The sequence below is a fragment of the Pogoniulus pusillus genome, chromosome 3 (genome assembly GCF_015220805.1).
Source record: "Pogoniulus pusillus isolate bPogPus1 chromosome 3, bPogPus1.pri, whole genome shotgun sequence".
In the NCBI taxonomy this organism is placed as follows: Eukaryota; Metazoa; Chordata; class Aves; order Piciformes; family Lybiidae; genus Pogoniulus; species Pogoniulus pusillus.
This window is the reverse complement of record NC_087266.1, coordinates 34,571,703-34,643,791: the sequence shown is the minus strand read 5'-3', so window position 1 is coordinate 34,643,791 and position 72,089 is coordinate 34,571,703. Positions and strand designations below refer to the sequence as shown.

Genomic DNA, 72,089 nt, shown 5'->3' with positions numbered 1-72,089 from the left:
TTTTTTAAATTTGAAGTGAAATTCATGTCCTTGACTGAAGTTTTTATCACCTATCATCACTTGAATGCAAATAGTGGCAATATCAAGAGATAGAATAAGAAATTCTTTAAGTATCTCCTCTTACTGGATTAAGAGCCTTATGCCAATGGCTCCTTTAGCTGTCATTTTGTTGTGATGTTGACATCTTGACTTGATACTGCCCAACCAATTGCTGTATAATACATATTCTAGTCGTAATATCCTGGTGATCAACCAGACTGTCTCTTTTTGTTTCAGTCTGCTTTATGTCTCTGTGGTTGTTTTTCATGGAAAGCAAAACTTAAGCTGTATGGGAAAAATCTGTTATGTGTCTGGACCTCAGCTCAAACCTATTTAGAATACACCTGGATCAAGGAACCAGGAACCAGGTATATATTCCCATCACCCATAATAAAAGATAAACAGAGATAACACAGGACTGTGGGGTCACAGGTTGTTAGTGAAGAACGATGGTCAATCAGGGATCAGCTGCAACACAAACCCTTGGCCAAACTGTCTGAGTCAGCATGATCTGATCAGAAGAAGCAAGGAGACAGGTCCTTTGCTACTTGATGAATATGCCAAAACTGTCCTGCCATCTGATGAATATGCCTGTCCTTCTTATCTGATGAATATGCTGAGTCTGCTGCTACCCAGGAAGCTGATGTGGCAGACAAGAATTTAGATTGGAAGAAAAGATGGTTTTGCATGTGATAAAATGACTAATCAATATGTAAAAATGTTAAGCCTTCTGATGCCTTCTGACAAAGTATATAAATCCTGTATGTTGCCTAATAAAGTCAGAACTTAGCTTGCATCAAGCTTCATCCCCATCTCTCCATTGCGGCACAGGACTAGACTATACTTCTGGATCTAAGGTAGTATTGCAAAAGATTGTGATACACAATTCCATTTATAAACTTATCAAAAGCAGTTTTAAAAACAGTAACCATATTTATCCATTTTTTTACATATCAGAAGAAAAGCATGATGTCTTTTACATCTGGTGACTAAAAAAAGTCACTAAAATCTTGGCTTAGTATTATTAATTTTTTATTTGTTGATAAGGTAATAATTCCAGGCTCTTGTCCCAGCACTGCACATTGACATCTTCACAACTTCGTATATTTGTGAGACAGTAATCTAATGCCATTTTAACATCACTCTAATGGAAAACATAGTCTGAAAATCATAGAATAAACTAGGTTGGAAGAGATCTCCAAGATCATAGAATCATAGAATCAACCAGGTTGGAAGAGACCTCCAAGATCATCCAGTCCAACCTATCACCCAGCCCTATCCAATCAACTAGACCATGGCACTAAGTGCCTCATCAGTCTTTTCTTGAAGACCCCCAGGGATGGTGCCTCCACCACCTCCCTGGGCAGCCCATTCCAATGGCAAATCACTCTCTCTGTGAAGAACTTCTTCCTAATATCCAGCCTATACCTACCCTGGCACAACTTGAGACTGTGTTCCCTTGTTCTATTGCTGGTTGATCATAGAATCATAGAATCAACCAGGTTGGAAGAGACCTCCAAGATCATCCAGTCCAAGCCAGCACCCAGCTCTAGCCAATCAATTAGACCATGGCACTAAATGCCTCAGCTAGGCTTTGCTTGAACACCTCCAGGGATGGTGACTCCACCACCTCCCTGGACAGCCCATTCCAATGCCAATCACTCTCTCTGTTAAGAACTCCCTCCTAACATCTAGCCTGTACCTCCCTGGCACATCTTGATTCTGTGTCTCCTTGTTCTGTTGCTGGCTGCCTGGGACAAGAGACCAACCCCCACCTGGCTACAGCCTCATTTCACTTTCTGCAGAATTTACTTCACCCTTTTGCTCGTATTCTAGTGGCTATCCCAATCTGAACAAGTATTCTCAATAGCAAAGAAAGACATCTTGTGTACAAGTTATTGTCAAACTGCCAAGCAAAAAAAGGGTCAGTAAATTATCCCTGACCCAGGTCCTAGAAGCACCCACTTCTCCATGTACACACTGTTTTATCTAATTCTCTCTAGAGCAGTTATATCTAGACGACACCTAACTAGAGCACTCAAAGGCAGGTTGAGGGAATGATGTAATATTACAGTCTTCTTTCACTTAACATCATAGAAGTACCAAAGACAATGGAACTCACAATGTGGAAACATCTCACTATAAAATTAACAGATGCTGATTTTTTCAATTTTTTAACTGCTTGCACAAAGTTTTAGACAGATTGACTCTAAAATTTTAGTAACATTATAGTATCTTCTTCTCCCATTTTTCAGTGACCTTCTCCAAGCAATATGAAAATAAAACTCTTCCTCCTTCAGTGTTTACCTCTGCATAGTTTACCAGGGATCAGTACTGTGTCCAGTTTTGTTCAATATCTTTATCAACAACCTGGGTGAGGGTGCTGAGTGTACCCTCAGCAAGCTTGTTGATGATACAAACCTGGGGTGGGTGGCCGAAAGCCCATCAGGCTGTGCTGCCATCCAACAAGATCTGGACAGGCTGGATTGTTGGGTGAAGACAAACATTATGAAATTCAATAAGGACAAGGGCAGGGTCCTGCATCTGGGGAGGTATAACAACAGGCACCAGTATAGGCTGTCCTGCTGAGAAGCAGTTCCATGGAGAAAGATCTTGGAGTCCTGGTGGACAGCAAGCTCTGCATGGCTCATCAATGTGCTCTTGTGGCTGAGAGAGTCGATGCCATCCTGGGATGCATCAGAAAAACTGTGGCCAGCAGAACTAGGGAGGTTTTTTTCCCCCTCTACTCTACACTAGTGAGCCCACACCTGGAATACTGTGTCCAGTTTTGGGCTCCCCAGGTCAAGAGAGACAGAGACCTGCTGGAAAGAGTTCAGTGGAGTGCCATGAGGATTACTGGGGGAATTGAGCATCTCTCTTATGAAGAGACACTGAGAAATCTAGGGCTGTTTAGTCTGGAGAAGAGAAGACTGAAAGGTCATCTTATCAATGTATGCAAATATCTGAGGGGCTGTCAAGTGGAGAGGGCCAATATCATCTCTGGTCAGCAGCAATAAGACAAGGAGCAATGGCTACAAATTGGAATGCAGAAGGTTTCACCACAACATAAGGTGACAGAGGACTGGAACAGGCTGCCCAGAGACACTGTGGAGTCTCTTTCTCTAGAGACATTCAAAACCTGCCCGGATACATTCCTGTGCAAACTATCCTAGATGATCCTGATTTTTGCAGGGGGGGTTGGACTTGATGATCTCTGGAGGTCCCATCCAACCTCTAAACTTTGGTGATTCTACAATTCTATAGTAAATTCCCTGTAGTTATCTCCCTTCTAAAGCACTAAAATTGCTGCATCAGTGAAGTGTTCAAGAATAACCTTTTGATTTTCAAAACCTCATATGATTAATGCCTTTTTCTTTTTTCAACACTCACTTTTGAGAGAAGATTCATTTTGCAAAACTAGTACTGTGGTGGAAGAAGCTATTCTATGAGGAAGCCCCAGGTTAATTATGTTTTTCTTGCCATTAGTTACATTAGCTAAAAATCATTATGAACTAAATGGCATAAAATGACATAACACTACAGGCATGAATAGAGCTATCCTTCTTTATGCCAGATGAATCCCAAGCAGTGCTACAGGCTGGGGACAGAGCGGCTGGAGAGCAGCCAGGAAAAAAGGGACCTGGGGGTACTGGTAGATAGTAGCTGAACATGAGGCAGCAGTGTGCCCAGGTAGCCAAGAGAGCCAAAGGATCAGGAACAGTGTGGCCAGTAGGTTATTCTTCCCTTGTGCTCAACACTGGTCAGGCCACACCTTGAGTACTGTGTCCAGTTCTGGGCTCCTCAGTTCAAGAGAGATACTGAGGTACTGGAATATGTCCAGGTAAGGGCAACAAAGCTCTTGAGGGGTATGGAGCACAGTCCTCTATTATAATTTGTAACAATTTCATTAACTGCAATGGTGTATCCACACATTCACGTGTAGTTACAACATTCTTAAGCCTATGGATTTGTTACATAGTGCATAAAGACTACCTCATGTGCCTAATCTTAGGCGGACAGAATAACTACTCGTGAAGGAAATGCAGGCATTTAATTTAGGACCACTTTAAGAAACACCTTGAATTTACATGAAATTTATATTCCCAAAGAGGTACTTAAACTTCTTGTAGGGTATGAACTACAAAACACACCATCATCTGTTAAATTCTGGTTTTCTGCACTGTTGTGGAGGGCCTGTAGTCCCATATCCTGGAGTCCTGTATACCCCTGAATTCCTCTCCCTCTGTGGTTTGAATGGGAGAGGAAAGAAGGCACAAAAAAACCTGTTTCCCCCTCTTGCCCTGCAGGTGTGAAGGGGGTGAGCAAGGGGCCTTTCTGGCACGAGGACTGCCCCGTGCTGTGCCCGCATTGGAATCAGGCTGTAATTGGCTGTGGTCTTCACGCCTAGGAAGTGGTAACTCTGCTCTTTGTCTAGGGAGGGTATAAATATTGGGGGGGACTTCCCGCTCTTGGGGTTCCCACCTTGGAGTTCGTTCACGCCTTAGAGATCATGCCTGCCTGAGCATTCGTGCCTGCCTGAGAGAGCAGAAAGTAAATTGGCAATTTCAGTTATAGCTACAGCTTTTATGCTTAATGAAGGGATGTTAAGAAGTGATCTTTGACCTTCGGGCAAAGACATGTAGAGTACCTTATGTCCATGATGGTCAAGATATTATATGTGTTCAGTCAGCTGGATCTCTGTTCAGTTTACTCTGATCATGTTTAAGCCTATTTCTATATATGAATAACATTTTTTTTAAGTAAATGCTTTATTAGGATACTTAGAATCATAGAATCGTAGAATCAATCAGGTTGAAAATGATCTACAAGCTCATCCACTCCAACCTATTGCCCAGCCCTGTCCAATCAACTAGACCATGACTCTAAGTGTCTCATCCAGTCTTTTCTTGACAAGCCCTATGAGGAGAGCTGGGATTATATAGCCTGGAGAAGAGGAGGCTCAGAGGTAATCTCATTACTGCCTACAACTACAACTAACTATGTTAGGAAGAAGTCATTCAGTCTTTTCTTGAATGCCTCTAGGGACAGTGACTCCACCACCTCCCCTGGACTGCCCATTCCAATGCCAGTCACTCTCTCTGGCAGGAATTTTCTTCAGACATCCAGCCTAGACCTCCCTTTGGCACAACTTGAGACTTTTTCCCTTAGTTCTGTTGCTGGTTTCCTGGCAAAAGAGACCAACCCCACCTGTCTACAGCCTCCCTTCAGGTAGTTGTAGATAGCAATGAGGTCACCCCTGAGCCTCCTCTTCTCCAGGCTGAACAACTCCAGCTCCCTCAGCCTCTCCTCATCAGACAGTGCTCCAGTCCCCTAATCCTTCTCCAGCAGATCCTTGTCCCTCTTAAACTGGGGAGCCCAAAACTGAATGCAGTACTCAAGATGAGGTCTCAGCAGGGCAGAGTAGAGGTGGAGGAGAACCTCCCTTGATCTGCTGGACACACTCTTCCTAATATACCCCAGGATCCCATTGGCCTTCTTGGCCACAAGGGCACATTGCTGTGCCATGGGTAACTTGCTATCTATCAGGACTTCCAGGTCCCTCTCCACAGGGCTGCTCTCCAGCAGGTCACCTCCCAGCCTGTACTGGTGCAGTTTATTCTTCCTCCCCAGATGGAGGACTCTGCACTTGTCCTTGTTGAACTTCATCTGGTTCCTCTGTGCTCAGCTCTCCAGTCTGTCCAGGTGTCTCTAGATGGCCTCACAGCCTTCAGCTGGTTCAGCCAAGCCTCCCAGCTCAGTGTTGCAAGCAAACTTGCTGAGCAGACACTCTGTGCTCTCAGTTACTGTGTGAAGTCCAACACCAGAACAGTGAGAAAATATACCAAAGCTATTTCTTGCGCTATCATATTTGGACTGAACGCAGTAAAATTATCTGAAAGCGTCTGGGGTTTTGTTGGAGTTTTTTTAATTATTATTTTTAAATGAACAACATCAGAAATAGACACCAAAAAAAAATGGAGAGCACATTTTCAGGCTTTGAAAAACAGCTGTCACTTTGGCCACACTGGATCTTTTCATTGTTTCTGAGATGTAACAATTAAATGGATCTATGAAGAACTGAGTGTGAGGCCCTGGAGGTCATACTGGACATGTTTTCTCAGTTTGCTCACGCTGAGCTAAAAAGCTGTTGTCTAAAGCAGTAACAGCAGAAAGAAAATGTATTAAAAAGGAAAAAAAAAAAAAAAAGGCAGGCTCCTGTAAATTTATGAGGAGCGCATCACAAAGACAAATATTTCAGCCATGCAATTCCATTCGGCCTTTTCAGCTGTGTGTCCATAGCAAGTCAACGGCTAAATTGAAAAATCAATTCCAATTTAAATTATTGGAATAAAGAACACCAGGAGCTGGAGATAAAATGGCTTTGTTCTCTGAGATCCTTTTTAATTGGAAAGTTATTTCTTCAGGGTATTCTAATGGTTCCGAGGAAAGATTGCAAAACAAAGTTGATCGGCTGGGGGAAGGTTAATAGCTAATGTGCTTTTCTTGCTGCACAGCAGCCTCCTGTCTTTATGACAGCCTCCATCATATGTGAAAAGAGCCATGATTCTAAATCATTTGCTACATGTGACTGCAGTGTCTCCCTCAGTCTCTCAAGAAAATCGTATTAGGGATGTTATTCCGACACATTCACAGCACTCCAGCTGGCATTCTGACCAGAAATTCTTTGCTCGCTGATTCTGTACATGGTCATTTGCTTAAATTTTCCATGATGTGGAGTAGTTTTTTTTCTGAAAATTAATATAACTTCATAAATATGGGGGATATTTTAAATAATAATATGCTGAGAGTCCTACATATGGAAAGCATTTTCCTTTTATTTCAAGACTCCCGAAACAATAACCTAGGTGGATAATCAGCACTGCAGCTAGAAAAACTGAAGAGAAACTGCAATTACAGAGAGGAAACAATTATGTTGACACAGGGCAGAGTGAGAAAGGAAAGACAAGACATTACTGGAGAGGAAAAAAAAAGAAAAAGTGGATTAATATTCAGTCATTATGTTTAAACTGAAGCAGAGCAGACAGGAAGGTCTTACTTCTCATATGTTTCACAACCAACACCTAGAAATGCCATGATGTAGTTATAACATCCCTGTCACCTTTGCTCTGTTAGCAGGAAACTGTTTAGGGCAGCTGTAGATTAGAAGCCTTAAATGGGTATTTAATTTGAAATTAATAAAACAGTTATGGTATGTGTTAAGAAAAGTTACTGAGGTTTGCTTAGTATATTTAATTAGTGTAAAAGAGATAAATCTAGTTGCCATGTAATGAACTGAGAACTGCAGATACAGTAAATGTGTACTTACGTTCCTATTATTAATGCATTAAACTTATAAGAATGTTTAGGAATTTAATTAGCATTTAATAAGATAGCTATAGCAAATTACAGTCGTTAGATGTTAAATGTAAATTAATATTTTTAGTATTTAATTGATATTAACTAATTAATTACTGTTTATTACATGGCAAGTAGATTTATCTTTTATAGAGTTATTAAATCTAAATTAAAAGTTCTATTTTAAGTGGCCTCCACTCAATTATAAATTACAGTCTCTGGGACTATCAGGGTTTACCTTCATGAAGAAACTAGGTAAGCTTGGAGTGCTAAACCTGAAACATAAATTACACAGAATATAAGGAGATTAAGTACTTTCACACAGAGGGAATATTATTTATCTGGCTAATCCCCCCAAAAAGTGAAATCATTCAAATAAGTAGAGATTTTTTCATGGAATCATAGAATCAATCAGGTTGGAAGAGACTTCCAAGATGATCCAGCCCAACCTAGCACCCAGCCCTAGCCAATCAACTAGACCATGGCACTAAGTGCCATGGCAACAACTTCCTCCTCTGACATAACTTGAGACTGTCCTCTTGTTCTGTTGCTGGTTGCCTGGGGTTGGTCTCTTTTGCCAGGCAACCAGCAACAGAACAAGGGGACACAGTGTCAAGTTGTGGTGAGGGAGGTCTAGGCTGGATATTAGGAGGAAGGTCTTCCCAAAGGGAATGACTGGCATTGGAATGGGCTGCCCAGGGAGATGGTGGAGTTGCTCTCCCTAGAGATGTTCAAGCAAAGTCTGGCTTAGGCACTTAGTGCTATGGTCTAGTAGATTGGCTAGGGCTAGTTGCTAGGTTGGACTGGATGATCTTGGAGGTCTCATCCAACCTGGTTGATTCTATGATCTAGTACATTAATATGCCAAAGAAGTTGGTGTGAGCTCCCGAGACTGTATTTAAATGAAAGGCTGAGGTACTTAAAGCATGACTAAGAGGAGTTCAGACATCATCTTAAACTCAGCATGTGACCTCCTTTGTGGCTTAAAAATCCCGCAAATTCTTCCCTAGACATAGATATATGCAGAGTTTTTCCATGTGAGAAAGGCCATCTAATAAATTGTCTAGCACAGAAGACTGCCTGGGATGTTCCAGCTGAAATTCACACAGGGTCTATCGAAAATAGCCATGATCTAACAAGTAAAATGATAGCAGCATAAATGCTGCCAGGAAACTAATTTCATGTCCCAGGCTTTATGTTCTTCAGCTGCGAGATGAGTAATATATTTAATTACACTCACGGATAATCTCTTGTTTACAAAACAAAATTGTTTATTAAGTCAAAATTTTCTGCAAATTCAGAATAATCTTTGTGTGTTTTATTATGTCTTTCCAGATAGTGAGTAAAGACACCAAAGCCAGATTAAGGGAAGATTTGTGTAGGGTCTCTAAATCTTACAGACTGTAGATCATTGCAAAAAGTGTCACAGCAATTTTTTTTAATTATTATTTTATTTATTGCTTCCTAGATCCTTCTTTTGACCTTTAAGATTTTTATTGTAAGCCACTTTGGCCTTTTAGAATCTCTTTGATTTTCCTTTGTTATCAGAATAATATCTTCTCGTTAATTTAATCTTTGTGCTTTTTATATGTTGTCTTATCCCCTACTTCATATTCAGCTGCTTGTTCTCATTGCCTTTATCTCAGTATAAACAAAAACCACCAGAAAAACTCAAACAGATTTGGGTAGGCCAAGAATTTTGTCTCTTCCTTAATTCTTTACTATTCTTTATTCTCCATTACTGAAACTGGATGTACTTATACTACTGTTTTTAACAAATCTCTTCATAGTCCACTCACTTTACACTCAAGGTATGTGAACAAATATCATTTTCATAATCTTTTCTATCAATGTTTTCTCAAAAACAAATAAGGTTTTCTAGACAACCCTCCTGTCTGAATCATGACATTGTCCTCTGCACACCTTGCTCAAGGAATGTCTTTGGTGATTCATGGCTGGCTGTACTTGTCACCTACCAGATGGCTGCATAGTTAAAGTTCCCTATGGATACAGTGCCTTGAGATTTCAAGCTCCATGATAGCCAGTCCAAGAATTTTTCATACTTGCTCTCAAGTGTTCAGGGTCTATAGCAGATGCTACTGCAGTTTATTTGAGTGCTATCATACCTCTTCCATTATCTCACTGTCCTAACTGGTTTAGTAAATATTCTAGATCTCTAATTCTAATGTGGAGTAAGCATGGTTTAAATTATACGTTGCTACATCTGCCAGTGTGTGAAAATGATTCCTTTAAATTGAAATTCCTCCTCATCCTTTTCCTGGAGGATTTCATTCTTTCAGATGGAAAACAAAAGAACACACAACAACAACAAAATGAAACCACACAAAAAAAACCAAAACCAAACCCACAGACAAAAACCCACCAAAACCTCCAAACATCCCACAGAAGCACAACAACAGACTGGTTTATATAATTTGTCTTAAAAAAAAACAAAACACCAGAACAGTTTCCAACAGCATCCTTTCTTCACTTCACAATTTCTTAAATCCTACTGAATGTAAAGAAAACCAAACCACACACAAAAAAAAAAAAGCCACCAAAAAACCAAATCCAGCAACACTGTAGCATCTGTGTGGAGAAGGAAATAAACTGCACTTACTTCTAACAATATTTGCACTTCTTGCATATTTTTTTCTGTTGTCCTTGCAATTCTTAAGCATCTTTATCAGTTACTTTGCTATTTACCTTTGCAAAAAAATGGGATCTTAATTTTTTTTCTGGCAAGGTTTTCACACATGTGCTTACACATATATTATTTCTACATGTGTCTGGTAAGTTCTTTGTTAAGAACATGGATAATTAGAGAACAGAGTGGTTGTTTGCAGCCACTCTGGCTATAAAAAGTCAGCTTTTCAATCTGGCTGCATGTAAAGAAGTTGTATAGATACTTTGATATCTTCCCCATCATAACTGATTAACATTTGACAAGAGTCCAGGCCAAATCCTCTTCTCACAATATTCTTAATGAGATATGACTGTGCAAAGCCCTTGAACATCATATTTAACTTAGGGAGGCAAACGATTTATGTGCCTGAGGTTACTAAGTGCAGCATCTAATAACTACATTCTATGTTGATTGCCCTGTTTAGAATATTAGGCATTTGAGAAAGCAAATATATTTACTTTCTTATTTTCATTTTAAATTGAAACTTAGAAACATTTAAAAAAGGCTCTGAGATCGTAATTGCTTTAAAATACTTTTGAACATGGTAAAACTGAAACCAGAAAACATTTAACATGAATTGTTTAAAACCTTTTTGGATTGGGAATTAGAGTGGCCTTTCACTGTCAAACTGATATATACCATTGGAGCACTGCTGAAGAAAAAGTACCATTCATACCATTCCTGTTGTCTTTTCAGGATTTAAACATTTGCTGAATTCCATCTCTTTCTATCATGTTCTGAAAATAGATACACATCCTAAAAGGTCTCTATCTGGGGCATTGAATAAATTCCATATTTCAGCATTTTTCTGCTTTAAAAATCAATCAATCTGCAACATGAGACTCAAAGACAGCTCATGCTACAGTTAATATGCACTTGCTAATATAATTTATCCAGCATTTTAAATCCACATGATACTGCATGGCATTCGGTCTGAAAAAGTTCATCAAGAGTTGTAAGTAAAACCAAAGGCATACATTATAGACTCTTTCCATGCAGTGTTTTCCCCTATCTGTCTCCTTAAACCATTTCACACTGAATGGTTTCCTCCGTGCTCTGTTGCAGATTTATTCTTCTCTTGATGCATGCATGTAACTCCCCATTAATGCTAGTAGGAGTGAGATTTACGTATGTGCACTGAGAGGAGAACAGACCCCATGGTATTTTATTCGCCTGTACAGGATTATAGCCTCAGAGGATAGATTTGATTTTTTTGTTGTTAGCAGAAAAGCAGCTTGACAAGTAGCTTTTTGATTGATAATACACTGGGAGTCGTAATTTATATAATCCTACACCTGCTACTGAACATAAAGGTCACTTTAAAGGTGTGAGTTGTGTTTGCTGGGGCACAGCATAAACTAGAGGGTCAGTTTTCAGCAGTTGCCGTATGACAGAAACAGACAAAAACTCCTAACCAAGCTGATAAAATTGAAAATATCACAGCAAGCATTGTAATTAACAGCAAGTTTCCAGAACTTGCCATTTTGAGCAAGTGTCATTCCCTACGTTACTACAGAGGGAATTAGAGTGGCCTTTCACTGTCAAACTGATATATACCATTGGAGCATTGAAGAAAAAGTACCATTCATACCATTCATGATGTCTTTTCAGAATTTAAACAGTGGCCATACCAACCCCAAGCAATGATAAAGGCTGGGGAAAGAGTGGCTGGAGAGCAGCCAGGAAGAAAGGGACCTGGGGGTACTGGTAGATAGTAGCTGAAGATGTGCCCAGGTGGGCAACAGAGCCAGTGGCATCCTGGCCTGGATCAGGAACAGTGTGGCCAGTAGGACAAAAGGAGGTTATTCTTCCCCTGTACTCAGCATTGGTGAGGCCACACCTTGAGTGCTGTGTCCAGTTCTGGGCTCCTCAACTCAAGAAAGATGTTGAGGTACTAGAATGTGCCCAGAGAAGTGCAATGAAGCTGGTAAGGGGCCTGGAACACAGCCCTGTGAGGAGAGGCTGAGGGAGCTGAGGGTGTTTAGACTGGAGAAGAGGAGGCTCAGGGGTGACCTCATTGCTATCTACAACTCCCTGAAGGGAGACTGTAGCCAGGTGGGGTTGGTCTCTTTCGCCCAGCAACCAGAAGTAGAACAAGGGGACACAGTCTTAAGTTGTGCCAGAGGTGGTCTAGGCTGGATGTTAGGAGGAAGTTGTTGTCAGAGAGAGTGATTGGCATTGGAATGGGCTGCCCAGGGAGGCAGTGAAGTCACCGTCCCTGGAGGTGTTCAAGCAAAGCCTGGCTGAGGCACTTAGTGCCATGATCTAGTTGATTTGCTAAGGCTGGGTGCTCGGTTGGATTGGATGATCTTGGAGGTCTCTTCAAGAGATCTAGTTGATTCTATGATTCTGTCATTCTATGATTTACTGAATTCTACCTCTTTCTATCATGTTTTGAAGATAGATACACAACTTAAAAGGTCTCTATCTGGGACACTGGATAGATTCAGTATTTCAGCATTTTTCTGCTTAAAAAAAAATTAAATAACTCTATATGTAAGAACTCTCTCATGCATAGCACCAGCAGAATATTCTTAAGGCTTAAGTATTTTTGCTGGGAAATCAGCTTCAGCAAACATTTTCCTGTGATAAGTTCACAGATATCAGAGAATTTCCAGTTTGGAAAAGACCTTCAAGATTATCAAGTCCAATCTATGGCCACAATGATGAGCAAGAGGTCAGAAGGATGGGGCCAGACTCTTCTCACTGGTGCCCAGTGGTAGGACAATGGGCAAGGAGCACAAAAAGGTTCCACCTGATCATGAGGAGAAATTTCTTTGCTGGGAGGGTGCTGGAGCCCTGGAGCAGGCTGCTCAGAGAGGTTGTGGAGTCTCTGCAGAGATTCCAAACCCAGACACATTCATCTTTCTAAAGTATTCTGTTCATATATTTAGGAAAAATAGAAGAAAAAGTTCCTTCATGCTACAAAGTAGAAAGATATTTATCCTGTTTTTTTTGGTTTTTGGTTTCTTTAATTTTTTTTTGTTATTGTCATTTTTGTTGTGGTTTGTTTGGTAATTGTTTTGGTTGGTTTTGTTTTTTAATTGCCTTGCAAATATGTAAGGAGGTAACTAATGTCTGTGCAAAGCACTCTTTGTTACTGGACAGAATCCAAATTATTAACCTTCTTCTAATCTTCATTGCCTGCTGCTACAGGAGGGAACTGTACTTTCAGGGTAGTGAGATATTCATCCTTTGATTTTTTTTCAGCCAAACATTACCAATACGTGCACTGACATATTCACATTCTATTTTATCTTCACTATTCACTGTGATTAATAATTATATAACAGCTAAGTTTAATTTCACCTAGGAAATAATCCAAATGCTAAAAATAAAATGTAACAAAAGTTTTATAATTGTTTTCACATGTTTTGATCAGTTTTATCCAAAGTCTGAACCATAGAATCGTAGAATCAACCAGGTTGGAAGTGATCTCCAATATCATCCAGTCCAACCTAACACCCAGTCCTGTCCAGTTAACTAGACCATGGCACTAACTACCTCATCCAAGCTCTTCTTGAACACCTCCAGGGACGGCAACTCCACCACCTCCCTGGGCAGCCCATTCCAATGCCAATCACTCTCTCTGGCACCAACTTCCTCCTAACATCCAGCCCAGACTTCCCCAGCACAACTCGAGGCTGTGTCTCCTTGTTCTGTTGCTGGTTGTCTGGGAGAAGAGACCAACCCCACCTGGCTACAGCCTCCCTTCACAGAATTGTAGACAGCAATGAGGTCACCCCTGAGCCTCCTCTTCTCCAGGCTAAACAACCCCCAGCTCCCTCAGCCTCTCCTCATAGGGTTTGTGTCCCAGGTTCCTCACCAGCTTTGTCACCGCGGTCTGGACACGTTCCAGCACCTCAACATGTCTCTTTAATTGAGGAGCCCAGAACTGGACACAACACTCAAGGTGTGGCCTGAGCAGTGCCAGGGAGAAGAATAACCTCCCTTGTCCTACTGGCCACACTATTCCTGATCCAGGCCAGGATGTCATTGCCTCTCTTGGCTGCATTGGCACACTGCTGGTTCATGTTCAGCTACTACCTACCAGTACCCCCAGGTCCCTTTCTTCCTGGCTGCTCTCATCCACTTTGTCCCCAGCCTGTAGCACTGCTTGGGGTTGTTGTGGCCAAAGTGTAGAACCCTGCATTCGGCCTTGTTAAATCTCATTCCATCTGCCCACTCATCCATCCTGCCCAGGTCCCTCTGCAGGGCTCTCCTACCCTCCAACAGATCAACACCTGCTCCTAGCTTGGTGTCATCTGCAAACTTCCTGATGCTGGACTCAATCCTCTCATCCAGATCACCAATAAAGATATTGAACAGCCCTGGGCCCAGCACTGATCCTTGGGGCACACCACTTGTGACAGCTGCCAACTGAATATGGCACCATTCACCACCACTCTCTGGGCCCAGCCCTTTGACCCATATCAGAGTGAGTAATGAATATGATCCAATCTTCAGTATCTTGGGTGATTTTGACTTCAGTGTTGACAATTATGACTTCCAGTTTATTCTGGCAATTATTGAACTACTCGAGGTGACTGAATGACCATATTCTCCCGTAGTTTGAATCATCATCAGAGACTTAGAAGTTATATCTACAATGTTGCCTGTCATGGGAGGAGAATGTATGTCTCTTTTCAGGGTGGTGAAGTGGTTACAAGAAATTACTTCTGACATTAGTGGAACAAGGAAAAAAAATCACTTTCCATGAAAATAACTGCTTTTAGGACTCGCTTTGTCTTCGTAGATCACTATGGTTTACAGATGACCTACAATAAATTAAGTAGACATTTCCTTGATGGGCAAGAAAATCTTGGCAACACTGATTAGTTGTGGCAATTATTTTAGAGATTTATGCAGTGTTTGCCAGAATCTTCTCTGTATAAACCATTTTATCTGTAATATCTTGCTATGAAAAAAATGAAAAAACAAAAACAATAACCAAAAAAAGAAACATAACTAAGAACGAAAAAGCGTTTTGTAACTTATGAATTATCAGCTCTAATGAGAGGATCAAAAACATCTTCCTCTTTGATAGGCTATTTTAATATCATTTCATAAAGTTTAATTTAGTGTACACAAAAGTAGTAGTGTCTGACATTACTGAAGATTCATGCAGAATCACAAGTAAAGCTGTCCTGAAACAGTATGACAATATCCTTTGTTCATGTGTACACAGTTAAAATATGAGTTGATATCATTCCACTTAGTTTGCTCACTGATATTTGTTTCCTTTTGAGATGTTAATGCCATTAATTTACATTATATAATCCATAGGATGTATTGACTAAAACTTGCCACTGTAAAAAAGCATTACTTTGCAATATTGTTCACAGGAATTTAAGTTTTCATTTTAATTTTGACAAAATAATTGTAAAGTAATCTAACATGAATAATCCGAAACATTTTTTTCATGCAAATCATAGAATCATTGAATCAACCAAGTTGGAAGAGCTCTCCAAGATCATCCAGTCCAACCTAGCACCCAGTCCTGTCCAGTCAACTAGACCATGGCACTAAGTGCCTCAGTCACTCTTTGCTTGAACACATCCAGGGACAGCAAATCCAACACCTCCCTGAACAACTCATTCCAATGGCAAATCACTCTCTCTGGCAAGAAATTCCTCCTCACATTCAGTCTAGACCTCCCCTGGCACAACTTGAGACTGCATCCCCTTCTTCTGTTGCTGGTTGCTTGGGAGAAGAGACCAACCCCCACCTGGCTACAGCCTCCCTTCAGGTAGTTCTAGATAACAATGAGGTCTGCCCTGAGCCTCCTCTTCTCCAGGCTAAACAGTCCCAGCTCCCTCAGCCTCTCCTCGTAGGGCCTGTGCTCGAGACCTCTCACCAGCCTCGTCACCCTTCTCTGGACACGCTCAAGCATCTCAATGTCCCTCTTAAACTGGGGGGCCCAGAACTGAACACAGTACTCAAGGTGTGGTCTAACCAGTGCAGAGTACAGGGGCAGAATGACCTCCCTGCTCTTGCTGACCACACCATTCCTGATGCAGTGCACAAAAAAAAAAAAAAAAAAAAAAAAAAAAAAAAAAAAAAAACAGGAAAAAGAATGCAATATTTAAAATGAAGAACAATTGTAATCAAAAAAAACAAATAATATTTCGATGTGAACTATGGACCTGCTTTTGGCTGATGAGATGGTCAATGTTAGGTTCCATATTTCTCACTGCTATTGGTAACAAGTGATGCAAGTGTTCATCAGTTAGCCTGGATCCGATTGGAGATTTCAGATGTTTTATGCAGGAAAAAGTCTGCTCACAGACATAGATGCTGCCAAAGATGGCTGCAATTTTGAGTGCATTGTTCCTGAGATTATGATATGTCTCTGAGGGGAGAGATGCATAGAAATTACTAAGGCTGCTTGATTCGAATGCATCTTTCAGTGAGTCACAAGTCTGTAGTTCGGCCAATCCCATTCAGTAAATCAGATCAACAGTTTCAATGTCAATAGAAAATGGTTTCCAGAAATGTTGTATGTCCTGTTCATGGAGACTAAGCTCTTTAAATCTAAGTTAAAACTCCTTTTGCAACATTTATAGTACATCCATACATGTTTTGTTTGGGAATGCAGCTGCTGTTTTTACTGCAAACAGGTTTTGAGCTGTGGGGAGATGGCAGAAGTTTTCCTCCTTTACTTGTTTAATGAGCAGGTCTAATTTGCCTTTAAATGCTTTCACATGTGAATATATAGAATCATAGAATCATAGAATTGACCAGGTTGGAAGAGACCTCCAAGATCATCCAGTCCAACCTATTACCCAGCCCTATCCAGTCAACTGGACCATGGCACCGAGTGCCTTATCCAGTCTTTTCTTGAAGACTTCCAGGGACGGTGCCTCCACCACCTCCCTGGGCAGCCCATTCCAATGGCAAATCACTCTCTCCAGGAAGAACTTCCTCCTAACATCCAGCCTATACCTACCCCAGCACAACTTGAGACTGTGTCCTCTTGTTCTATTGCTGGTTGCATACCGCAGATGGACATTGAAATTGTTGAGTAGCTCTGTTACATACCTCAGAAACGCAAGGTGCCATTTCCATTCTGCATCTTTGAGCTCTGGTACTTCTTTGTTTTTAGAAAGCATAAAATCATAAACCTGTGGCAGTAAGTCACAAAATTGTTTCAAAACTCTCCCTCGACTCAGCCAATGGACTTCTGTGTGGTACAGAATATCTTCATAGGCAACATTTAGCTCAGACAGAAATTCCTGAAACTGTCTGTGGTTTAGTGCATGAGTTCTAAAGAAGTTAACACAAGAAACCACAATTTTCATGATAGAGTCCAGCTTCAGTGATTTACAACACAGTGCTTGTTGGTGGATGATGCAGTGTATGGCTATTGGATATGAATGGTTGTGTTTGTCCATCTCTTTGTTAATGTGTGCAACCACTCCTTTCATGGACCCCACCATGCTAGGAGCACCATCAGTTGTCACACTGAATAGTTTACCCCAGTCCACCTCCAAATCATTCATAGTTTGGCAAACTTTCTCACAGATATCCTCTCCTGTATTTACTCTTTTAATGCTTTTCAGTGTAGCAAGCTCCTCTCTGACTTGGAAAGAATAATTTGTCCCACGAATGAAAATTACAAGTTGTGCAGAATCACAAACATCATTGCTTTCATCAAGTGCCAATGAGAAATAGGAGGAGGAGGAGAACGATGCGGCAGCGTCACAGTTTGTAGCCAAGAGGTGCCTCATGGAGAGGGGGCAGGTGGAGGACGAGGTGCTGATTCCAGCCCAGTCCTGGTAGGCACTCAGATTAAGTGGCAGAAAGTGGCTGTTTTGTTTCCCCCCCATCCCCGTAGGGGTGGGGGGGGAGGGCAGGGCAGGGTGGGGGTGGTCTGTAAATACCATCGGGCTGGATTGAGGACCCTGGGGGCTGTATCCAGCCCATATGCCATAGTTTGAGGACCCCTGGTCTAGAGCATAGACCACACACCTACACATTAGCATAATTTAGACCAGCACAACCCAGTCTATTATATACATCACGCCTTGTTTTTTCTCATTAACCAGATATCCACTATCTCTTCTCCCCAGTGGGAGGAATCTTGAAGCCATAGGAACCAAGGCCAAAATGCTCAGTCTGCTTGTTATTATTCCTTCTCACATTGCATTAGTCGAGATCAAAGTGACATAAGAACATAGTAGCTTATGGAAGGAAGTACTGAGAGCAGTATAGGCTGGATGTTAGGAGGAAGTTCTTCCTGGAGAGAGTGATTTGCCATTGGAATGGGCTGCCCAGGGAGGTGGTGGAGTTGCCATCCCTGGAGGTGTCCAAGAAAAGACTGGATGGGGCACTTAGTGCCATGGTCTAGTTGATTGACTAGGGCTGGGTGCTAGGTGGGACTGGATGATCTTGGAGGTCACTTCCAACCTGGTTCATTCTATGATTCTAAGTTACAGTTTGAGGAGATCATGGAGTAAGATGTACCAATTGCTTAACAATTTAAAGATTTCTAAGACTGTGTTATGTTTGCTTTCTCTTTCATTAAATTCTTGAAAGGATAGCTATATTGTTCTATTGTAGCTGTAGACCAAAGCATATCTCTTGACAATATGGTTTTAACTGTCCTAGAAAACACAGAAGTGATCATATTCATTCATCTTCCTAATGGCAAATAAGAATCAATTTCCTGTATAAAGAAGCTCTTTCTCTCTCTTCCTTCCTTCCTTCCTTCCTTCCTTCCTTCCTTCCTTCCTTCCTTCCTTCCTTCCTTCCTTCCTTCCTTCCTTCCTTCCTTCCTCATACTTAAAACATTATAGTTAAAATATAATAAAGTACACACAGTGCAGAAGAATCTTCCAGTTATTTAGTCCAAGCTCCCTGTCACTAGCCACTGCTGAGAAGACTGTTTAGGTGTCTCTGAATGGCAGCACACCAATATAATATATTAGCCTCTTCTCCCAGTTTTGATTTGTCTATGAACTGAGATGCACTCTGCCCCATCATCTAGGTCATTAATGAAGAGACTGAGCTATATTGACCCCAATATCAATCCCCAAGATACACAACTACAACACATTGGCCTCTAGTTAAGCTTTATGCCCCTGATTACAACCTTATGGGTCAAACCATGAAGCCAGTTATCAATACTTCACTGTTCACATATCTAAATTGTATTTTGTCGGTTCACCTACGATGATGTCATGGGACACATAACTTATGAAAAGCCTTACTAATATCAGTATAAGCAACATCTCTGGCTCCTCTTCCCTCATCCACCAAGCCAGTCAAGTCATAGTGACAGGCTGTGGGTTGATTTCAACTTCATAAGCCCATGCTGACTACTCACCTCCTTATCCTTTATCTGCCTGGAAGTAGTTTACAGGATTAATTCCTTCATCACCTTCCCAGGGTATGAGGTGAGGTTGACCAGACTGTGGATCTTCTTGTGTGTTCTACTTGAAAACAGGAATGATGTTTGCTTTGTCCCTGTGCTCGGGAACCTCTTCCAGCCACCTTGACATTTCAAAGATAATCAAGAGTGTCTTCATGATGATATCAGCAAGCTCCTTCAACATTAATGAATGTATCCTATCAATATATGCTATATAGTCCTTCACTTATAGTTACCAAGTTTTAGTTCTGTTCCAAATAACATGTACAAAAGTAGTTCTCAAATACAGGAGGTATGATTCTTGCTATGAATAATATTGCAGAGCTGGCAGAAATGTAGTTTAATTCAATAGTTGTGCTTATATTTAGCAGTAAACAAAATTATCAGTCTGAAACAGAGGCTAATTTAAAATAATTTTCCATGATTTTCAACCATTCAAGTATTGACATTTTGGCAAGGGGAAAAATGTTGTTGTTTTGTTTTGTTTTGTTTTGTTTTGTTTTGTTTTTTGGGGGGAAGTTTGGTAAGATTATTGTCCGATTAGTAGTTACTTAAGTTTTAAGAAGTTCATATCATCCAAATGTATCAGGTGTCTCCACCAAATCTCAACAGTAATATGTTTGTTTTTTTCACATTTATTTTACCATATAAATTTCTCTCAACCCAGAATATTGTTCTCAGATATATTTCTTTCTATATACATCTTAGCATGAGATTATTTCCATTTTAAACATATCTTCATCAGTTTTATATCTGAGAAGATATATTAATGGAAATGGAATGTCATGGAAAGTAGATTTCTCTTGTTACCTTAACAGATATGATCATATGAACAATATGTACCTGAATTTGCAATATTTGTCTTTATTTTTTGCATCCTGAAATCACAGACTCACAGAATCATTTCATAATATCTTTTTTTCCCTTTTTGATGAATTAAACATTGAAGCAATGCATAAACCCAGAAGTAATACACTATTTTAACCTATGCAAAAATGCAGAACACATCACAGTGTTGTTTGGAAAAACATAAATGTATCTACTGGTGTGATGAAGCTTTATATTTACAGCTTAGCACAATATGCAAGCAAGTATTTAAAATAAATACAGAAATATACAAGTTTAAAAAGTAATACAGAAACACAACAGCCCTCCCAGAAACCTGAGTCCCCAGGAACAGCTCTCAAGCATTCTTCCACCTTCTCCCCACACCTTTACTATACCCCAGACTTTGCCTTGTACTTCAAGGTAAGTCTGGAAGGTCAGCTAGGGAGGTTAGGAAGCAGATGGATTAGTCACACAGATGGCAAGTTAAGTTAGAGAAGTTCAGCCCAAAGCCCAGAGAGAGAATCTGTTATCGATGTTTGTGTTCTTGTTCTTATACATCTCAGCAAGCCTATGAATGCAGTAGACATCACCATTGTTTCCTTTTCACAGCCTGTAATCTAATTCTTCTCACCAAAACATTGTAGCTAGCTTCAAACTAGCACAACAGGTCAGGAAACGCTTTAGGTTGTAAAGATATTATCCCGTTCTGTGGTCCATCAACATGCACTAACTTCTGCTTAAGTAACATTTGTCCAAATAGATGAACATACCTGAAATTAAGACACATGTTGTATCAGAATCCAACTCAGTTCACACCTATGCCTTGCAGATAAATTTCTTACCCCATAAGAAATGTCATGTGATTCTTCATTTGACTGGACATAGTCCTAATAACATAGAACTCCCAAGGAAACCAGAAGCCCTTTTCCTTTCCCTATATCTTCAAGCATATATTATATCAAATGTAAAGTGCAGTGACATCAATGGTCTATAAAAGTGTGACCTTCAAGTTGATGGATTTAGAGTAATAAAAGGCTTCATATATAAACATAAAAGGAAGTTGTAAGGACAGCCCATTTTAGTGTATAATGAGTAATGTGTTTACAAAATCAGCAGGTTTCCCTATGGAAGTTTCACCTGAGCATCTCCCTAAACTTCAGAGGCAGAGCAAATTGGGGGCAGGGTGGTGAATGTGGGATCTTTGATTACTTGGGTGTAAAACTTGGAAGGAAGATTTGAAAAAGCAACAAAGATAGGGGGAAAATATATGTGTTTCTGGAAAAGTGTATCACAAAGATGATTTTGAAGGATTTTTTTCCAAAGAGTATTTTGTAGACTTTTGAACTGATGGCTTGCAAATTTATTTCTAGGTTACATGTGTTGATCTGTCTAATGAAACGAAGGTAAGAAATAAATTGAACTAAGCAGTGAGACAATGAAGGGACAATGTTTCCAGAATGATCACCAGCCAGTACTTGATGCATGCAGCACCCTGGTAAACTGGTCACAGTATCACAGTATCATCAAGGTTGGAAGAGACTTCACAGATCATCAAGTCCAACCTTTTACCACAGAGCTCAAGGCTAGACCATGGCACCAAGTGCCACGTCCAATCCTGCCTTGAACAGCCCCAGGGACAGTGACTCCACCACCTCCCCGGGTAGCCCATTCCAGTGTCCAATGACTCTCTCAGTGAAGAACTTTCTCCTCACCTCAAGCCTAAATTTCCCCTGGTGCAGGCTGTGTCCTCTCATTCTGGTGCTGGCCACCTGAGAGAAGAGAGCAACCTCCACCTGGCTACAACCACCCTTCAGGTAGTTGTAGACAGCAATAAGGTCACCCCTGAGCCTCCTCTTCTCCAGGCTAAACAATCCCAGCTCCCTCAGCCTCTCCTCGTAGGGCTGTGCTCAAGGCCTCTCACCAGCCTCGTCGCCCTTCTCTGGACACGCTCAAGCATCTCAATGTTCCTCATAAACTGGGACCCCAGAACTGAACACAGTCCTCAAGGTGTGGTCTAACCAGTGCAGAGTACAGGGGCAGAATGACCTCCCTGCTCCTGCTGGCCACACCATTCCTGATGCAGGCCAGGATGCCATTGGCTTTCTTGGCCACCTGGGCACACTGCTGGCTCATGTTCAGGCAGGTATCAATCAGCACCCCCAGATCACTCTCTGTCTGGCTGCTCTCCTGCCACTCCGACTCCAGCCTGTATCTCTGCGTGGGGTTGCTGTGGCCAAAGTGCAGCACCCTGCACTTGGAGCTATTGAACCCCATCCCATTGGACTCTGCCCATCTGTGCAGGCGGTCAAGGCCCCACTGCAGAGCCCTTCTGCCCTCCAACCCAGCCACACCTGCCCCAAGTGCCCTGAAACAAAAAGTTTGCCAAGACAAAACAGCAGCATGTTGAGTCATGAACTTTCCTCTCAGAATCACAGAAACATCCAAGTTGGAAAAGACCCTCAGGATCACCAAGTCCAACCTATAACACTACTCTACAAGATTCACTTTAAACTATATCCCTAAGCACCCCATTAGAAGTCCACAGAATCCAAGATACAAGGCCCTATTCAGTCTGCAGATCTTTGCTAAATTTGAGGCAAATCCAAAAAGATAGTCTGATGCTGTCAATACCTCAGAAAAATGCAAGTACTTCCACTGCCTAAGAATATCAGGACTTTCCTGATTTTCTAGAAATTCTTCAGGTGAAGCCCAATTAAAAATCATAGAACGTTTTGAAAAGCCTTCAGTACTCACATGCCTTAAATCCCAGCCAATGCACCACTGGATAGTCTTAGAGGTCCCTTCCAACCTGGTTGATTCTGTGATTCTATTAGACTGGATGTTAGGAGGCAATTCTTCCAGAGTGATTTGTCATTGGAATGGGCTGCCCAGGGAGGTAGTGGAGTTGCCATCCTTGGAGGTGTTCAAGACTAGATGGGGCACTTAGTGCCATGGTCTAGTTGATTGGCTAGGGCTGGGTGCTAGGTTGGACTGGATGATCTTGGAGATCTTTTTCAACCTGGTTGATTCTATGGTTCTGTGAAAAACAAAAAACCATAAATAGTTATCTACTTATTTCAAGTCATGACAGTATGTCCTCTGCTACCTGAAATATGCAATAAACTTTAAATGTTTATTAGCCATTGCAGGGAGGTCTCTGAACAGAGAGAAATCAACAGTTCTACATGCATTTTAAGTAACTACATGTGCAGAACATATGCAGATGTATGTTCAGCTTTACATATAAAAATGCAATTTCCTGTCCATTGACAAAACTGACTATGTGACTGCAGTGCCACTTTGAATCCTTTGCATACACAAGATTTCTAAATTCAAAGTTATTTGTATGCAGGGGATAAATTCCTACGGTTCTGCTAACATACTATGTTTTTCCAAACCTTTCATCTATCTATATAGATTCTTATGTAATCACCACCTTCATGGCATCTAAGGGGCCTAATGACTCCTTGTTCTGCCAGGTTTGCACTTAGAGCTTTCCATTGCCACTCTTTAGAAAGGTGTTTGAACTGTGGCAGGTGGGACAATCCAAAGACAGATCTCATTTCAAAGTATTCTGAAGGGAATAGCTTGTAAAGAAGAGCAGTGATTGATGCAATAGAAGACATAAGAGGATTTTTTTTCCCAGCTACAGAAAAGTCTAGACTCTTTACTTTAAACTTGAAGTGTTAAAGGGGACTCTTAGATCTGATCATCTCAAAGCCTCTAATCTATGCAAAAAAAATGGGTATTGATGTAAAAATAGTGCATGTATGAACAACTCAGAAGCATAGCTGGAGTGCAATGTATATTTGTGGGTCTAAATGCTTTGAAAATGTTTGTTCCTGCCTGTGAGACTGGCAGAAGGTGAGAATAGTCAAAGATCCTTTCTATGAAAACTCAGTTGTTTTTTTTTTTCTCTTCCTTGCATTTTTTTTTCCTTCTGTATTTGAAAACTAAAATCAGAGAAGTGGGTAAAAATTAAAATGTCATTTCCTCACAAAATGTATAGATGTATATGCCTATATCAGAGTGTAGTACAATGAAGTTATGCAATTATTATTTTAAATTATTTTAACTGTTAGGAATATTGAAATAATACTTTTCACTGTCCTGGTCACAATTAGTTCTGTATGAGTACAATCATACAATCATAGAATTAACCAGATCATCCAGTCCAACCTATTACCCAGCCCCGTCCAATCAACTAGACCATGGCACTGAGTGCCTCAGCCAGGCTTTTTCTGAACACCTCCAGTGGCTCCACCACCTCCCTGGGCAGTCAATTCCAATGGCAAATCATTCTCTAAATAATTACTTTGATTTATTTTCACACATGTGCTTGATTTGAACTTTTCTGTGACCATAATAGTATAGGTGGAGATATGACATTTTGATAGAAGAAACCTTTAGTCTTCATTTTCCATTACTTTAAAGCACAGGTTATTAGAAAAAATGTGCCACTATTCCCCTCAAGAACTGAAATCAAAAAGAATCTTCTTGGCCACCACTTCCGAAGTACAATCACAGGATCATAGGATATTAGGGGTTGGAAGGGACCCAAGGAGATCATTGAGTCCAACCCCCCTGACAGAGCAGGACAATACTATCTAACACGGATCACACAGGAACACATCCAGACAGGCCTTGAAAGGCTCCAGAGAAGGAGACTCCACAACCTCTCTGGGGAGCCTATTCCAGTGCTCTGGGACCCTTATAGGAAAGAAGTTCCCCCTTGTGTTGAGGCAGAACCTCTTTTGCTGCAACTTACACCCATTGCTCCTTGTCCTATCCCAGGGAGCAAGTGAGCGGAGCCTGTCCCCCCACTCCTGGCCAACATTCAGATACTTATAAACATTTATCAAATCCCCTCTCAGTCTCCTCTCCTCCAGACATAAAAGCCCCAGGTCCCTCAGCCTCTCCTCATAAGCTATTCCCTCCAGTCCCCTAATCATCCTCATAGCCCTCTGCTGGACCCTCTCCAGCAGATCCCTGTCCCTCTTAGACTGGGGAGCCCAAAACTGAATGCAGTATTCAAGATGAGGCAGGGCAGAGTAGAGGTGGAGGAGAACCTCCCTTGATCTGCTGGACACACTCTTCCTAACATACCCCAGGATCCCATTGGCCTTCTTGGCCACAAGGGCACATTGCTGTGCCATGGGTAACTTGCTATCTACCAGGACCTCCAGGTCTCTCTCCACAGGGCTGCTTTCCAGCAGATCACCTCCCAGCCTGTACTGGTACAGTTTATTCTTCCTCCCCAGGTGCAGGACTCTGCACTTGTCCTTGTTGAACTTCATCTGGTTCCTCTGTGCCCTCTCCAGTCTGTCCACGTCTCTCTGGATGGCTACACAGCCTTCAGCTGGATCAGCCAAGCCTCCCAGCTTGGTGTTGCAAGCAAACTTGCTGAGCAGACACTCTGTGCCCTCATCAATGGTATTGATGAAGATGTTGAACAAGACCAGCCCCAGCACTGATTCTTGGGGGACATCACTGGTCACAGCTCTCCAGCTGGACCTGTCACCCTCTGAATTCTATCTTGCAACCAGTTCCTAACCCACCTCACTGTCCGCTCTTTGATCCCACACCTCCTCAGCTTGCTCACTAAAGTGTCATGGGAGATGGTGTCAAAGGCCTTGCTAAGGTCAAGGAAGACTACATCCACTGGTTTCCCTGAACCTACACATTCAGTTATGGCATCATAAAATGCTATCAGGTTAGTTAAGCACGACTTCCCCTTGGTAAATCCATGCTGACTACTCCTGATAACCTTCTTCTCTTCCAAGTGCCTTGAGATGCCTTCCAACAGGAGCTCCTCCGTAATGTTTCCAGGATGGAGGTCAGGCTGACTTGTCTGTAGTTCCCTGGAACCTCTTTCTTGCCCTTTTTTAAGACTGGAGTGACATTGGCTCTTCTCCAGTCCTCAGGCACCTCTCCTCTCTGCCACGATTTGGCAAAGATGATGGAATGTGGTAGATCAATAATATCAGCCAGTTCTCTCAGCACCCTTAGGTGCATCTCATCAGGGTGCAATCATTGTTTGGGCAATCTGTCTACAACTACCTGAAGGGGCATTGTAGCCAGGTGGGGGGTGGCCTCTTCTCCCAGGCAACCAGCAATAGAACAAGGGGGGACAGTCTCAAGTTGTGCCAGGGTAGGTATAGGCTGGATGTTAGGAAGAAGTTCTTCACAGAGAGAGTGATTTCCCATTGGAATGGGCTGCCCAGGGAGGTGGTGGAGGCACCGTCCCTGGGGGTCTTCAAGAAAAGCCTGGATGAGGCACTCAGTGCCATGGTCTAGTTGATTGGATAGGGCAGGGTGATAGGTTGGACTGGATGATCTTGGAGGTCTCTTCCAACCTGGTTGATTCTATGATTCTATGATTCTATGATTTGCTCCCAGGCCTTCACAATAGAACTGGGAAGAGACTTGAAAACAACAGTAAAAGGTGGGTTATGCAATCACGTATATTCTTTTCAGAGATAGTAAAATACAAAGTCAAGTCTAGTAAATTATTCCTGAAAGTTAGATCATAGTAAGCTGAAACAGGGATTCTGAAATAATATATACTGCATCCCTAGTCATATTAACATTACAGGTCCTGTAAATTTTCAGGTAATGCAAACATTTAATTTTCATTTCAATTTTGTAAAAACATATGTCTTTTCAAAAAACAATGCATCACAGTCCACAGCAGCATACCTGAGAAGGAGAAAACTTCAAAGAACAAATGGTTGCTCATATATAGACCCACAGAGTTGTTAAGAATTGGAGGATATAATTACAGTCGAACAGCACATGATAAAATGCGAGAGCATTTGCTATTTGGGGTTTTTTCAGAACCAGCTCTTTCAACATGACAGGAGTATGGCATGAAATACATAACTGACACACACTCTGCACAATTTGTGAATTCCCTGATACTGTATCTCAGTCCCAGGAGTATTTCTCTGCAGGTAACTGTGGAGACGTACACAGCATTAACCAGGAAACTCAGCAAAGCACTATCATGTCACAGTGCAACACAACAACTGGAAATCCATAAAAACATGTTAGGGCTTTTTATTTGGTTGTTGGGTTTCTTTTTCAAAACATGATTTTTTTCTCATTGTTTAAAGTCTAGATATGATTCTTCTTCTGAATTACTAATGATATGACAAGAGGAAATGCCCTCAAGTTGCCTGAGGGGAGGTTTAGGTTGGATGCTGGGAGGAAGTTCTTTCCTGAGTGGGTGGTCAGGCACTGGAACAGGTTGCCCGGGGAGGTGGTGGTGTCACCATCCCTGGAGGTGTTTTAAAAAAGAGTGGATGTGGTGCTTGAGGCTATGGTGTAGTGATGAAGGATGCTGGGATGAAGGTTGGACTGGATAATCCTGGTGGTCCTTTCCAAGCACAGTGATTCATAGAGATTAGATGTTGTGCTGAGGGATTTGGTTTAGTCAAGGACTTGTCAGTGTGAAACCAATGATTGGACTTGATGAGCTTGAAGGTCTTTTCCAATCTAAGAAATTCTGTGATTCTGTGATTGGTCTGCTTTCTTTATGTATCAGTATACTGAGATTAGGTCTGAGGAAAGGGAATCAGGAGAGTTGATGAGAAGCTTAACATGAGCTGGCAATGTATGTTTGCAGCTCAGAAAGCAAAATACACCCTGGGTTGCATGAAAAGAAGGGTGATCAGCAGGTTAAGGGAAGTAATTCTCCTCTTCTGCACCACTCTTGTGAGACTCTAATTGGAGTTTTGTATCCACTTTTTGGGCCCACAACATAAGGAGAGTTTCTCTGGAGCTTCGCAAGACCCGGGGACGCTCTGCAGGAACTATCCAGGCAGAGGAGAACTCTACATCGGGAGCCCCAAGGCGGGAAGTACCCCAATATTTATACCTTTCCTAGACACAGAGTCAATTTACCACTTCCTAGGTGCGAAGACCACAGCCAATCACCAGCCTGATTCCAGCGCAGGGCATCCCTCATACTGGAAGAACCCTTTTCTCCCCCCACTTCAAGCCTGCATGGCAGGGAAGTGGAACAGGTTTTTCGGCCTTTCCTCTCCCATTCAAACCACAGAGGGAGAGGAATTTTGGGGAATCCAGGACAATAAGTTACAAACTATATAACTATATGACTGTCATCAACTAACTACAGTTTTAGCTTAGCTGTACATGTATGTATATGGCTATATATAAGGGTGTCAGTATGTGTACACGGAAAAGATTAGAACAAAAATAATGCAATGCTCTTCTCCCATGGGATTTGAAGAGTTTCTAAAACTACCTTCAGGAAATTATTTTATATGCCCTCATTCTACCTGTGGAAAGCATTCAACCAACACTTTTTTTTTTTTAAATAAACTTATGTGTTTCTATAATTACAAAGCACACAACTGTGATTTGGATTATGATCTGCAAGACCTTTCAGTTCCTTATATGAATTAGATCCTAAACTACCTGAAAAGTATTCTGAAGTAACTGGCCTTTGCCATTGGTTATGGAATCAATCTAAGATAGTCAAATTGAAATTGATCATCTTAAAAGCTATTAAGCTTTGTGCCCACAGATGCTGCACGCATGACAAATTTCAAGAACATTTGCGAGTGGACCAATGGACCAGTCCTTTTATTTGGTCTTACTGAAGCAAAGAGTTGCAAGTTAAATTTAGGAAGTCATTGAAGAAACTGCTGATGTGCAGTGTAGGCTCAGTTCATGTTGAGTCAGTCCTGAGGAGCCATTATAGTGACCTGACATTGTCACAGAAGGATATAAAAGAAATCAGAGAAAATTCTGGGGTGTTTGCTGTCAGGTAGACACTCATATCCCCACAGTGGAGGAAACTTTACTACAAGTCCTGTAATTTAACTGTAAGCCAGGAGTTCATGTGAGTGTCATGACAGAATCATAGTTCATAAAACCAATTTATTTTCTGATGTGAAAATAAGGGATTCTAAAGACTTACAAGTGGTTAACTACGTTTACATTGAAAGAACATTTTCTGGGTCACTCTGTGAAGAACAAACATGACTTTGGTGGTTGATTATTTTCTATTGATAATTTGTCCTCATTAGGTTCTAGTTTTCTATGTGAATCCTCTTTGTACCCAGTCATTGCAGTGAAACTTTAGTAACATCAGTCACTAGTTAAGTCTCACATGAAAACATATTTTTTCTCTCCCTGTCTGAACAACAACCTACTCAGTGTCCATAGCATTCAGATTTTCCATACAGATGCAGCCACAACTATTACAGGAGAGAACAACATTGTAAGATAGAACCAGTTCTAATTATTTGATATTCAGTGGCTAGTAACTGCTGCCATCTAAAATCTGCATTTTTCTTTTCCCTTTCCCTTTCCCTTTCCCTTTCCCTTTCCCTTTCCCTTTCCCTTTCCCTTTCCCTTTCCCTTTCCCTTTCCCTTTCCTTTTCCTTTTCCCTCTCCCTCACCGTCTCACTCTCCCTTTCCTTTTCTCTCACTCTCCCCCTGCCTTCTTCCTCTCCCTCTTCCTTTCCCTCACCCTCTCCCTCACTGTCTCACTCTCCCTTTCCCCTTTCCCCTTTCATTTTCTTGGCAGTTTTATAAAGGTCTGTTAGACTAGAGTGATGTGAAAAGCAATACTTTCTAAGCAACTCATCAGTCAAACTGAAAATCTGATGAGTCAGATCCATCACTGTACAATTAGTAAATCATATATCCGTTGATCTGAATCAGAATGGGCTTGTTGAAGTTTATGTTACTACCCCGATTTGAAGTAGTGCTATACTAATTTATACTATTTTAATTCACACAGCATCTGATAGAACCTTATTTCCAGTGATCACAGGACCGGCTGATGTATTACAGCTATTTCCTTTGTAAGCATAAGGTCATTTGAGAGCTCAGATTCTATTATTGTCTTATATGTGTTGGGAAACACTGACTTTTTAACAGCAAATAATCACTTCATGAAATTTAAAAATGGCATTTGTTTTTGGCTAGTTATGCTGCTGTTGCCTAAGGCTAGATCTTGTTCTCATTTCAGTCAAATGGAAACTAGTCAGTTCCATTTTTCAAATTGTCTCGCATTAATACAGCCCTGCAATGTTTGGATTGGGCTGAACAAAAGAATTATTATTGGAAAGGAAAATGTTCTCCTGTTTTTTATTTAAAGAAACTCTAATTAAAATAATTTCCCTGGAAGTGTTTTAGAAAGCCTTAATTTTGTGACAATTTAATTTGTCTTTTCTTCCCTAAAATTGCTGTGTGATATCACTCAGCCAACTTTCGTTTTGCTTGTTTCCCTTCCTTGTTCAAAAGAAAATTATTTAAGAAGTGCTGGTTACTATTTTTTTTGTAGAATGCATGGGCAAGAGGCTTCTCAAGTATTCTATAGTCCTACCTTTTCCTCTCCAAAAGAAAGTCTTGTTGATATCAGTAAATGCATAAAGGCATTTTCATTAGTCTGGAAATCGCTGGGGCTTGAGGGTATGTGAAACAAGGATTCTAGGGAGTTGTTTACTCAGCTTCAGCTGTCATAGAATCATAGAATCAACCAGGTTGGAAGAGACCTCCAGGATCATCCAGTCCAACCTAGCACCCAGTCCTATGGTATAAATTTCTACATATGAGCTGCTTCTCTACATTTTGTTAAGAGCAGTGTTTAGAAATGGGTACTATTAAAGTACAGTTCATCTGACCTATATTTAATGTCTGCATTAGAGTAAGATGAATGATATGAAGAGCTTTTTCCTCTCCATTGGCTGTGTAGGGAAGTTAAATGACAAGCTGAAATGAAGACATTTATACTGTAGACATCTATATATTCTGAAAATTAATCCTGCCTTAGATGTTGCTGTGCTGCATCACAGGCTGCAGAGAACAACTCTACTTGTGTGATGGTTTGGGTGTTACCCACCCCCCGCCCCCCACACTTAAGTAAAAAGACCCAGACTAGGCTCAGTCGATCTGAAAATTGAATGAAGCTATATATTTAGAGCTTAGCACAATATACAAGCAGGTATTTACAACAGATACATATATACAGCTATAGACAGAAATATACAAGTTAAAAAGGTAATACAGAAACACAACAGCCCTCCCAGAAACCAGAGTCCCCAGGAGGGACTCCCAACCACCCTTCCACCTTCCTTCCACCCCTCTACCTTACCCAGACTTTGTCTTATGTTCAAGATGAGTTTGGAGGGTCGACCAGGGGAGGTTAGGAAATAGATGAATTAGTCAGGCAGCAAGTTAGGTTAGAGAGAGAAGTTCATGCAACCCCAGAGCCCAGAGAGAAACTCTGTTATCTATGTTTGTGTTCTTGTTCTTATACATGTCAGTAAGCTTATGAGTGCAGTAGACATCACCATTGTTTCCTTTTCACAGCTTATCATCTAATTCTTCTCACCAAAATATCCCAGCTAGGCTCAAACTAGCAAAATTTCTCATTGGGCAAGGTAGTTCATTCTTCTGTTTCAAAGAAGATATAAATGATTTCAGAAATTAACTGACTTGCCATTTAAATCAATGCTTTGGCTATTAATATGATAAATATAAACAGATGTTGGCTTTTCAGGTATTACCCTGTGAACCAGAGCACATGTCTTCAGAATGCATCCCTAGACATAGATGAAAATTAAAGTTCTGATATAGGTGTATTGCTGTTGGATCCACTCACTTGGGTGGTAAAAGTTTCTTTTGTCAGTATAAGTATATTGATGTAGTAGCTGATAAATGTTTATTAGCTTAGGGAAGAAGAAGTCATGTATTATATAACAGGCCAAATAGAATCTATGTTAAACTTCCACATATTTTCATAATTTGACTGATAATTTACAACAGATCACAACAGATTCAGATATATTAGTAGAGTCCACAGAGCAACAGTGGATAAGGGAAGGGCAACTAATGTCATCTACCTGGACCTAAGGTATTTGACTCTGTCCCACATGACATCCTGGTCACCAAACTGGGAAAACACAGACTTGATGGGTGGAGCACTTTTGGATAAGGAATTGGCTGGATGTTTGCATGCAGAGTTTTGATCAGTGGCACAACGTCCATCTGGAGACCAGTGACAAGCAGCATCCCTCAGGGGGCAGTGCTGGCACCAGTGCTGTTTAACATCTTTGTCAGTGGCATGGACAGAGGAACTGAGTGCACCCTCAGCAGGTTTGCAGATGGCACCAAGCTGTGTGGCACAGTTGACTTGATAGAGGGCAGGGATCCATCCAGAGGGACCTGGACAGGCTGCAGAGGTGGGCCCAGGTCAATATCTTGAAATTCAAAAATCAACATGCCCAGGTGTAAGGTCCTGCACCTGGGTCAGTGCAATCCCAAGCACAAATCCAGGCTGGGTGACAAATGGCTGAAAGCAGCCCTGAGAAAAAGGACCTGGGGATCGGGGTTGGTGAAAAGCTCAACATGAGCCGGCAGTGTGAGTGCAGCCCAGACAGCAACTGTGTCCTGGGCTGCAACAAGAGAAGTGTGGCCAGCAGGGCAAGGGAGAGGATTCTCCCCTTTTACTCCATACCTGGAGTACTGTGTACAGTTCTGGAGTATCCAACACAAGAAGGACATGGACATCCAGAGGAGGGCCATGAAGATGATTAGAGGGCTGGAGCAGCTTTCCTATGAGTGTAGGCTACAAGAGTTGGGGCTTTTCAGCCTGAAGAAGAGAAGGCTTCACAGAGACCTTGTAGTAGCCTTCCAGTATCTGGAGGAGGTCTACAAGAAGGCTGGAGAGGGACTATTCACAAGGTTTTGTAATGACAGAACAAATAGTAATTGGTTTAAACTGGCAGAGGGAAGATTTAAACTGGATGTAAGGAAGAAGATCTTTTCGGTGAGGGTGGTGTAATGCTGGCACAGGTTGCCCATAGAGGCTGTGGCTGCTCCCTCCCTGGAGGTGTTCAAGGTTAGGTTGGACAGGGCCTTGAGTGACATGTTCTAGTGGGAGGTGTCCCTGTCTATGGCAGGGGCTTGGAACTGGATGATCTCTGGAGTACCTTCCAACTTAAGCCATTCTATATTTCAATGATTCATTTTATAAAGCATTTAATATACAATGAACCCAGTTTCTCTTCTTTGTCTGCTAACTGCTACTAATGACCTTTGGTTATTTCCCCAGAAAACAAAAAAATAAACAAACAAAATAAACTCCAAGGAATTATCTTAGGTCATATGTCAATAGCCTGTTGCCAGAATGTTTATATAAGTCATTTTCAAGGGTGGAAGAAAATATGTCATTCACTTGGAAAAATGCATTTATTTCAAACTGTGAGAATCTATGTCTTATTATAGAACATATGTCAAGGGAATTAGAACCCTGACACTTGGTAAAAAAGCTACATATCACTTTCAAACGGTTACCAGTGATGCTTAATGTCAAGTTAGGTAATTTCCCCTGTCTTGTGTTAAGATTTGTTTGGGAAAAAAACAAATGAGAAGTTATCTAAAATAAATTTAACTGATTATGCTACATTCTATGATCATTCATCAAAAGAGAGGTCCATAATCCATGATAAATTTACAGCCCCACTTGTCCCCTTATATTTGCAGGTGTAATTATTGCAAGAGTTTACTTAGTTTATAGGTGTGGTGCAAAATGTACCTACATATATAGAAACTCCCTGCCCATACAGGAACACTACTGATACTCATCTAATTATGTTGCTCCTGTTATTGCATGAAAAAAAAAAATCACCCTATCACACTTACTCTACAAGAAGTAGATTTTCATTGCTAAAGGGCTCCTGAAAAGAGCAAAAATCTGATTTCTATTGTAACCTAACATGAAAATACAGTACAAATAATGTAGGTTCTTAGAAGTTTTCAGATATTCTCCACTTATAAAAATAAAGTAAGTTATGTCATATTGTCAGGGGATGTGATGGTTTGGGTGTTACCCCCCCCCTCCCACTCTTATGAAAATCACCCAGACTAGGCTCAGCCAAGCTGGAAGTTAAAGAATGAAGCTATATTTACAGCTTAGCATAGTATACAAGCATATATATATACAAATATACAGAAGCACAATGCCCCTTCCAGACATCAGAGTCCCCAGGAGGGCTCCCAGCCCAAACCCTCTTCCCCCTCCCTTTTTCCCTCATTTCAGAAGTAACCAGCTCAACACACATGTATCTCCTGTGATAAATCTGGAGGTCTGAGGTGAGATGTCAAAAAGATGACAAGGAGGTCAGAGGAAAAAGGGTTAGGTTGGATTAGAGTTAGTGCAGAGGCAACCACAGAGACCAGATCGCCAGAAAGAAGGCACAGCCCGAAGTGAGAGCTGAGCAGTGTGTGTGAACTGCCTGAGATGTGAGTGCCTTAGCTACATTTTGATGACTTGTGTTTCTCAGCAGAAGAATGAGTGATATAGCTTACTGTTGTTTTTTGCTTTCTTCTCACAGCTAAGGATTTAATTTCTCTCAATAAAATATTCCAATTAGCCTCAAATCAGCTCAGAAGTTTTTGGGTATTCTCCACTTATATTTTTTTTTAAAGTAAGTTATGTCATATTGTCAGGGGAATATAAAATTATTATTTTCTTTTTTCTATTTCTATAAATACTTGTCAAAATACAAAAGCATGTTGAAATAATGGAGTTTTAGAGTAGACCATGCTCACAGTTTTCCTTTGACAACTTAGAATCATAGAACCAGTCAGGCTTGGAAGGCACCACAAGGATCATCCAGTTCCAATCCCCCTGCCATGGGGCAGGGATACCCTACTCTAGATCAGGCTGCCCATAGCCTCATCCAGCCTGGCCTTAAACACCTTCAGGCATGAGGCCTCAATCACTTCCCTGGGTAACCTATTCCAGACTCTCACCACTCTCCTGATGAACAACTTCCTCCTCATGTCCAGCCTGAACTTACCCATCTCCAGCTTTGCTCCATTCCCCTTAGTCCTCTTACTTCCTGATATCCTGAAAAGTCCCTCCCCAGCTTTTTCATAGGCCCCCTTCAGATACTGGAAGGACACAATAAGTTCATGTGGGAGCCTCATCTTCTCCAGACTGAGAGCCCAAATTCTTTCTATTTGTCCTCATAGGAGAGGTGCTGCAGCCCTCTGATCATCCCAGTGGACCTTCTTTGGACATGCTCCAGCATGTCCACATCCCTCTTGGAACAGGGGCTCCATAACTGGATGCAGTACTCCAGGTGGGATCTCAGCAGACAGGATTAGAGGGGGACAATCACCTCCCTTGCCCTGCTGAACACACTTTTCCTGATGCAGCCCAGGATCTGCTTGGCCCTCTAGGCTGCAAGTGCACACTGCTTGCTTATGATAGCCAATTAAGTTCAACTGAATATATTTTAAGAATTGGTAAACTGAGGCATGAATTAGTTAAATGTTTTAATCAAGATTACTGTAGTAACAAGTCAAAGATCAATTAGAAATAAATACTGCTACATGTCTCAGTTTCCTTCATTCGCTACTAAAATAACCCTGCCAAAAGAAATTATAGATAACTAAACTAAATTGTTTCAAACCTCAGAAACCAATTGGGTTCAAGGTCTAGGTGAAAGTTCAGGGTTTATTTTATTTGAACCTATTCACCCATTCTTAATTGAAAAGTAGGCTGACAAAATGTCTAATTTGAAATGTGCATAAACTGTAATGTCTTAAGATTGTGGTATGCGTTCTGTGGTTTATGCCAAAAGTCTCACATGGAACTTGGGCTATGGAAGAAATTACAAATGCTGATGAACACTGTTACAATATAGAGATGAATCAAAATATAACAGAAATACGAATAATAGAACATTACATCTGATATTTCACAATAGTTATCTTGTTGGAGGAAATTGTAAAGCTTGATTGAACAAAAGATAAAGTTAATACTACCTAATAAGAACAGACCATTATAGATCAATGAAACTGCAAAACAGAATTATATGACAAGGGGCAAGCCACATTATCTAAATTAACATTTTTCCAGCATGAACAAGGGAGGCCACTGTAGGAAAATGAGAGCTAAATAGTGTGGCCTGCATTTAGTCAACCTGAAGTAATTATTAATTTATGGTTGTCTGTGATTTTAATGAAAATGAAAGCTGAGAGGAAAGAATTGAGAGAGATAATGTGCCGTGAAATTGAGTTTCATTTATTTAGGGGCCACCTTCTTCTTTTCTTTTCCTTCTTTTTCCCTCTTCCCATTTTTGTTCTTGTTAAAGGAAAGATTGTTAAATCAAAATGTCCACATTTAATTTTTCACTATTATGTAACTGCATACATACCTTAATTTTTCAAACAATGAACAAATGGCCAGAAGCTGAAACAGTTGCCAGTTGGTGTGATCATAGAATCATAGAATCAGCTAGGTTGGAAGAGACCTCCAAGATCATTCAGATCAAAGATGGCACTTCTTTAACCTTCTTAGTATTACAGCTTTTCAAAGAAAATATTGCACAATACAAATTTTGTGTCCTTGGGAAGCTAAATTAAACTAATAATATTTGCATCTTTTAGAATTAATCTATCATAAACAGTCCCTTGTGGAATTCTGCAACATGTAATTATGGACAAAGCCATAAGTGAGGAACACAGACAGCCAAACTACAGGAGTTGCCTTATAGTTTAAATTATTTGGCTTTTTCTCCTTTCAGCAAGAAACAGCTGTACATGAATCAGCAGGTGCTGGTCTGGTCTGTAAAAAAACCTAGAAAGCCTAAAAAGAGAGTAAATCACATTTGTAGTTCTAAAATGGGTTCAGTTTTGCTTAAGGGAAAGGTTTGAGAGGTGCAAGGAATAACACTTTTAAAAGCACATGGCCCATTTCACTAACTTTGGGATCTTATGGACACCAGCCTACACAACACCCATACTTTTCATTAAAATTCACCAGCAATACAGAAGTCTTTGATTATTCTGGAATGTGATGCAACTTTCTCCACAAGTAGACTCTGATTTCTAGAGCAGTGTTAGAACATCTATGGGTTTTATACTTTACCTTCCTTGTGTTCAGAAATTATTTCAATATGTTTTGAGAGACAGACTCTCTTTATTGATAATTAAGACACTCTGTGATAGATGAAACATGTATTCCATTCTGGCAGATATGATGCAGTATCTATGGGAGATCTTGGTCCACCTGAAGTGGCAGTAAAGAATATTCCAAGCTATCTCAAAAAAAAAAAAATCTATTATCATCTGATGGAGGTGTTCAAAAAAAGACTGGATGAGGCACTTAGTGCCATGGTCTAACTAAATTTGTTGTTTGTTAGTGTCATTTGTGAGACTGGATGTTAGGAGGAAGTTCTTCCCAGAGAAAGTGATTGGCATTGGAATAGACTGCCCAGGGAGGTGGTGGAGGATCACAGGATGATCACAGGCTCACAGGATGTTAGGGGTTGGAAGGGACCCAAGGAGATCATCAAGTCCAACCACGTGCCAGAGCAGGACAATACTGTCTAACACAGGTCACAGAGGAACACATCCAGACAGGCCTTGAAAGTCTGCAGAGAAGGAGACTCCACAACCACTTTGGGAAGCCTTGAAAAATCATCAAGTCCAATCCCTCTGCCAGAACAGGACCACCTATAGCAGATGACACTGGAACACTGTATCTGCCCCCTTTCCACCCCACCCAGCCCATTTTGCCTCTTTCCCACCCCTAAACACACAGCACCTGGGCTCTCTTGGAGTATCCTCCCACCCCAGGTGTGACCACTTAGACCTCCCTGCACACTGCCCTTTATAAACAGCCCCAGGAAAAGCAAGCCCCAAGCTTTCCCATCTGGGCAGAGGGATCCTCCAACCATTGTCACTGGTGAGTCCTCATGGTGCACACTGGGTGACTGGTGGTGGGGATCTAAAGGCCGGGGGGCCTGGTGGCCCCCCGGTTAGGTAGGGTAGGAGCTTGATGATTACTCTAACATATGATCACAGAGTTGTCTGGGCTGGAAAGGACATTACTTATGCTTTCCCAAAGTATTTAAATGCTATGTGCTGTTATGTCAAACGGTGATCCCTGTCCCACTTTCCCAAGCACCACCAAACTTTTCCTTTTGAAAGAGAAAAAGGAAAGTTTCATAATTATGAAGATTTTTGAGCAGGAATCATAGAATCAGTCAGGGTTCGAAGGGACCACAAGGATCATCTAGTTCCAACGCCCTGCCACGGCCAGGGGGACCCTACCTTAGATCAGACTGGCCAAAGAGTACATCAAGTACCTCTCTTCCAGATTGGACTGGCACTTTACTGTATGGTTGGCAAACGTGAGTATTTAGAGCACTGCCCTATTTCAGCACAGGGACTGGTAACTAGGACAGCACAAGTTCTGCTTCAGCAGCAGCCTTTGAGCAGGAAAACACAAGACAAGGCAACACCATTCAATTCTTTCTTTTCACCCCCATTTTGTGAGTCTGATCCCAGCACAGCAGAGGACTTAGCTCTGTAGCCATCCTGAACAATAACTCAGGATACAAATCTGTGAAAGTTTCAGTAATTTCACCGTATCATCAGGGGTTGGAAGAGACCTCACAGATCATCAAGTCCAACCCTTTACCACAGAGCTCAAGGCTAGACCATGGCACCAAGTGCCACGTCCAACCCTGCCTTGAACAGCCCCAGGGATGGCGACTCCACCACCTTCCCGGGCAGTTCATTCCAGTGTCCAATGACTCTCTCAGTGAAGAACTTCCTCCTCACTTCAAGCCTAAATTTCCCCTGACATAGCTTGAGGCTGTGTCCTCTTGTTCTGGTGCTGGCCACCTGAGAGAAGAGAGCAACCTCCTCCTGGCCACAACCACCCCTCAGGTAGTTGTAGACAGCAATAAGGTCACCCCTGAGCCTCCTCTTCTCCAGGCTAAACAATCCCAGCTCCCTCAGCCTCTCCTCGTAGGGCTGTGCTCAAGGCCTCTCTGGACACGCTCAAGCATCTCAATGTCCCTCCTAAACTGGGGGGCCCAGAACTGAACACAGTACTCAAGGTGTGGTCTAACCAGTGCAGAGTACAGGGGCAGAATGACCTCCCTGCTCCTGCTGACCACACCATTCCTGATGCAGGCCAGGATGCCACTGGCTCTCTTGGCCACCTGGGCACACTGCTGGCTCATGTTCAGGTGGGTATCAATCAGCACCCCCAGATCCCTCTCTGTTTGGCTGCTCTCCAGCCACTCTGACCCTAGCCTGTATCTCTGCGTGGGATTGTTGTGGCCAAAGTGCAGCACCCTGCACTTGGAGCTATTGAACCCCATCCCATTGGACTCTGCCCATCTATATCTATATTTGAGAGAAACATTAGTGTGAAAGAATTGCAGTCCACCCGCTTGTTTCTTTATTTACAACTGTCCCACTGCATCTGAGTTCCTTATACAGTCAGTGAAAAGACACACCCGATTGTTGAGGCTACATTAGCGAGTAATTTGGCTCAACAAGTGTGGATCAGTACATCAAAGCAATTAACGCTGAAACTCCTGTTATTGACACAAATCTCAGAGTTCATGCTTCAGAGAGTGGTTTGAAGCACTTGGAGCTATTGAACCCCATCCCATTGGACTCTGCCCATCTGTCCAGCTGGTCAAGGTCCCGCTGCAGAGCCCTTCTGCCCTCCAACTCAGTCACATCTGCCCCCAGCTTAGTGTCATCTGCAAACTTGCTGATGACTGACTCGATGCCCTCATCCAGGCCATCTATGAAGATGTTAAAGAGGATGGGGCCCAGCACAGATTCCTGAGGGACACCACTAGTGACAGCCGCCAGCTGGATGTGGCACCATTCACCACCACTCTCTGGGTCCGGCCCTCCAGCCAGTTCCTAACCCAGCACAGAGTGCTGCCATCCAAGCCATGGGCTGACAGCTTAGCCAGCAGTTTGCTGTGGGGGACAGTGTCAAAGGCCTTGCTGAAGTCCAGGTAGACCACATCCACAGGCCTCCCCACATCCACCAAGCGGCTCACCTGATCATAGAAGGAGATCAGGTTGGAGAGGCAGGATCTGCCCTTCCTAAGCCCATGCTGGCTGCACCTGAGCCCTTTGCCATCCCTCAGGTGCGCAGTTATTGCCCCCAAGATAACCTGCTCCATCAGTTTCCCTGGCACTGAGGTCAGACTGACAGGTCTGTAGTTCCCAGGTTCCTCCATCCGACCCTTCTTGTGGATGGGGACCACGTTGGCCGTTTTCCAGTCTCCTGGGACCTCTCCGGTGAGCCAGGACTGCTGGAGAATGATGGAGAGCGGCTTGGCCAGCTCAGCTGCCAGCTCTCTCAGCACCCTGGGATGGATCCCATCTGGTCCCATGGACTTGTGGGTGTCCAGATGGCTCAGCAGGTCCTGAACTAATTCTTCATGGATTTCCAGGGGAACACACTGCTCCCTGACCCCATCCCCCAGTTCAAGAGGCGACTTGCCCTGAACTCCTCCCTCCTTACTGTTGAAAACTGAGGCGAAGAAGGCATTCAGAACCTCAGCCTCTTCTTCATCATCAGTTATAGTGTTCCCCTCCTGGTCCAGTAAGGAGTGGAGGCTCTTCTTGCCCTTCCTTTTAGCGTTGATAAGTTTATAAAAGTGCTTTTTGTTATCTTTCATGGAAGTGGCAGCCTAAGTTCTAGCTGGGCCTTAGCCTCTCTAATTTTTCTCCTGCATAATCTGGCTATCTCCTTAAACACATCAGGAGAAGCCTTCCCCTCCTTCCAAAGGTGATACACTCTCTTTTTTTCCCCCAGTTCCTTCAGGAGCTGTTTGTTCATCCAGGCTGGTCGCCTTCCCCGCTGGCTCGTCTTTCAGCACATGGGAACTGCCAGCTCCTGTGCCTTCAAAAGCTCCTGTTTAAAGTAGGTCCAACTATCCTGGACCCCTTTGTTCTCAAGGACTGCTGCCCAGGGGACTTTGGAAATAAGTTTCTTAAGCAAATTGAAGTTTGCCCTCCAAAGGTCCAAGGTGTAGGTTTTGTTGTAGTGCCTCCCTACCTCCCTGCATATCGAAAACTCCTCTATCTCGTGATCACTACACCCCAGGCAGCCTCCCACTGTCACATCTCCTACCAGACCTTCTCTGTTGGAGAGCAGCAGGGCAAGCTGAGCTTGACCCCTAGTAGGCTCACTTAACAGCTGGGTCATGAAGCTGTCCTCCATGCACTCTAGAAATCTCCTGGACTGCCTCCTCTCTGCTGAATTAAGTTCCCAGCAGATATCTGGCAGGTTGAAGTCACCCACAAGGACAAGATCTGATGATCTTGAGACAGCCTCCAATTGTTTGTAAAATATCTCATCTGTTTTCTCATCCTGGTCGGGTGGTCTATAACAGACTCCAACCAGGATGTCAGATTTATTAGTCCTCCCTCTGATTTTAACCCACAAGCTCTCAACCCCTTCATCCCTCGCCTCAAGCTCAGTGGCATGGAGTGACTCCCTAATATACAGGGCCACCCCTCCTCCTCTTCTCCCTTGCCTATCTCTCCTGAAGAGGTTATATCCCCCCCAGTATAGCACTCCAATCATGCCTGTCATCCCACCAAGTTTCTGAAATGGCAACTATATCATAGTCACCCTGGTGGACCAGGACTTCCAATTCCTCCTGCTTGTTACCCAAGCTGCGTGCATTGGTGTAGATACACTTCAGCTGGGCTCTCGATTCCCCAATTGTCCCTAGTTTCCTTCCCACTCTCTCCTTCTCAGAGAGTAATTGCTTCACCCACCCCCTTCATATCTAGTTTAAAGCCCACTTAATGAGCCCTGCCAACTCCAGTGCCAGGACTCTCCTGCCTCTCTTAGATAACTGAACCCCATCATGATCAAGCAGGTCCGGCGCAGTAAAAGTTCCCCCAAGGTCGAAGAAGCCAAAGTGCCTCCTCTCACACCATCCCTTGAGCCAGCTGTTGATGTCATAGGTTCTGCTGTTCCTCTCTGTGAACTCTCTTGCCACAGGGGGAACTGAACAGAACACCACTTGTGCTCCTGCCCCATCTATCAATTTCCCTAGGGCCTTGAATTCCTTTTTAATTGCCCTGGTGCCCTTCTTCTTGATCTCTTCCCTGCCGGCCTGTATTACCAGCAAGGGGTAATAATCAGAGGGCTGGATTAGGTTAGGGAGTTTCCTGGTGATGTCCCTAACCCGGGCACCAGGAAGGGAGCAGACCTCCCTGTGAGATGGGATGACAAATTGGTCCCTCCATCCCCCTCAAGACTGAGTCCCCAATGACTATGACTCTTCTCTTTCTTGTTTTTTGTGGAGCTAGTAACCACAGTTGGTGGGGACTGCTCCACCCTAGGCATCATCCTGGTTGGATGCTCCTCAGCCCTCCCATCCTCCCTGCCCTCTGCATGAAGCGCCTCATACTTGTTATGCAAGGGCAGTGGAAGAGGAGGAGAGGGCCAAGGTGGATTTCTCTTACTGCCTCTGACAGGGATCTGTATCCATCCCTCCCTGTTTCCAGAGGCAGTTCCCTTAGCAGGGGCGATCCGCAGTGCCTGCTCCCACAGATCCAGCTCCCTTTCATTTTCCCTTATCGACCTGAGCCTGGATACTTCATCCTTCAGCTCAGCTACCTGTCCCGGGAGGTGTTGAAGAAAAGACTGGATGAGGCCCTTAGTGCCATAGTCTGGTTGATTGGACAGGACTGGTTGATAGGTTGGACTGGATGATCTTGGAGGTTTCTCCCAATCTGGTTGATTCTATGACTCTATATCCTGCTGACAAAAATTACTAGATTTCCATTGACTGAAATAGAATCTCCAAACCCTATTCTTTGCCTAAAAGATTTATAGACTTATGAAGAAAATGTCTAACATGACAGAGAATCCTATTTATTTAGGTAATAATCTTGACATCCAAAGCTATGTATCCATGCAGGAAACCTTAATTCTGCCTATAGCAACAACAAAAAACAAACCAACCAACAAAAAAACACCAAAATTACCTTTTCCTTATACAACCTTCTGGTGGGATCTTTCCATTCCAGTGGTTCTGGAAAGAAAAGATCATGTGTATTCTGGATTAGAGACCAGAAATATACAACAGAAAAACAACAGGGAAAAAAGAAATGTGAAAGTGAAAGAAGAAAAAGCAAATAAAATCTAATCACCTTAAACCAACTGTGACAAAATTCTTAGAAACTTATAGGGACGTATAAGAATTTTCAGCTTCCTGTTAATTGTTGCAGGGAATGTTTTCTATTTTGGGGGGCAAAAAATAGCAGAACATTGCTATTTCTACTTATTAAATCTTCACAATCAGTTGATTCCAAAGAGGAATCATTTCCATACTGCATCACGTTGCAATCTTCTTATATCAGTAATACTGAATCTACAGTCCATGACACTAACTCATGTTTCATAGTTAAAATACTGCCATTTCATAGTTATCACAGTATCCTCAGGGTTGGAAGAGACCTCACAGATCATCAAGTCCAACCTTTTACCACAGAGCTCAAGGCTAGACCATGGCACCAAGTGCCACGTCCAATCCTGCATTGAACAGCCCCAGGGACAGCGACTCCACCACCTCCCCGGGCAGCCCATTCCAGTGTCCAATGACTCTCTCAGTGAAGAACTTTCTCCTCACCTCCAGCCTAAATTTCCCCTGGCGCAGCCTGAGGCTGTGTCCTCTCATTCTGGTGCTGGCCACCTGAGAGAAGAGAGCAAAGCAACCTCTTCCTAAACACAACCACCCCTCAGGTAGTTGTAGACAGCAATAAGGTCACCCCTGAGCCTCCTCTTCTCCAGGCTAAACAATCCCAGCTCCCTCAGCCTCTCCTCATAGGGCTGTGCTCAAGGCCTCTCACCAGCCTCATCGCCCTTCTCTGGACACCCTCAAGCAACTCAATGTCCCTCCTAAACTGGGGGGCCCAGAACTGAACACAGTACTCAAGGTGTGGTCTAACCAGTGCAGAGTACAGGGGCAGAATGACCTCCCTGCTCCTGCTGACCACACCATTCCTGATGCAGGCCAGGATGCCACTGGCTCTCTTGGCCACCTGGGAACACTGCTGGCTCATGTTCAGGCAGGTATCAATCAGCACCCCCAGATCCCTCTCTGTTTGGCTGCTCTCCAGCCACTCTGACCCTAGCCTGTATCTCTGCGTGGGATTGTTGTGGCCAAAGTGCAGCACCCTGCACTTGGAGCTATTGAACCCCATCCCATTGGACTCTGCCCATCTATATCTATATTTGAGAGAAACATTAGTGTGAAAGAATTGCAGTCCACCCGCTTGTTTCTTTATTTACAACTGTCCCACTGCATCTGAGTTCCTTATACAGTCAGTGAAGAGACACACCCGATTGTTGAGGCTACATTGGCGAGTAATTTGGCTCAACAAGTGTGGATCAGTACATCAAAGCAATTAACGCTGAAACTCCTGTTATTGACACAAATCTCAGAGTTCATGCTTCAGAGAGTGGTTTGAAGCTGTAACCGTGAATGCAATTTGTATCCAAACAACCAATTTATATAAAACACCTCACATTTCTAAAATGGTGTCTCTGAAATACACCAGAAGAGGACTTTTCAGTCTGACTTCCTTCAGGAGGAGTATAACTGTGTTCATTTAACCTAGAATCATACCTTGAACCAAATCAATATGCAACAATTCAAGATGCTGGAGGCATTCACTGATTCACAACTGCAGCAGTGTTATGTACCAAATTGTCAATGTAGATGTAGTCAATGAGATCCTCAAAACCTTCATTTAAATGTCTAATTAAAGCAGATCAGCTACTGCTAAGGAATGTAATTGGAGTTTGCTTTCTTTGTTTGTGTGAGTTCGACTTAGCAGCCTGCTTGCCCTTTTTACAGCCTAACAGTGAATTACTAGCTAAGCAATGACGTGTATGAGAGGCCAGTGCAGAAAGGTAGCTGGCAAAGAAAGAAATCTTTTTAAAGGAACTCAAGAAGTAGATCAAGAAGAAAGGCCTACAGGCTTTCATTTTGCTCATATGACTACTATAAATTCTCAGTGTTTATTTTAATGGAACTGCTTCCTAAACACTTAAAACTTTTACAGTAGTTTGGCAGCTCGCTAAAATCTTAGCTCAAACTTCTGTTCAAATAGGATCTAGGATAAGGATATCATTTTGACTTCAATTCTCACTTCAAACACTCTGTTTTCCATAAGGAGCAGAACATGAAATGTTTCTGTGGTTGGGAATAGCCATAGTAGAGAGCTAGAAACACATAAACAATCGCATTGCTTCAAATCAGAAGCAGACATAAACCAGTCTGATTCACAGAATGATAGCCTGTGGCTTCTTGTGATGTCAGTGTCTCATTTTTTAGGGTAAGAAGACACACGAGAGGCTCTGCTATTGCTTGCTTTTGCTGTTGTGAAATATTGATTAATATAGAGGTAACATTAGCAGTGTTTTTACAAAAACTTAAAAATTGTACTGCAGTGAGATCACTAAAACTGATGAACATGATAGAGACCCATGTGTCATGCTACTGCATTGCCTAAAACCCTCTCATTTAGATATATTGTGCTCATTTAATTAACAGTCGCTAGCTTTCCAAGTGAAAAGAAAGTTAAAAGCTCATACACATTACTCTCTTTTACTTTCTCATTTGTTGCAGCACTTCCTGACAAATATTGACCTCTAATTCTTTGCCTCTGCCAGATAATTAAATAAAATTTGAACTCAACACAACATCTGCAATCTACAAGGTGGTTAGTTGACTCCTATTGACTTTACCGCAAGCCCAAACTGCATACAAACAAGGAATATTTCATACTTCACACAAGTGTGCAAACTTTTCTTGCTTCTATATTGTCTACCTGAAGGGAGGTTGTAGCCAGATGGGGGTTGGTCTCTTCTGCCAGGGAATCAGCAATAGAACAAAGGAACGCAATCTCAAGTTGTGCCAGGGGAGGTCTAGGCTGGATGTTAGGAGGAAGTTGTTGCCAAGAGAGTGATTCCCATTGGAATGGGCTGTCCAGTGAGGTGATGGAGTCTCCATCCCTGGAAGTGTTCGAGAAAAGCCTGGCTGAGGCACTTAGTGCCATGGTCTAGTTGATTGGACAGGGCTGGATGCTAGGTTGGACTGGATGATCTTGGAGGTCTCTTCCAACCTGGTTGATTCTATGATTTTTTTCTATCCTGACAAAATGGCTCACTTGGATTCTGTTTACTCCAATGTATTCAGAAATACTCAGTTACAGAGTTGTTGGGTTTTTTCCTCAAATACAGTTATTCTATTTTTTAAAGCTTTAATGAAACTCAATTTGCTTCTGGTTGAGATGTTAGGTTGCATTTTCCTTGGTGTGGTAGAATGATACCAGCAGATAATGTCTGTCTCTCTATGTTATAGTGTAATGTGCCTTTACTCTTTCAAACTCACTTTTCCCGCCTCATATTCTTTTCTAAAGTTTTTCTTCATTTTAGGTACTCGTTCTTATTCATGTTTCTTAAATCTTCTCTTCATATATATTCCCGTTTGCCGTGAATTAATCCATTAGAAATAGAATTCTGCTCACTGTGATATCGTTTATCTGCTATTGGTTTTTTTTGTTGGGTTTTGTTGTTGGTGGTGGTGTTTTTTATTCTGAGCTTCGTTTAGTCAGTGGATCTTGTTGAAGTACCATGAGTTGACATATGTATCATGTTGTTAAAATGGATTGGTTCCTTCCCTTAACAGTCATACAGTACAACCCTCTCACGATTTCTATTTTTCTTTCAGAATCATAGGATCAGTCAGGGTTGGAAGGCACCACAAGGATTACCTAGTTCCAACCCCCCCTGCCATGGGCAGGGGCACCCTACCCTAGAGCAGCCTGGCCACAGCCTCATCCAGCCTGGCCTTAAACACCTCCAGCCATGGGGCCTCAACCACCTCCCTGGGCAACCCATTCCAGCCTCTCACCACTCTCAGGCTCAACAACTTCCACCTCACCTCCACTCTCAATCTCCCCACCTCCAACTTTGCTCCATTCCCCCCAGTCCTGTCACTCCCTGAGAGCCTAAAATGTCCCTGTCCAGTTTTTTCATAGGCCCCCTTCAGATACTAGAATGTCACCTGGGAGCCTTCTCTTCTCCAGAATCAACAGCCTCAACTCTTTCAGTCTGTCCTCGTAGCAGAGCTGCTCCAGCCCTCTGAGTATCCTCATGGCCCTGTTCTGGACATGCTCCAGCATCTCCACATCCCTCTTGTCCCAGGGGCTTCAGAACTGGATGCAGTACTTCAGATGGGGTCTCAGCAGAGTGGAGTAGAGGGGAAGAATTGCCTTCCTCCACCTTCTGGCCACACTTCTCCTGAGGCAGCCCCGGCTCTAGTTAGCTTTCTGGGCTGCAAGTGCACACTGCTGGCTCATGTTGAGCTTCTCATTCAGCAATAACTCCAAGTCCCTCTCTTCAGGACTGCTCTCCAGACAGTCACTGCCCAGCCTCAATTTGTGCTTGAGATTGCCCTGACCCAGATGCAGGACCTTGCACTTGGTCTTGTTGAACCTCATGAGGTTGGCTTGTGCCCACCTCTCCAGCCAGGTCCCTCTGACTGGCATCCCTGCCCACCAGCCTGTCTGCTGCACCACACAGCTTGGTGTCATCAGCAAACTTGCTGAGGGTGCACTCGGTGCCTCTGTCCATGATACCCACACAGTTGTTGAGCAAGGCTGGTCCCAGGACTGATCCCTGAGGAACTCTGCTTGTCACTGGCCTCCACTTGGACATGGAGCCATTGAGAGACTCTTTGGATGTGGCCACCAAGCCAGTTCTTTATCCATCTTACAGTCCACCCATCAAGCCCATGTATCACCAGCTTGGAGACCAGGATGTGGTGCGGGACAGTGTCAAAGGCCTTGCTCAGGTCCAGGTAAATGACGTCAGTTGCTTGCCCCTCATCTATTCATGTTGTCACCTGTTCATAGAAGGCCGCCAGGTTTGTCAGGCAGGATTTGCCCTTGTTGAAGCCATGCTGATTGTACACAATCTCCTCTTCACTATTCTCCTGTCTCAGCAGTGCCTCCAGGAGGATCTGCTCCATGATCTTACCAGACACAGAGGTGAGACTGACTGGACTGGAGTTCCCTGGCTCCTCCTTCCTACTTTTTTTGAAAATGAGAGTTATGTTTCCCTTTTTCCAGTCAGTGGGGACTTCACCAGACTGTCATGACTTCTGGACTATAATAGAAAGGGATTGTTCTTCCCTTCTCTGGGGTTCTTTTTTCTCTCCTTAAAATTCTGTCATTCTGTTTGGAGCTTCAGATTAAGTTACCTAACTGTAGATGTCTAGCTGTCAATATCTAGATGTCAATTGCATGTTTCCTAAGCAGTCAACATATAGTCAATACTGTAAATGGAGGCTAAAATTTCCCCCCATGTGGTGTCCAGAAGCTGATCAACTGAAATGTTTTTTTAGGCTCTATTGTCTCACTTGCTAAGGTCTTTATTTGTGTATAACTGACTGTCCAGCATGTGCTCACACAGACTTATATAAATTCAGGTGTCTTAACTTGAAGCTACTGAAGCTTATTATCTCAATTCAGTTGCCCTAGCAATGCCATTTGAGATGCATTTAGGTAACTCACTTGGCCTCCATCCACTTCTGTAGAGGAATTCAACCCTGTGCCATATCTTATAGCTCCATGGAGTTAGCTCAGATGTCTTGAATAATCTCAATTGACAGAAGCCAATTTTGGAGCAACTGTGTGGGATCCTATTTGTCATTATGTAAAAGACTGAAATGCACAGGTATCAAGCTCCTAAGTACTCACTTTCAGTCTCAAGATTAATCCTCTTCATTACTCTTCCCATTACTATTTGCTAATTTTTACCAAGCTCAGACAGAAACTGGACATGCACACTAATGTATCACACACCTTTCTAATATGATATCTTCATACACGTGTGTGGAAAGAAAAGACTCTAGGGTCTCTATAGTGATCCAGAAGATAGAACTGGCACTATCTGGGATTTTGTAATTTACCAAATAATAGGAATTATAGAACTATAGAATGAACCAGTGTGGAAGAGACCTCCCAGGATCATCCAGTCCAACCTATCACCCAGCCCTATTCAATCAACTAGACCATGACACTAAATGTCTCAAAGCATTCAACATGATCAGAGAGTGATACAGAGACAAAACCAGTTTGATAGTTTTCATACAAAAGAAGTGGGAGGAGAGAAGTTATTTAGGATATCATAAAAAAAAATCCTTTCCAATGGAGAGATTTAACAAATTGTTTGAAATAGCTTCAAGAATTTCTAGTAATTACTTCATAAAACTTAGACTTTTTGAGCTGTACTGAACCAAGTCTGTTGGCAGGGACATGGATGACATGACCTACTGTTCTCTTTCTATTGTTTGCTGTACTTGTGTTTCTCTGACTGCCTTAGACACTCCTAACTCTCCTATCCAGTGAGATCCAGTGAACGGATTCCAGAAGTTTCTGGGCAGACAGGCAAATTTGTCATCTGCTTCTGCGTTCAATAACACAGTTTTCTCTATTGAAAATTCTGTGTTCAGCAAGTGATCCAGCTCTCCTGAACCACACCACATTTTGAAAGTCTTAGCACAAGAATGTAGAGAGCAAATTTTTTTTTTTAAATTAACTCTAGTCTTGTGGTAAGGAAATAGTCTTTTTCAAGTTATATTCTGTACTGTTTCTCAGTACTACATATATGCTATCAGATGAGATAGAAATAAAATAATAGCAATTAGTGGCACAGATGAAAATTGAGGTGCCCATTATCAACACTATTATTCAAAAAATTATACATTTCTCACCAAAAGTTCAGACTTACTCTGCATTTGTCTAAATTCATCAGAGTTGCACTTCATTAGGCACCTCTGCTATGAGGACAGACTGAAAGAGTTGGGGCTGTTCAGTCTGGAGAAAAGGCAGCTCCCAGGTGACCTTATTGTGGCCTTCCAGGATCTGAAGTGGGCCTGCAAAACAGCTGGAGAGGGACTTCTTAGGCTATCAGGGAATGACAGAACTAGGAGGAATGGAGCAAAGCTGGAGGTGGGTAGATCCAGAATGGAGGTGAGGAGGAAGTTCATTACCATGAGAGTGGTGAGAGGCTGGAATGGGTTGCCCAGGGAGGTGGTTGAGGCACCATGCCCATAGGTGTTTCAGGCCAGGTTGGATGAGGCTGTGGCCAGGCTGATCTAGGGAACTGTCTTGTCGGCCGCTGAAACTTGATTCTTCCCAGGCTTCTGGGGAAAGGAGGCAGACAATCTCTGGCCTTGTCTCCTGGCTCCTCTGGACCGTCTGTGTATCTCCAGGACTTATCGTCTTGGCAGGAGACTTTCAGGTGAAGGTAGGATGTCTTGTGATGTGCAGTCTCAGCATGATGTCATGCTGGCTATGCAGGCCAATCACGTGGGGGCATTTAGAGTCTGTTCCTGGTGAACTCATGACAGTGGAGTTTCCAGGCAAACAATAAGGCAGTAGGGAACAGCAAGCATGAATAGAATGGCAGAGCACATTGTTTACCTGCATATCTCTATTTATCAATATGAGCTGAGAATAATTGCCCTTAGGACACAGAATAGCCAATCAGAATGGCAGTTAGCCAAGCCTGACCATATTAGGCAAAGCCATAGGCTTGCCTTACCCAAATTTGGGAAAAGCATAGGCCTTGCACAAGGCAGGTACAAGCTAAGTGTGCGTACATTGTATACCACAGGACCAAGGCAAGTCTGGGCAGGCCTGAGTCTTTAGACTTAGTGGCTCCAGGCTCTTTTGCCTTCTTTCCTGTGCTTGCTTCTCCCATGGAGAAGAAAAACATGCCTGGGCAAGACAGGATGTTTATAAGCCTATTTCTGGCCTATCAGGCTGACCACAACACAGCTAATAAAAGATGTGTTTAAAACTTAGATTACTAAACCTTAATTTTTAAATCCTCACTCTCTAAAGTTGAATTTGAAGTCAAAGAATAATACCTAGATAGCATCTGAGTCACCCTGCCATTTTTACAAGAAAATTCTTCAAATAGATCCTGTGGTGGACCCTAGGATATACATGCACTTTTCTCAAAAAATGCTCCATCTGTAAAGGAGTGCTGTCAGGTAAGAGCATCATTGGGATAACTTCAGTTTCCTGAAAGCAAGGGCCATGATGATATACTGTGACATGAAAATGGTGATTGTGGGGAGTATGGTGCTTATGGCAACACCACGTGAAGAAAACAGGATACAGGGAAAAGATAGAAAGCATGGAGTAATAATGTTTGAAGCACATGTTTGGGATGCACTCTGTGGTACACAAATCTTTCTAGCAAGTGGGAAACATTGTCAATATACACATTGATGTGTACCCTCCAAACCCGAGAAATATCTTTTCTATTCCTTTGAGAAAAGCCCCTCCTCCCCCACACATCTTTTGTTATAATCTAAAACACTCCTCACTCTATTTCTCTTTAGTTTGATGGATGAGACACTGATGCTATATTTACACTCAAGTTAGCTGTAGATGGACTATACTGTCTTTTCTCAGGATCATTTCAGGAGCTTTTCAAAAGTCCACTTTGTACGTGTGTTTTAATTTGATATGCTGTGTTCTCAGAGCACTTTTGTGAAAGCAAGTAATGAGCCATCAAATAAGGTTCATTTTCAACGTCCTGTGTGTTAGCCTGATTACAGTAATATGAGTTGATGTCCTGTGTTGAAATGCCTAAAATCCATACTTTAAAATGGTGGGAATAAAGATTGTGTTCTTCAATCCATATCCATCTACAAAAGGAACATGATTCTGCTCCTAAGCCTAAAAATATTGTTTTTCTTTTGTTTTTTTTTTCTCCTGTATCTTGACTGCTGCTTGGAAGGTATTCAGACATAGGACTCGCTAAACTTGTTAGGAAGTCCTACACAATCTCTTATCCCATTCTTACATTGATTCAAAGAGAGATTGATTTGCCATTGGAATGGGCTGCCCAGGGAGTTGGTGGAGTTGCCATCCCTGCAGGTGTTCCAGCAAAGCCTGGCTGAGGCACTTAGTGCCACGGTCTAGTTGATCGGATAGAGCTGAGTGCTAGATTGGATTGGATGATGTTGGAGGTCTCTTCCAAACTGGTTGATTCTATTCTATTTTGTGGCTAAAACTTGTCCAATTTTCTGATCTTCTGGTGTAGAGAACACCCAGCCCAAAATCTACCCAAAAGTATAAAACTTCCACATGGAAATACTGGAACATTTCCTCTCTCTTTATCAAGACACAGACTATTGGTTCGATTCCTAGATTAAACTGATAATATATGCTAGCAGATTTAAAAAATGAGCAAATGACAGAGTACAAGCCCTGTGAGGAGAGGCTGAGGGAGCTAGGGGTGTGCAGCCTGGAGAAGAGGAGGCTCAAGGGTGATCTCATTGATGTCTCCAACTACCTGAAGGGAGGCTGTAGCCAGGTGGGGTTAGTCTCTGCTGCCAGGCAACCAGCAACAGGACAAGGGGACACAGTCTCAAGTTGTGCTGGAGGAGGTCTAGGCTGGATGTTATGAGTAAGTTCTTGCCAGAGAGAGTGATTTGCATTGGAATGGGCTGCTCAGGGAGATGGTGGAGTCACTGTTTCTGGAGGTGTTCAAAACAACACTGGCTGAGGCACTTAGTGCCATGGTCTAGTTGATTGGCCAGGGCTGGGTGATAGGTTGGACTGGATGATCTTGGAAGTCATTTCCAATCTGGTTGATTCTATGTTTGAAATATTTATAATAAAATTGGCAAGCTTTCCAAAGTATTTAATTTTGTTCAGTTTTGTTTCTGAAATACAGCAAACATTCACAAATACTTACTAAGAAGAAGGAAATTTCTAGTGGTTAACATGTCAAACATGTCAAATCTCCTAACTTGAGTGTTACGTATAGTCATCCACTATAAAGTGTTTTAAGAAATCTATTTAGCAAATAGAAAAATAAGATAAAGCACTCCTGAGAAAAAGTTTTATAGACAGAGGTGGAAAATAGAAAATTGAGCTATTATTTAAGAATTATTAGTGGAAATGTCCTGCACAAAGATTAACTGAGGTTTGAATAAGTGGTAGACTTAAGAGAGAGTAAATGCTTTCTAATGTGTCTCTGAAAGTGGCTGGTTTCATCAAAAGACCCTTATCACCTTGGCTTGCAAGGTAGTTTAATACAGCACCAGAGCACTTTATCTAACACTCCAAAATAGAGTGGAATGCCTGAGTTTCATACAGCAGCTTATCAGTCTTTGTGGTTGTCTGGCCTTGACTGATTTCTGCATTCTGTTCTGATGCACACCTGTATGAACAACAGAAAGTTCTATCAGAATTCTACATGGAACTTGTCAGGACTGTGCTAATGATTAAAGCACATACGTTAAACAATTTTCTCTCCAGAATCAAAATTCCTAATCTTCTGAAAGAGTGAATGAAATTGATTTTAAATGAATAAATAAAGATTTAATTTAATATGTAATCAACATCAGATGCTTTCTTCCTCCTAACAGCTGCCAGTCCTTTAATTTTCTTTCTTACAAAATGATAGAAACATAGAATAAACCAGGTTGGAAGAGACCTCCAAGATCATCCAGTCCAACCTAACACCCAGCCCTATCCAGTCAACTAGACCATGGCATTAAGTGTCTCAGCCAGGCTTTCTTTGCTTGGACATCTCCAGGGACGATGACTCCACCACCTCCCTGGGCAGCCCATTCCAATGCCAATCACTCTCTCTGCCAACAACTTCCTCCTAACATCCAGCCTAGACCTCCCCCACCACAACTTGAGACTGTGTCTCCTTGTTCTGTTGCTGGTTGTCTGGCAGAAGAGACCAACCGCACCTGGCTACAGTCTCCCTTCAGAGAATTGTAGGCAGCAATGAGGTCACCCCTGAGCCTGCTCTTCAGGCTAAACACCCCCAGCTCCCTCAGCTTCTCCTCACAGGGCTGTGTTCCAGGACCTTCACCAGCTTTGTCACCCTTCTCTGGACACATTCCAGTACCTCAAGATTTCTCTTGCTTTGAGAAGCCCAGAACTAAATGCCCCCATGTGATTGGCCTGCATAGCCAGCATGACATCATGCTGAGACTGCACATCACAAGACATCCTACCTTCACCTGAAAGTCTCCTGCCAAGACGATAAGTCCTGGAGATACACAGACGGTCCAGAGGAGCCAGGAGACAAGGCCAGAGATTGTCTGCCTCCTTTCCCCAGAAGCCTGGGAAGAATCAAGTTTCAGCAGCCTACAAGACAGTTCCCTGAAAACATTTGGGTACTGTCTGGATCTGTGGCTGGCCCTGTGAGTCAGGTAATAACAATAAAAGCCTCTTTGTAATTCTCCACTGCCCTTCTGCCATAAGCAGAAAGAGCTCCTTGAGTCTATCTAGTGGGCAAGCGGTACCTTGACTGCAAGTGGTATTGGACCGCAGGAATCTTCTCCCCCAGTTCACTTAATGTTTGTATATTTTGTTGGCTATTAATAGATCTAGATATTATCTATAGAATGTTTCCATGACCATGTAAGAACCTGATTATTAAAATTAGCACCTTTCTTCATTGCTTAGCACAAAGTATAGTCTCTCATGTCCATTTGAAGTACCCTTTCCTCTCCTTCCTCAGAATAACTCATTAACAAAGAAAAATGTCATTGTATTTCCCTTGATCCTAATCACAAAGTGAAAAGCAAAATCAAGATTTAAATTGATATGAAAGGTGCAATGAACAGGCTAATCCTAAACTCTCTTAAAGCAGGCTTTTATGTTCTGTTTATCTCAGTTTACAGCAAATAAGTGCTTTCATGCTTCCCATAGAAAAGGAGCAAAATACTGTCATTGATATGCTTTACCTGTATTTTACATTTTTAAGAGATCAGACATTCTTTGTTTAGTTGTACATGTGGGAAAATTGCTGCTGTAAATCATAAAGTCAGTGATTTTCTGCAGCTGCAGGAAGAGAGCAGAGGTGGGATCAGGGTACTCAAGAGACAACTCAGTCTGATTTAGCTGCCAGTAGTACACTTGAGGTAATACAGCAGATTATATGTTACCTGGAAGAGGTGTGCGTAACTAACTTAGTTTGAGGTTGGTACATGTGCAAAGTACAGATTGGCTCAAGGTTATGTGTGTGGTACAGTTAGGTTAACTTTACAATAACAACCTGTAGAGTCAGCCCCCTGCGGCTGGCTCACTCTGCCCACATGCAGCTGCATGTGGGGGGTGCCACCCACTGCCTGGTTTCCTTCCCCTGAGGACACTTTGCAGCACGGGATTACTCATTGCTTATCAGCTCATGTCCTGTTAGCAAGAAATCCTTCCACAACTTTCTACTAAGTAATGAATTTTATGTAGGAAATTTCATATATTCCACACAAAGAATTTCCAGTACCAATGTACTTGGTTATTTATAAATTTATTTCTTCACAAAATACCCTGGAATTGCTTCCTTAAAAATAATATTTATACTATGCACATTCATGTGCATGCTAAATTAGAAAAATCTTAAAGGAATACCAAAGGATGATCTGAAAGGTGCTCAGTGATAGACTATTTCTGAGAGTAGTCAGCAAGTGTCACTAGAGCCAATGGCATCCTGGCCTGGGTCAGGAGCAGTGTGGCCAACAGGACACAGGAGGTTATTCTTCCCCTGTACTCAACACTGGTCAGGCCACACCTTCGAGTACTGTGTCCAGTTCTGGGCTCCTCAATTCAAGAGAGATGTTGAGATACTGGAACATGTCCAGAGAAGTGTGATGAAGCTGGTAAAGGGCCTGGAGCACAGCCCTGTGAGGAGAGGCTGAGGGAGCTGGGGGTGTTTAGACTGGAGAAGAGGATGCTCAGGGGGACCTCATTGCTGTCTACAACTACCTGAAGTGAGGTTGTAGCTGGGTGGATTTGGTCTCTTCTCCCACACAAGCAGCAACAGAACAAGGGGACACAGTCTCAAGCTGTGCCAGGGGAGGTCTTGGCTGGATGTTAGGAGGAAGTTGTTGGCAGAGAGAGTGATTGGCATTGGAATGGGCTGCCCAGGGAGGTGGTGGAGTCACTGTCCCTGGAGGAGTGGAAAGGAGGTGAAAGGGTGGTTGGGAGCCCCTCCTGGGGACTCTGCTTTCTGGGAGGGCTGTTGTGTTTCTGCATTACTTTTTTGACTTGTCTATTTCTTTCTATAGCTGTATATACATTGTAAATATCTGCTTGTATATTGTGCTAAGCTGTAAATATAAAGCTTCATTCTTAATTCCAGGCTCGGCTGAGTCTAGTCTGGGTCTGATTTCATAAGAGCTGGGGGGGCAGGTAATACCCAAACCATCACAAAGAGGGATCTCAGCAAACCACACTTCCATCTCCTTTCCACCTTATCCCAGACTTTGCCTTACATTCAAAGTGAGTTTGGAGCATCGGCCAGGGAGGTTAGGAAGCAGACAGATTACTCACATAGACAGCAGGTTAGAGAGAGAAGGGAAGCAGCCAGAGCCAGAGAACCACACTGTTATCTATGTTTGTGTTCTTGTTTTTATACATGTCAGAAAGACATCACCATTGTTTCCTTTTCACAGTCTATAATCTAATTCCTTTCACCAAAATATCCCAGCTAGGCTCAAACTAGCACAATCCAACCCTGTCTATTTTGCTCAGAGTTTTGTTGAGAACTATCTGTCTAATCTAAAACAATATTTGCAATAATGAATATCACAAGTTCAGTTCATACTTCATTCTGTCTATCTCAGATGTAGGTGATTCAAAAGCCCAGAAAACAGCAAACAGTTTTGTGTCATCACAGATAAGATGAGAACAGGGACTCCCAGGTGACACTGGGTTTGTGCTCACATCATGTAGATTCTGTCAGACTGTGTCTTATTGGACACTGATAGTACCTAGAACAGAAAAGTCCTAACAGCTTGTATTATAGACTGTGAATTTAAACTCAAAGCACACTCTTTAATTACTTCAAATACATCTTTGTGGGTATTCGTTCCTTTCTTTACAATCATGTATCACCTCCATACTTGGTAAACATTAGTTTCAAGCTTAAAAGTAATTTCTTTTGAAGTTCTGAATTCTGGCCTAAAGGAAAGTATTATAGTTTCCCTTTATGTATGTGAACAATGGTGAAGCAAGATATCCACTCTAGATAAAAATAGTCCATTAATAACAGTAATATGGCATAGTTAAGAGAGACTTACTATCTGCAAAGCAATTTACAAACAATAACCAATTAATCTTCTCTAGTTACTCAGTGTAATCCATTCATTACCTAATGGACTCCAAATCTTTAACACAATAGTAAAGTTTCTAACAATATACCTGAGGCTACTATTCACAGCTGAATCTTTCCTTTTTGCTGAGAGTTATGGTGGCTGAGCAGAAATGTGTTAGGACAATTGCTTGGAGCTAATCTGTGTAAAGCTTTACTCTCAGCCATTTCAACCCCTGGAGCAATAGGTACCTGATCCTGACTGATAATCGCTGTCATCCTAACAGGTAAATTAATAATGATGAAAGTAAAGGGAATCTCCAAAGTGAAACTATGGGGTACTTCAGAAAGAAGAAAGAGACAAACAAACCATCAAAAAACCAACAAAAATAAGTTAAAATGTATAATTATTCTATACTTTTAAAAATCCCTTTAAAATGGTATCTAGGATACCTGTCCCCTAAAAGCTAGTACCAGATTTAAAAAAGGCATCCATGGAATTCTGACTAGAGAGGCTATTGACATATTCCAGTGAGCCCATGTACTTTTTCACTTTATTATGCAACCCAGTAATAAATGTATAGTTCTATAATCAGCTCACTCTAAAGCAAGCCATGGATAAACAGCATTGTAAATGCTAGTCTTGGCAACTTCTGTGGCCTTTGCAAAATTCTCTTATTTGGAGATGTAAGTGGTTTCCTCCATTGTCTTCTGAAAGGAAGTTAAGGAATAGGGAGTGATGTTTCCACTTCCTAACTTCAGCCTTCTGAGTTGAGAAGACTGTTTCTCAGTATTTAGACCAGAGAGAAGGAGGCTCAGAGGTGATCTCATTGCTGTCTACGCCTACCTGAAGGGAGGCTGTGGCCAGGTGGGGGTTGATCTCTTCTGCCAGGCAACCAGCAACAGAACAAGGGGACACAGTCTCAAGTTGTGGTGGGGGAGGTCTGGGCTGGATGTTAGGAGGAAGTTGTTGGCAGAGAGATTGATTGGCATTGGAATGGGCTGCCCAGGGAGGTGGTGGAGTTGCCATCCCTGGGGTGTTCAAGCAAAGCCTGGCTGAGGCACTTAGTGCCATGGTCTTGTTGACTGGATAGGGCTGGGTGCTAGGTTGGAGTGGGTGATCTTGGAGGTCTCTTCCCACCTGGTTTATTCTATGATTCTATTCTGCCATCTCCATTTTCAATTACTGTTGCCTTACACCTCTGCCCTCCTATCATCTGCCACTTTCCTTTGAATGGTACATGCACAGGTTTTCCCAAACTCACTGGTAAGAAAGCTGCAGAATATCAGTGTATTCTATACATTTATGAACTGTATAGAAATATCTCTAAAAAGTATATAGTTTAGTATAGAATGATAGTCACTGGATAGGTTACAAAGCAAACTTTCACAACTCATGCCTAGTTCACATTCCTTAGGAAACACCATATTACCTTTTTCAAGAGACACCAGTAGCATGCAGGTTTCAAATCAGCTGCCAGAACTGAGACATGTGAAATACTGCAGGTATTGAAGATATGCATGTAAAATAACTGTTAATATACAGCATGTATAGAGATCTATACCCTTTGGTACAATGACTGAAATCTAGGAGAAATAGACTAAGGTGCCCCAAAAGACATTTGTAGATGCCTGAATTGGTTCTAGATCTCCATTAAAGGACAGACGTTAAAGATACTTCAGTTTAAAATAATCTTATATTTTTTTAATTTATTTTTATCAGATAGTACAAAGGTATGAGAGAGAGACTGGTTCCCCACTCTGCTGGCACGAAGTTTTACATTAAACAAAGTACAAACTGGTTTTATTTAGCGATTAATAAGTGACCAAATCTATCTGACCCAAAGATAGACTTTGCTTTTTCTCTTTATTCACATGCATTTTGCTGATATATATCTCTGAGATGGTGTATAACCTGATTTATATGATATTCAGATGGAATAACAGTAATATTTAGTAGTTTCTGAGACTACTTAGCTGCTCACACTTTTGTACACCCAAACTTTCTGGTTTGGCCAAAGACCTTCTGTTTTGGCCAAAACATTAAGCTTGATCAGGCCAATATTATGCCTCTGCTTGTTTGCCTTAAGATGTTGTTAGGTCTTTTAATCATTAAATTGTTCTTGGTTCTGCTATGTCATATGCTGTGTTCCTATACCATCATTTATACACTTGAGGGCTGTGCTCCTATACCATCATTTATACCCTTGAGGGATGATTGATTTATGTAGCCGTATAATTAGAATATAGTTTCCAGTCCACAGGTTAACCTTTACTCTTTACATAGTCTGCATGGACAGAATTAGAAACTGGCTTGACTGTGTATGATCCTGGTTATTATTTGACCTGATGACACTCTTGGTGAAAGTGCAATTTGTAAACCTATTTTTGGTATGCATATTACCTATAATTATTTCTAAATCTGAATGCCTATGACAATTTTAGCCTCTTGTCCAACAAAACAAAAAAATATCTTGGATGTTCTCACATCTAATGTAAATTTCTTTGAAACTAACAAATCTATGTCTGCAATTGATTGCTATTTTTACCTCTTGGATCTCATAGAATCATAGAATCAACTACGTTCGAAGAGACCTCCAAGATCATCCAGTCCAACCTAGCACCCAGCCCTGTCCAATCAATTAGACCATGACACGAAGTGCCTCAGCCAGGCTTTTCATGAACATCTCCAGGGACAGTGACTCCACCACCTCCCTGGGCAACCTATTCCAATGGCAAGTCACTCTCTTTGTCAAGAACTTCCTCCTAACTTCCAGCGCAGACCTCTCCCAGCACAACTTGAGACTGTGTCCCCTTCATATTTGTAAAACAACTCTGTACGGTAATATTGTTTTACTGACTGAAATAATTTGTACTACTTCCCTTCATAGAATCATAGAATCAATCAAGTTGGAAGAGAGCTCCAAGATAATTCAGTCCAACCTAGAAGCCAGCCCTATCCAATCAAGTAGACCATGGCACTAGACCCCTCCTCTCCCTTTCCTTGCCCTCCTTTCCTTCAAGATCAAAAGGTGGCCTTGCCTTCTCAGAACACACACAAAAACAATTACTGAAACTTCTCAAATAATTTTTCTGGGACTACAGGTTCATTTTTCCTTTCATCTTCTGTCATCGTTCTTCCCAGAATAAAATGTGGTGCAACTGTCACAAAACAGAACACCTTCAGTAGCATTGATGCCATAGTTTGAAAAGCTCAGCTACTGCCTTTTGACCAGCTCTTACTTAAAGCTCATGTCACCAAGGGCATTCTTCAACATATTTCAATTTCAACTCCCCAGTAGTGTTCTCTCTTTTTACAGGCTCTCAAACACAAATGTATTAACGACATTATGGTTGCTCTGCGTTCAGCTTGCAGCTTAAGATACAATTGCAGCTGGAAGTTTAAGAGATGTTCAGGTCTCTAAAAATATTTCTGACACTTATATGCAGTGCATGTGAACGATTTTAACAGCACTTGTAGGAATTTATAACTTTAGGATTCCATCTAGCCCAGTCAGTAAAACAATAAAGTGTTTTGAAAAACCATAAAAACCTGCAGCAGCTTCAGTCATTTGAGAGCCTTACCAAAATAATATTAATGGGGAATATTCTAAGTGCATTTTATGATGATGTAATTTCTTAACTTCTGTTAAGGATTATGTAAAATTAATAGTCTGTATTAATTTTGATATACAGGCAATGATTGTTAGTATCTATGGAAACTGTTTATTAACATTAAAACTCACCAGAAATTTACTGACAGGTTCAAAAAATGCACAGGTGGGAAATTTCTACAGGCAAAACTAGAGCACTTATTTCTTAAAGTGGAAACACAAATGTTATACTGGAAGAGGCATTTAAGTATTTAATCACAAAAACATGAACCAGACAATACCCAAAGCACATGGGACTCTGTCTTGTTGGCCTCTGAGACCTGATTCTTCACAGGCTTCTGGGGAAAGGAGGCAAACAATCTCTGACCTTGTCTCCTGGCTCCTCTGAATGATTTTTGTATCTCCAGGACTTCTCATCTTAGCAGGAGACTTTCAGGTGCAGGCAGGATGTCTTGTGTTGTGCAGTCTCAGCACAATATCACACTGGCTATGCAGGCCAATCGCATGCAGGCATTTAGAGCCTGTTCTTGGTAAGCTCTCCAGGCAAATTCAGGATGCAAAATGAGGTAGCAGCAGCTCCATGCTACCTGCTTATCCCTTTTATCAATATCCAGCCTGCAACTAGTGGGGCATTGGACATAGATTAGCCAATCAGAATGCATTTTGCCAGGCCTCACCATATTAGGTGAAGCCAGGGCTTTCACCCTCCCACTGTTTCCTTCCCCAGCACAGGAGGAGCAGGGGAACAGGGGAACATGTCTGAGCAAGCCAACATATATAAGTCTATGTTTGCCCCATCAAGCCTACCACTACACCTTCATGCAATGTTTCTACTAAGACAAAAAATAGGTTTTCTTACTGCAGTCCAGTTTGCATAAGATGAATACTTTAATGCCACACATTTCTATCAAGACAATGGAAATATCTAATAGTTAATTACAATTATTCAGATGCATCTTAAAAAAAAAAATTGGATAAAAAAAAAAATCTGCCACTGTTTATATAAAAGCGATGTCAAAAAAATTCCAAAGAAAGTCTCCAATTTGGTGTAATCCACCCTTTCAAATTTCATAATTTTTGGTGGTCTTTTTGGTTTGTTTCTTTACATACTAATGTTTTCATTTTTAATATCACTGTATCCAGTTAGCTATTGAAGTCCAAGCACTTCTCCCTTCCTGTTAAAGGTTGAATCTTTTTACTAATTTAGAGGGGAGATATATGAGATATCTAATCCCTTTAATTTAAATGGAGCTTTTCCAGCTAAAGCTATATTCAAATTGTACTAAAAATAAATAAAATTCCTCAACTTATTGAATGTAGTATATTCAGTAAATATCACAATAAAATTGTGATGGTTTGGGTGTTCCCCCCTCTCTCCCCTCCCCCACTTTAGAAATCACCCAAACTAGACTCAGCTGGCTCTGGAAATACGAATAAAGCTTATCTTTACAGCTAGCACAATACACAAGCAGATATTTACAGTATATACAGTTACAGACAGAAATATACAAAATAAAATGTAATACAGAAACACAACTCCCCTCCCAGAAATCTGAGTCCCCAGGAGGGGCTCCCAACCACCCCTTCACCTTCCCCCTACCCCTCTCAACCTTACCCCAGTCCCAAGGAAAAATAGAGGTTTGGCCAGAGGGTTAGGAAGCAAAGTGGATTAGTCGCAAATCAAGGATGAGCTTCGAGAGATGCAGCTCAGCCAGCAGCCCAAGCAAGAGTGATGGCGAGTGTCTTATCTGTGTTTTCACTTATATTTTTATACATCTTAGCAAGCCAATGAGGGAAGTAGACATCACCATTGTTTTCTTTCCACAGCCTGTAATCTAGTTCTTCTCACCAAAACATCTAGCCTGCTTCAAACTAGCACAAAAATACACAAAGTAATTGGACCAGCAAACTCCTGTGTCCCTGGACTGTGCTTTTCACTGTGTAGCAACTGTTGTTCAGAGATGGATCTCACTATTGTTAGAAAGATTGTATATATATTGAGGAGAATAACACAACACATGAGCTGAAGATATGATTAGTGGGTGTTCATCAACATGACAATCTATTTTTTAATGGCACACCTAGATTAGGAAATGCAATTTGCTTGGGTTTATGTTTGACTTTACAGAATATGGCTGTCTTACTTGAAAAATGTAATTGGTTTTGTTCCTCTTTGTTTCACGCGGGATACAATTTCCAAGCAGAAGAAGAAGAGGATTAAATACAGTAATCCTTTTTGGTTTAGAAGTATCACAGTATCATCAGGGTTGGAAGAGACCTCATAGATCATCAAGTCCAACTCTTTACCACAGAGCTCAAGCCTAGACCATGGCACCAAGTGCCACATCCAACCTTGCCTTGAACAGCTCCAGGGACGGCGACTCCACCACCTCCCCGGGCAGCCCATTCCAGTGTCCAATGACTCTCTCAGTGAAGAATTTTCTCCTCACCTCCAGCCTAAATTTCCCCTGGCGCAGCCTGAGGCTGTGTCCTCTCGTTCTGGTGCTGGCCACCTGAGAGAAGAGAGCAACCTCCTCCTGGCCACAACCACCCTTCAGGTAGTTGTAGACAGCAATAAGGTCACCCCTGAGCCTCCTCTCCTCCAGGCTAAACAATCCCAGTTCCCTCAGCCTCTCCTCGTAGGGCTTCTGCTCGAGGCCTCTCACCAGCCTCGTCGCCCTTCTCTGGACATGCTCAAGCATTTCAATAGAGGAACATTTTTTTGTTCTTAGTACTGCATCAATAAAACATATAGTCCACATAACAATAATGAACACTTACATGCATTAACTCACATAATTAACTTCAGTGCTTCATTGTTGCACACATACTTGTATGTAGCTTTGCACATTGTTTGTAACTATATATGCCTTGGTATATGTGTATAATGCAATCATATACTGGAAAATCATGAAATTATATTGTCTTAAGGAATTATTCCAATGTTAGGCATTCTCTTTTTCTCTAGTTAACAGATAAAATATTTGACCAGAGAAACAGAATTCCATGGCCTGGGTGAAGTGCTTGCTGGAGACTGGTGAGAGAGTCATGGCATGTTTAAAAAAAAAAAAAGTATAATTCTTCACTGTGAGGGTGGTAGAGCACTGGAGCAGGCTGCCCAGAGAGGTTGTGGAGTCTCTGTCCCTGGAGGCATTCAAATCCCACCTGACTGTGTTTCTGTGTGATCCTGCTCTGACAGGGGGTTGGACTGGATGATCTTTGGAGGTCCCTTCCAAACCCTAAACATCTGTGACTGTGACTCTGTGAAATACATGTTCTTATCTGTAGTCACCTGTGGTAATGCAATGTGAGAAGGAATAGTAATGGCCAGTCTGTGAGGCTTCAGGATGCCTCTCATGGGAGAGAAGAGATAGTGGACACCTGGTTAATGAGAAAAATGTTAATGTGTGCACCCAGGTGGCCAGGAAAGGAGTAAGGAGGTGATCATGCCCCTGTACTCAGCACTCGTGAGACCACACCTTGAGTACTGTGTCCAGTTTTAGTCACCACAGTATATGAGGGATATTCAGGTGCTGGAGTGGGTGCAGAGAAAGGTGATGAGGCTGGGAAAAGGTCTGAAAACATGACCTATAAGGAGAGGCTGAGAGAACTGGGCTTGTTTAGTCTGGAGAAGAGAAGGCTGAGAGGGGACCTTACTGCCCTCTACAACTACCTAAAAGGAGGTTGTAGTGAGGCTGGAGCTGGTCTCTTCTACCAGGGACAAGAGGAATTGTCCTCAAGTTTATGTTGGCTGTTGGGAGGAAGTTCTTTCCTGAGCGGGTGGTCAGGCACTGGAACAGGCTGCCCAGGGAGGTGGTGGAGTTGCCATCCCTGAAGGTGCTTTTAAAAAGAGTAGATGTGGCACTTGATGCTATAGTCTAGTGATTAAGGATGCTGGGATGAAGATTGGACTGGATGATCCTGCCCATGGCAGGGGGGTTGGAACTAGATGATCTTTGTGGTCCCTTCCAACCCAGGCTGATTCTATGATCCTAGTGGTCCTTTCCAAGCATAGTGATTTATAGTGATTAGATGTTGTGCTGAGGGATTTGGTTTAGTCAAGGACTTGTCAGTGTGAAACTAATGATTGGACTTGATGAGCTTGAAGGTCTTTTCCAATCTAAGAAATTCTGTAATTCCGTGAAAAACAAGGCATGATGTATGTAAAAGACTGGGTTGTGCTTGCCTAGATAATGCTAATGTGTAGGTGTGTGCTCTATGCTCAAGACTATATAAATGGAATCAGAACAAACAATAAACATCTCCAGTGAGATTCAATTGAATTGTGTGGAGTCCATGTGGTACCCCTCACCAACAGGTGGTGACCTACACCACGTTCCTGAAGGAAGATTTGCAGCTAACAGTCACTTCCTCACAAGCAAAAAAAAAAAACAAAAACCCATGCAGAAAGCAACTTCTGTAAATTCCTATAACAATACCATAGCGAGCTATCATGTTTACATATCTGTTGCTGAAAACAAAAGAGATTAGTGAAAGAAGATCGTTAAAACAGTGATGTTTTGGGGGTGAAATCATTCTAACAAAAATTGTTAAGAATCTTCTGGAATTCTGTTGCATGGGAAAAAAAATTGCGTTGCCCAAGGTTGGGAGATTTGAAAATCGTGTGCATTACAGTGTATTCAGCAATAAATACATAAATAAATAGATCGTAACGCAGTATAAAATACCTGTTTATATGTGTATTACAAATCTGAAATGAATGTTATTCATTCTCAGTTATGTTGCCTGCAGAAACTGTCTCTTACACTTATTTAAAAGCAAAGTACACAATTATTAACAAAAGTAGTCTATAGTCATAATGCAACTCCAAACTGATTTGTGTTCAAAAAGAGAGCTGTTTTTTTCCTCAAAAGTACATTCTTAAATAAGAGGGAGATGGAAATAAAAGGCAAACTGCACCTTGAAGTGAAAGAACAGGAGCAGATGTCCTTTAGCTGTGTGTTTTATTGATTTATAAACACTCAGTCAGGCTACCTCATCTCTGCAGAGTAATTTAGATATGGGAAAATATCTGTGAAATATATTGATTGCATTATTGATTGAAAAGCCAATTGCTGTTGCACTCCTGTTTTACCATTTAAGTCCTGACACATTTTGACATATGAGCCAGCTGCGACTACTGCCTCGATACTGCAATGAGATAATGTGAAAGCTGTCATAACCACTTCTGTGTCAGCCACAAGAATTTACAGTGTAGTAGTGCTGCTATTTAGCTTCCTCCTTAACCACCTGAATAATTAGAGTTTGTTAAAGCTTTTTCTGTTGCACATTTGGTTTATATATGTGCTGGTTTTATGTTTCCTTTCACACTGGATTGATACATCATGAACAAAAGAAATGTAGAAACCAGGCAGTTATTATTCAGAGCTTATACACATGGGGATGATTGTTTCTGCTCAAACATTTTTTCCTTTCTCCATGAGGAATTTGGATTTTAGAACATTTCACAGGGGAATTCTCACTTGTTTCCAGATCAGTTTACACTCAGCAGCAATAAATCAAGGGAGGACAGGAAAAAATCCTCTACTGACTATTAACGACTCTGTCATTTACTTTGAAATTTTAAACTGTGGAAAACAGAATGAAAGCAAAAATGTATAGAGCAGCTTCTTTGGTATTCTTCACATTGCAAAAGTACTTTTTTATTCATTTATTTATCTATCTGTTGTTGAAAACAAAATTGATAAACAAATATTTGTTTTCAAAGTCCTGATATCTGATAATAAATAAAAGCCACCTCATAAAATGCATCCTTGAGGAACAAAAGAAAATCTCCTTTACTGTCTTCACATTTTAGCACGGCACAGTGAACTAGACAGTTTTATCACCTTCATCCCCACTCTTACTAATGAAATGGTAGGGCACGTTCACAGCAGCTTTTACTTCTTTCTTTGACAATGCAGTCAATATAGACTTTTCTTTCTTCCTTTGGAGGCTTATTATACAGTTCATTCATGCCTTTTCTGGTTCATTTTCAGCTGTTTATTTCACGATCTTTTGACCAGATCCAGACCTTCAAGTGTAATCCATGTGGGACTTCTTTCATGCATTGGCAGGCTGGCATTGATTTAGATGGATTCTGTACATGCTCTAGGTTGTTCCTGGATAGATCTTAGAGCAGGACTGCATGTTAGCTCGCATATTTTTCATCACAATCTTTTTATTTCTCCACAGGGTGCAAGATTGTGTTGGATTTATTCTTGGTGAGGTTTTGGTAATGGATGAGGGGGCTGTTGGTGTGTGTCCTTGAAGAAGCTTTGTGAAGCTCTCCTGGCTGCAAGTCAGACCCATCTCTGGCAAAGGATAAGTCAATCAATGCCTCTGCAATAACATGTTTAAGAAAGGAAAACTTGATGATCAATTTCCTTTCTTTTGGGAGCTCTTTTGTGTTGCAGAGGTGTAGGACAAGGACAACCTTGTAGATGTGCATATTAGGGAGGAAGGAATGGAGAAGACACTTTGGAGTAGCCACGCTTCTTTGGCCTGTGGTGAAATCTGCGCTGAACTTTTGCACCTCTTGGAGACCAGTGCTGGAGAAGAATCCTGACTTCAGCCCATGAAGGATTCCATGTTCAAGCTGATCCTGTAGACATCCATGACTGAGGAAGACTCACACTGAGCAGTCCATCACTGAAAGTACTGAAGTCTGTGGAAGGAACCCATATTGAGAGAAATTTGTAGAGAAATCTCTTCTGTAGGAGGGACATGACAATGCTACAGGAGAAGGCTATGAGAAGTTCTCCCACATGAATAGGAAGGAGAGGCAAAGCCAACATAGAACAAACTACAGTTGACTGCAACTCACATTTCCTGCCCCCAAGCACTGCTGGCAGAGGAGGAGGTGGCAGAGCAGACAGTAGGAAGGGAGTGATGGGTGGCAGGAGTTGTACATATTATTGTCCTTCTCTGACTGAGTTGGTGAATTGGTGGTGATATTGTTGAAATTAAATTGATTTTATTTCCTTAAATTGAGTCTGTCTTTTTCCAATGACTGTAATTAGTGACTGTCCTCCTTGTCATTTGTCTTGACCCTTGATCCTTTTGTTGTGTTTCCTTCTCCTTGTCCTAACAGAGGAGGGTAGAAGTGAGTGAAATGTTCTTTCTTGACAGCTAGGTAGGCTCAAACTGTGACACAAACTAAAAGCAGTCACTAGATGGCCTGTTCAGAGAGAATCCTGGACTCTTGGTTTTGCAGTGCTTTTTTTGTATCTGAAAATGTGGTATAGGTAAAGATCCTATTCCATACTTTCCATTCTCAAAATGTGCAACACATATGACATTTGCTTGTTTCATTTGAACAATCACATGGCTGTTACTTAATGTATCAGAACTGTATTGATTAGTCAGCAGGCAGAAATGGCACAATGATGAGTCTGCAGAGTTTCTTGTGCTTTCATGTGAAATTAGTGTTGGTCACTGGACTATGGGATAGATGCCCTTGAATTTCATACTGCATCTCTTACAAAGATTTTTACTTGAAACAGTACTCAGAAGTAATGTTTAATATTTTTTTCCTCCTAGCTCAAATGGTTATAATTATTCAGGTTGAAACAAAATAGACTTACAATATGCAGTAGTAGCAATAAGATTTTTCAGGTGCTGCAATTAGACATTATTATTATTCAAAGTGCAATTTCAACTTCAAATTATATTTGAAAAAAAAATCGGGAAACTACAAAATATTTTGAGTTTCTCTTCCTTTGTTTTTCAACATTAAATGGTAACTCCGTATAAGGGAGGAGTTATGAATGCTCTCTATTAAATTTACTGGTTTGGACTATTTAGTTTAAGTAATTGGGGTTGACATTTCTCTGCAAAGTCATGCATTCATAGAATCATAGAGTCATAGGATCAACCAGGTTGGAAGAGACCTCCAAGATCATTCAGTCCAACCTAGCACACAGCCCTGGCCAATCAACCAGACCATGGCACTAAGTGCCTCAGCCAGGCTTTTCTTGAACACCTCCAGGGACAGTGACTCCACCACCTCCCTGGGCAGCCCATTCCAATGCCAATCACTCTCTCTGTGAAGAACTTCCTCCTAACATCCAGCCTAGACCTCCCCTGGCACAACTTGAGTCTGTGTCCCCTTGTTCTCTTGCTGGTTGCCTGGCTGAAGAAACCAACCCCCACCTGACTGCAACCTCCCTTCATGAAGCTTATATTTACAGCTTAGGACAATATACAAGCAGATATTTACAGTATATATAGTTATATACAGAAATATACAAGGTAAAAGGTAACACAAAAACACAACAGCTGTCCCAGAAACCAGAGTCCCCAGGAGGGGCTCCCAACCACCCTTCCACCTTCTCCCAGCCCTCAGCCTTACCCCAGACACTGCCTTGCACCCCAAGGAAGAATGGAGGATCGGCCAGGGAAGTTAGAAAGCAAGTGTATTAATCAGAGAGACAGAGGGTGAGGTTAGAGACAAAAATGCAGCCCAGAGCTCAGGCAGTGCTTGAACTGCCTTGTCTATGTTTATACTCTTATTCTTATACATCTCAGCAAGCCTATGAGTGAAGTAGACATCACCATTGTTTCTCTTTCACAGCCTGTGATCTAATCCTTCTTACCAAAACATTCTAGCTAGCTTCAAACTAACACACATTACTATGGAATTTTTTGGGACATATTTAATTTCAGACTAAAATAATTTGAGGTGTTATAATTCACCTGCACTGAACCATGAAGCTGGAGTTAGACTGAATTTTGTATTGTAGCTGCAGTAAGAAACAGATTTTTAATAGTGATGTACCTTAGATCCCTTCTCATCACAGAAAATAAGTAAAACAAAGATGACATGGAAGTGCATAGCTGCTTTTTCAACAGAGGGCATGCTTTCCTTCAGAAGTAACAGACTCAGTCAGGCAAGAAATGAAGAGCACTTCTTGTGAACATTTGACTGAGTTAAAAAATGAGTTAACCTTGCCTCTCTTCTTGTCCCTTTAGTCTCCTCCCTTGAAGATCTTATTTGATTCCCCTGAATGGACATGAAATGCTAAATTTGCACTGAATATGCTAAATATTAAGAGGTCACTTCATCAGCATTCTCACATGTAGACGTTTGTGAATGATCTTTACACTGTGTGTTTAAAAAGTAAATGTTTCATAAGGTGAACCACTAGAGTACTTTGAAATACTTTATTGGATATACTTCATCATTCACACTCTAAAACAGAAGTGTGTATTAGGGGAAGGGGGCATGTGTGCGTGTGTGTTCTTTAAAATGACATGTTCTAGGTCAGCAACAATCTTATGAGATTGAGTCAAAAATCATCTGTGGCAATTCCTTTCTCTGAAATAACAATGTGCCCTTGTGCCCAAGAAAGTCAACGCCATAGAAGAGCTGTGGTTAGTAGGTCAACAGAGGTCCTCCTCCGCTTCTACCTGCCCTGGAGAAGCCACATCTGGAATATTGTGTCCAGTTCTAGGCCCCTCAGTTCAAGGACAGGGAACTGCTTGATTGAGACCAATGCAGAGCCACAAAAGTTATTAAGGGAGTAGAAAATCTTCCTTAAGAGGAGAGTGTGAGGGAGCTGGGGCTCTTTAGCTTGGAAAAGACTAAGGAGTGACCCCATTACTGTTTATACATATGTAAAGGGAGAGTGCCAGGAGTCTGGAGCCAGACTTTTCTCGGAGAAGTCCAATGACAGGTCAAAGGCAATGGGTGGAAGTTGAAGCATAGAAAGTTCCATGTAAACATGACGAAAAAATTTTTCATTGTGAGGGTGACAGAACACTGGAACAGGCTGCCCAGGGAGATGTGGGGACTTCGTCTCTGGAGATATTGAAAGCCTGCTTGGATGCACTCCTGTGTGATCTGGTATAGGTGATCCTGCTGTGGCAGTGAGTTTGGACTAGGTGATCTTTCGAGATCCCTTCCACACCTTGACCATTCTGTGATTCTGTGAAACAGGCAGAAGATTAGTCTAGATGGCCAGAAGTCTATTATAACTTTATGTTCTTTGACAAAGTAATTTTTTTATATTCAATTCAGAAAACAATCCAAAAGTTGTTGCTAACTTCCTACTTCTGCACACAAAAACATTCAATGAGACCTTCTTTAAAGCCAGAAGAAACACATTGTTTAACCCCCACATTTTATGAATGATTACCTAGATCAGACCTTTAAGTCAAAAGGAAGGATTATTTTTATCTAAAAGTGCATGATGTGCTTACACTAATAGTCCTGTCTTCATTATAGGAATCATAGAATCAACCAGGTTGGAAGAGACCTCCAAGCTCATCCAGTCCAACCTAGCACCCAGCCCTGGCCAATCAGCTAGACCATGGCACTAAGTGCCTCAGCCAGGCTTTGCTTGAACTCCTCCAGGGACAGTGCCTCCACCACCTCTCTGGGCAGCCCATTCCAATGCCAATCACTCTCTCTGCCAACAACTTCCTCCTAACATCCAGCCTAGACCTCCCCCACCACAACTTGAGACTGTGTCCCCTTGTTCTGTTGCTGCTTGCCTGGCGGAGGAGACTGTTGCGGAGGGCAGTAATACGTGGCCGAGTCGAGAATTTATCAAAAATAGATATTTTTTATTTTTACAAAAACCTGCCCCCACAACTATATATACAAAGATTAATTTCGTTTGATAAACAGGTTCAGTTACATGAGACTTAAATCTACAAGGATACCATCAATAATCTGACTATATTTGGAAGTCAGAGGTTGGAAAAGGACTCAGCTATTAATTAATAGTGGTTTCTTACTAAATTAAGCTAAGCCAAATAACTCACTCAGGCTGGCTCGTGCGGTCTGTCTTCCTCCTCCAGCGGCTGCAGGAGTCGTTAAGGGTCGTTAAGGGTCGTTAGGCAGACAAAGGTGTGCCTAACAGGAAAGCGAATGCTTGGTCTCTCTGCAGTCCAGGCACAGGCAAAATCCAAAGCGGGAACCCCAAAGGCGGGAAGACCCCCAATATTTATAACCTTGGCTAGACAAAGGGCAGAGTTACCACACCTTAGGCGCGAAAGCGCACGGCCAATCCCAGCCTGGCTCCAGCGCGGGAACTCACGGGGCAGTCCCCGCCCCCTTCTCGGCTGCAGGGCAGGCGAGGGGGGGCGGAAACCAGGCGGCTTTTCCCCTTTCCCCCCGAAGTCCGGGCAGGAGAGGAATTTAGGGGTACAGGACTCCAGGACAGAGACCAGCCCCACCTGGCTACAGCCTCCCTT

At 42.0% G+C, this 72,089-nt stretch overlaps 1 long non-coding RNA gene across 1 annotated transcript; it reads left to right on the top strand.

The window, feature by feature from the left end:
* The first annotated feature begins 51,130 nt into the window (after positions 1–51,130).
* LOC135173881 (uncharacterized) lies at positions 51,131–67,876 on the top strand. The gene is made up of 2 exons (XR_010301495.1): positions 51,131–51,196; positions 67,083–67,876. It is a non-coding gene; the product is annotated as an uncharacterized LOC135173881 (long non-coding RNA).
* Positions 67,877–72,089: the final 4,213 nt, after the last annotated feature.